The following is a 57356-nucleotide window of genomic DNA, read 5'->3' as shown; positions in this document are numbered from 1 at the left end:
CTCCTGGGCACCTAAAAACAGGGCATTACAATAGTCTAGTGTAGACAAAACCAGGGAGCTCACCAAAGTTTTGCCGGCACTCTCGGGTAGGAAAGGCAGAATTTTCTTGATGAGCCGTAATTTGTGGAAGGCTGAGGAGGAAATCTGATTTGCGTGTGGTAGAAAGTTCAGGCGATTGTCAAACATGACTCCTAAGTTCCTCACCTTGCTGATCGGATCCGGGGGCTGGCCCATAGATGACGGCCACCAAAGGGGGGATCACTCCGGGGATAAGTTGCCAAAAATGACAACTTCCGATTTATCGGAGTTCAATTTCAGGTAGTTAGAAGCCATCCAGCTCCCAATTGCCAACATGCCTCGATTGAAATTGCTGGCTATTTTGGGCCCGTCATTCTTGACGGCGAGGACCAGCTGAGTGTCATCTGCGTAGGATGTGAGGCTCATCCCATGTGCCCGGATGACTTTGGCAAGGTCCGACACATAAATGTTGAATAGTGTCGGACTAAGGGATGAGCCTTGAGGAACTCCGCATGGCAGTGACAAGGGGGATGATTGAAAAGGTCCAACAGTGATGACCTGGGACCTGTTCGCAAGAAAAGAGGCAAGAAGATTCTTAGCATTACATCGGATGCCCAAGCTTTCGACACGGTCGACCAGGGTGACATGGTCGACCGTGTCGAAGGCCGCCGATAGGTCCAACAGGATCAGAACAGCTGTTCCTCCCGCATCCCGGATGGATCTGACGTCATCCGCCTTTTTAACCAGGGCGGTCTCTGTTCCGTGGAATTGGCGGAAGCCAAACTGCGATTCATCCAGGAGTTTGTGTTCCTCGATAAAGGATGATAGTTGAGAATTCATGATTTTTTCAACTATTTTCGCCAAAAGTGGGAGACTGGCAATTGGGCGATAACTTTTAAGTTCTTCCTTGTCGAGGTTGGGTTTTTTGAGGAGAGGTTTTATGAGGGTCTTTTTTAGAATCTCTGGGTAAATGCCTGTGCAAAACATAGAGTTACAGATTACAGTCATGGCCGGGAGAACTGCTTCCATAATCGGACGTAGAACCTTCAAAGGACATGGGTCTAGGGCCGAGCCCGATTTAATGGAAGACGAGATGTTCTGTACCTGTAAGCTGTGGTAAATTTAAATTACCTATACTTAATTTATGCGGTAAAGTTCAATAAGAATAACTCAGTCAAAAATAAGAGGCAGAGTCCGTGGCATCTGAGTTTTATGAAGGTTTTATTCCTTAAAAAGGAATTGGTTCGAACCAGGTATCATGTTCCATCACCACAAGGGTTCAGGAAGGGAATGGACATGGACATGTACAATGTTTTATTAACAGAACATCATATATATAGTCAATGCATTACAGTAGAGATAGATGCAGAAGGCGTAACAGCTGAGAGAAACAAGATAAGAACACATGTACGTAACAGAAGGCGTGCATGAGGGCGTGCATGAGGGCGTGCATGAGGGCGTGCACGGAGGTGTGTGCTAGACAACGTCACTTGAAACATATCACAGGTGGGTGGATCCATAGAAGAATCCTGCAGTGTCAGCAGAAATACATGGCAGAGATGCGCGCGCAGCAGCATGACGTGTGATTGACGTGGGACTGGAGGGTGAAGGGGACTTGACATTTAGCCCTACATGAGGAGACAGAAGTCTGGGATGTCAGAACAACCTAATCCCAAATCATATCTAATATCTTGTGTTTAAGGAACTGTACTATCTAGAAGGAAAGGTCTCTCGGGCAGAGGCTATTCTATACTGACTGCTAGTGCGTGCATATGCAACTACGTGTCTACGTGTAAAGCAAGGGGGCCATGGGCCTACCATGGTAACAGGAGCTATGAATTACTTGCATGGAAACAGAAAGGCCGGGCCCTTTGCTCTGCAGCTGGGAAGGATGTTTTCCTAAACTACTAGACAAGAATGTATTTTCGAGGAGCGGAGCAGATAACTTGAAGGCTGAATACAGTCTTGGCAGGCAAGCAGGCCGAGCCAGGCACCGCTAGCCGCGCAGGAAGTAAGGCAAAGGTCAGGGATACAGATGCAGGTCCAGGCTGCAGCTTTCAAAGGCAGAAGGCAGGAAGGGCTCGATGGCAGGAATCAGGGCCTAACTCACCAGAGCTAGTAAAACATGAAAGTGCACCATGTAAAGACGTTGGCAAGGCACACTTAGGAACCGAATATCCGACCCATTCATGGTGGATCTGAAAGAGGACATGTTAACGTTGGACGCAAATGTATTTGCGTCTTCATAGCTGGTTGTGGAGGGAACATACATGTACTTGAAGCACGTACATGGAGCCGTTGGGGTCTACGATAGGGGACACAATTGACCATAAAATTCATATTACCTCATTCCCTCCTTGTCCCCTACGGACCCTTCATGATATATCAATCCTCATTAATCTATCAATCTGTTCATGTAACATCATTTGCTCTTCTTTCTTCTTACGGTGTTTTGAATGGGGACTTGAATGAGGAATACAGGATGTGGCGCACAAGCCGCAAATCGCTGGCCCACATTGCAGACATAGGCAACAACTGAATACTATGAGAAGGGCAATACCTAGGAAGGATAGGACCTTCCATCCCCAGGCTGACAACACGCTCCAGAACCAACCGGACCAAGTCCAGGTGCCTGGATTCTGGTGTATCTGACTTGCAATCTTGTGAAGACGAGTGATGGCTCTATATACTGATGGCGCGTTTTCTGGAATGAAAACACAGCAGCTCGATCCGATGACTCTACAAGCTCCGCCCCTATCGGCCAGGATGACGTCAAGGACGAGACGATTCTGAAGAACAACAATCCGCATAGCAGACTGCTCCTCTGTTAAGTTACCTAATCCATATACTTCATTTTCTAGATCAGTCCCTGTCCTTTTTGGTAGACCCTCCTTGTCAGGGAAACATACTTTATGCAGAACTGTGTTCAGATTTCCCCATACCCAATTGCCCTGGTAAACTACGGAATCAGAATCTAAGGAATTAATTAAACTAAACCATGCACCACAGGAACCATTGTGTGTGAACGGGTACGGGAAGAGGGGCAGAACTCCCTTGTATTTCTGATAGGGAGGGAGTCGGCCACATATCCAACAATTGGTAGCATTGCTGGTCTGATGGGAATGATGTAACATACTAATGAATGTGTATCGGTAAGATAACTCATGCGGGGGCAGTTCACTGAAAGAGTGCTCGGCAGTGACATTGAAGGAAGAATGTGCACGCTTGAAAATAGGGTAATATATATGCAACAGTACACTTGCAGTAATAATCATAAGACTCAGAAAAAACATAATCAATAGTGTCACAATACAGTGACTGCGCAGTGATTTACAATATTCACGTTTCTTGAGCTGTTTCTGTCTATCTCTCTCTCTGTTGGGGTCTAGGGGATACATGTCAGAAACTCGTCTAACCGATTCACCTAGGGGAGGACTTAAACAATTAAACTGTCTGACTTGCTAGACCTCAATTTTAATTTATATTCTTGAGAAGAAGTTTTCTCGACCAGGGGGAGTTTTGAGTCAGTCTGTGGAGGAGGGCAGGGCTGGGAGTTTAGATCTGGCGGTAGTCCATGGTATTTTTTGATATGACTCGAGTGAAGCAGCCCTTGCGGCCCTCGACTTTAATCGCTGTCCTTGTGGTTAAAAGTACTAGCTTCGGTGCTTGCCAACGGGGCTCCAGCGGACTTCTCCTGTCAAAGTTCCTTACGAAGACGAGGTCCCCCGGAACAACTTCATGCGGTTTCACCTCGGTGTTGTCGGGAAAGGCTGCAGCAACCTGTGAACGACATGATTGTAGTGCAGACATCAAAGAAGCAAGGTAATCTGTCAGCATGTTACAGTCAACATCAGTGATTTTGCGAGGCAGAGGCGTCCCCCACATATTCGGTGGCCTACCAAAGGCCACCTCGTACGGGGATAGCCCTGTTCTAGAGTGTGCGACCATTCTCATGTAAAAGAGTGCAACTGGCAAAGCTACTATCCAGTCGACACCTTTCTCTCTACAGATCTTGGCAAGACGAATTTTCAGAGTCTGATTATGTCTCTCTACGAGACCTGCTGCCTCGGGATGTCGGACACAGTGGAACTTCCATTGATAGCCGAGCAGGAGAGATACCTGCTTCATAAGCTCGGACGAGAATGGCTGACCGTTATCGGAGTATACGATGCGGGGCAAACCATATCTGGGGAAGAATTCACGAACCAGCTGCTTGGCAGTGGTCGGAGCAGTGTAATCTGGGACTGGATATGCTTCTGTCCAACGGGAGAGTGCACATACAACTACGAGGACATACTTGAATCCTCGGCAACGTTCCATCTGGATATAATCCATCTGGAGGACTTCAAAAGGGTGATCGGGAGGATGAAATCCACCTTGCTCTACGGGAACGCTTTTACCTGGGTTGAACTGACAACAGATCATGCAAGTACGCACTTTCTGTTTGGCTGCTGCTCGTAAATGTTTATTGAACCAGAGGTTTTGAATACTGTCTAACATGGCTTTTTCTCCTAAATGTGCAGGACTGTGTACTGTATTAATGATTACTTGGACCATAGAGTCAGGGAGAAACCATGTAGATTTTCCCTTCGTCATCCATCCCTGTTCTGTCTGGATCCCTCCTAGTTCAATCCATTTCTTGATTTCGTCTGGTGTGGCATGTGTCTGTATGTCAATAACATCTAGGGCGGGATCCTTAACTGTCATACAATGTGTCGATGTCTGGACTATTGACTTTGTCAGATCAGTTGCGTGAGTCTGAGTCTGGGCTGTATGCTTTGCTGTTCGGTCTGCCAGGTCGTTACCCTGGGAAATTGTATCTGTGACTTTCGTATGTGCCTTGCACTTCATGATGGATATGGCTATAGGCAAATGTATTGCGTCTCACAGAGCTTGAATGAGGGGACCGTGCTGAATTTTGGCTCCGTGAGAGGTCAAAAAACCTCTCTCTCGCCACAGTACACCAAAGTCGTGTACGACTCCAAATGCATAACGTGAATCTGTGTATATGTTAACTCTCTTGTTCTTTGCTTGAATACAGGCTTGGGTCAGAGCGATGAGCTCTGCTGCTTGGGCTGACAGGGTGTCTATACAATTTGTTTCTATGACTTCAGTTTCTGTCGTGACTGCGTAGGCGGCCACTAAGTCTCCTGTACTTGTTCTCATGCATGAACCATCCACATAAAGTGTCAGGTCTGGATCTGGTAATGCGGTGTCTGTCAAGTCTTGTCTGGGTTTCGTCGTAATGGTAATGACTTCAATACAATCATGTGCCAATGGGTCTGTCTCACTTAATGGCAAAAGTGTAGCAGGATTCAATGTGTTGCAACGTCTGATTTCTATGTGTGGCTGAAACAATGTCAATTCATAACCTGTCAGTCGTGCTATCGTCAAGTGCTGGGTCTGTGTTCGGTTTAAAAGAACTTCCACAGAATGTGGAACTTGTACTGTCAATTGATGTCCTAACACTATGGAATCACTTTGTCTGATTGCTAGAGCTGTTGCTGCTACTGATTTCAAGCACGCAGGCAGAGCCTGGGCTACTGGATCCAATGTACTAGAAAAATAAGCACACGGTTTGTGTGAACCTGCTTGATCCTGAGTGAGTACTGACAATGCGGTACCTTCCCGTTCTGTGACAAAAAGTGTAAAAGGCTTGCTGTAACATGGTGTCGCTAAAACTGGTGCTTGACATAAGGCTTTCTTTAAGTCGTCAAAAGCTTGTGTGTGTTCCTGAGTCCAAGGGAGGACAGTCGATGTCGCTGCCTCCTGGGTTGTCAACTGTATGAGTTGTTTCGCTAGAAATGCATACTGAGGGATCCATTGTCTACAGTAAGAAGTGAGGCCTATAAAGGCTCGTACCTCCTTTTGTGTCTTGGGTTGTGACATGTTTACAATTAACTGGATACGGTCAGGTGTTAGCTGTCTCCCCCCTTTGGACAGCAAGTGCCCAAGGTACACCACTTGCTGAACACAGAATTGTAGCTTCGAAGGGGACACCTTGTGTCCCTTGTCAGCCAGGAAATGCAAAACCGTCAGTGATGCTTGCTCACATTCAGGTTCGCTGCGGGCGGTGATCAGTAGATCATCGACAGACTGTAACAGGGCAGTGTTGTCAGGCATGTGTATACTGTCTAGTTGTCTTTTCAGTGCTTGGCTATAGATGCTGGGGCTTTCTGTGAATCCTTGAGGTGCGCGTGCAAATTTGAAGCTTCGACCATTTAAACAGAATCCGAAAAGGTATTGGCTTTCTGGATCAATTGGGACACTAAAGAAGGCGTTCTTCAGATCAATTACAGTAAAGAACGTTGCTTCGGAATCAATGGCAGTCAATAAAGACGAGATATCTGGGACCACAGGGTACTGTGGTACGATGCATTTATTCAATTCGCGCAAATCGATAACTAATCGATAAACTGGGGGTGCATTTGGATCAGTACGTTTAAGAATTGGAATGATGGGGGAGTTACATAAATTCGAGTCGGTTTCTACAACCACTCCTTGTGCAATGAGCTCGTCAATGATTTTCAGTAAAGCCACTACAGCATCTGGAGGTAACTTGTATTGTCGGATTCGTGGTAAGACTACTCCTGGCCTGAGTGTGACTCGATATGGTGTAATGTGCATACAACCTACATCAGTGGGGCCTTGTGCCCATAAATGTGCAGGAACATTCTGTAATCTGGGATCAATATCTCTCAACACATAGTGACCCTTAAAGTCACGTAAGAACAATCTTACTCCTTCCGGAGAACAGCAAATAACAGCTCCTAGAGCTTTCAGTGTCTTGATACCTAACAAGTTTTCTGGACATGATTTCGTTAATAACAAATCTGTAGTACGAGACAACGGACCAACTAAAAGAGGTACTGGTTTCGATACTTCATTAACAATAGGTTTGCCTGAAAATCCAAGGGAAACATTCTGGGAGCCTGAGAGGGGTGCCCCTGGAACCTCGTCATGACTTATCGTTGTTCTGCTTGCCCCTGTATCAATCAAAAACTTTCTATCTTTTCCTAACACTTGGCTATGTACGTAAGGACCCTCTTGATCTACAGGAACCTCAATAAGAGGCAAGCCAACTTCCCTCTCTAGGCTGTTTCATGTGTATCGCTGATAATCGGGATAATCTGTTTGTGCATACTGGTACATCTGTTGCGTTGCATGTTGTGTTGCGGCAATGGGCTGTGGCTGTGGTACTGCTACGGTCTGTACTGTCTGTTGTGAAGCTTGCATAGGCTGGGTATTCTGTGATACTTGTTGTTGGACCTGGTCCTGTCTAGGAGGACGCAGTCTTTCTTTAGTTTTACCTGTAGCTATATTGTGTTTCAAAACTGCACAATCGTTTATATAGTGACCTGGTTGTTTACAATAGTTGCATATCCCTTTAACAGGAGCTGCTGAATTATTGGACTGTGTCATGCCCTTTTTCTGACCGTCAGCTGGAACTGACTGAGCAACTAACATTTTCATTTTCGTGTCTTTCATACGTCTTTGTTCGTGATCATGTTCTTCTCTAATTCTGTTCTGGTGATACTGTAACATTTGCAACATTTGTGAAGGCGTGTTTGCTTGCCATGTGCTCTCGACTTTCAGAACACGATTCTTAACTTGGGGCAGAGAATTTTCGACCAATTTGGATACAAAAAGGTGTGGATATGACTCACTACTTGGTTTCAGGCCACTATTAATAACAAAACATTTCTCAAAACGGGAATAAAAATCACTAGTGTCTTCATCGGGTTTCTGTTCGCAGGCTGAGATTGCATCCCAGTCCTCCTTTTTCGTTGCTAACAACCGTGGCAAAACCTGTACTAACAATCCTGGTAATGCTTTAGTTTTGTCCCCAAGCCCTAGGCCTGGGGTTCTAGTATTTTCTTCGTTCTCTAATGCAGCCCAATCAATCTTTTGCTCTCCCACCTCCCATTCTTTTTCTTTGAGTTTCTCGTAAATACCGGCAGGCAATAATACTTTCAATATTTTCATGATGTCGGGATAGGTATAATCACCCATGAGTAACATGTCTTTTATTTCACGGTGGAAACCTGCAGGGTCTTTATCGTGACTAGGCACTAGTTTCTTCATTTCTAATAGTTCCATTTTTGTTATGGGCGTGTACACAAACACACGTCTAAAGGTATTATCATCATTCCTAACTGGATGCACTTCTCGCAAGGGATTCTGTCTGTCTATGTAATACATTTTTCTCTCTACGGGTGGAGCTGGAACAAACTGTGTATTCAGAAAAACACTATACCTGTGTCGATGTTCTAGAATTACTTTAATTAAGTCGGTACCTAGACCTCTCCATCTATTCAAGAGTAGCTCTATTAAAATATCAGGTAGGGGACCTGGATCAGAATGTTGGTCTTTGAACAACGTAAGGAGATGCTGAATCATGTATATTCCAGCTAATTTCTGTTCATCAGGGGAAAGGTTCAAAAAGGTCTGCGCTAAGGCGTCATCACTATATTTATCAGAATTTTTAGCCCATTGTACTGCTGACCAGGACAATTCTTGTTCATCCATGGAATCGAGTACATGGTACCCCATTCGTTCTTGAAGTATTTTATCGGTAGCCTGAAACAGATGTTCAGGAGATTTCGGATTTGATATAGCAGAGAGAAAAAGTCTTTTGCTTTCTGGACGTATTCTTTTCTTAAGGTATTTTCCCTTACCTACATATGCTATTGTCACTTTGTCTGACTGTTGCGAAAGTTCTGCTAGATCGTCTGTTTCCTCCTCCTCTTGCGAGGAAGTTGGATCGTCTAATTCAAGATCTTCGTCGGGTGCTCGCTGGGCATGTATTTCTATTATTTCTTTACGGACTTTTCTAACCATATGGTGTACTTGGTTTTCCTTATCATGTTTACCCTCCGACATATTCTGGCTCCATCTAATCAGTCTATCCATCTCACTTTGCGGAAAACCTGCCTGATCGTGTTCTCTTATTAAGCAATTAACCAAAAATCGCATTAACAAACCTTTAGTCTCAACTTTCTGACGTGACATGGCTTCAGCAACAGAATCCGGCCCTTCTCCTGTTCTAATAAAATCGTACAATTTATCTAGATGTTCTGGCATTCCTGGTAGTAACATTAAATAGTCTGTAACGCGTCTCAAACGTAGGGACGCTAGTAACATGGGGCCTGACGTACCAGGCACTGGGTCATATCTGCAGTCTGTGAGCTCTCTTCTAAGTAGTTCGGCCGGAACGCCTTTCCGTGCCTTTGCTAAATCTCTCATCGTAATTCGGTGTATCTGTGGGGGTGTTTGATAACCTCCCGTAGCACCTCCTGAACCGGAGGCTTGAGCATAACCTGACTGTACTTGCTGTAGCTGGGTTGGGTCCTGGGCCACACCAGTCCCAAAAGGATTTGATGGATGCAGTTGTTGAATACCGGGGGGAACAACGGGAGCAGGTGCGGGCCACGGACCTGGAGGGATCTGCAGTTGCGGACCTGGGAGCTGAAGCTGTAGGGGTAGGGAGATATCAGCAGGAGCAGGTGGTACGGGTACATGAGCAGGTGCAGAAGTATATGAGGGAGCTACATCGTCTAGATAGGAAGAAAGGAAAAGGTATTTTGTGGTCTTGTGACGTACTTTAGTCGGAACCAATGGAGGGGGCAGATCCTTCGGTATTTCCGGAGTGGCCTTAGGTAAACCCTCGGTCAGAAGAGGATACATACCATTCATAAGAGTGTTTCGTTGTCGGTCTACTTGTTCTGCTTTTACTCGTATCCCCTCTTCAACTAATACGTTTTCTCGGGCTTTGTCTGAATCCTCTTTACTTCTCTCTGCTTTTCTGAGTGCTTTCTCTGTACGTCTGTGTGATTCTTTACGCCATAATTCAATGGCATCCTTCTGTGACTGTCTGGCTTTCTTTTTCCATAATGCTTCTTCTACTCTCATGATGCAATCGGCATCCCATGTCCCAGTAGCGGGCCATCTCTGATTCTCTGCTAAATCTTTGGTGTAATCCACCCACAAGTCGAGATATAATACAGCATCTAAGCCGTGTTTGTGGTACATAAAATACCCTGGAGTGTCCCTGGGTGGAATGGGAACAGCTTCCTCGAGTATCCCTTTTCTAGTTCCTATCTGTCTTAATTTAGAGAACAGCGGCATGTTTCAGCCCTGCTACTTGGTACTTGATACTTACTCGGACTTGGACACAACTAATACAATAAACACGATAATGTAGATCGAACAATCACTCATACCACGACATTAAAACACATTTAAACATTTTGAAAAACGAACAACAATAACTAGAATAAAACTAGCTACCTGCATACTCGATATACTGCTAAACAGTACAGATACACAGCTAAACAGTGCAGACCGGGTCTGTGTACCCAAACCCGTCTTGACCGGGCACAAACTAATGCACCCGTCTAGATGCGTCCCCAGCAACGGTACTCACCGGGAAGCACGGAACGGAAGGCCTCGGAAACTCGACACTGGACTGGACCGGACTTGACTCGACTCGACTCGTGACGTAGGTACTTCGGAACTTCGGAACTGGTGGGCCTCTGAATACCTCGGACTTTGCTCTCTCAGCTAGGCTCTGGTCGGGATCCTCCGCACTCCTTACCGCCTCGTCTGGGTGTCGATCGCAGCCTCAGTCACCTCCGTTGGCCTGAGGGAGATACAGGAAATCCTGCGGGTACGCGTAGTTGTCCTTCCGGCTGTGGCAGGGGACCGGGCCTGCAACGCACCGCCGGCGCGTAAGGTGGGGGAGGGGTCCCTATTCGGGCGCCAATTATGTGGTAAATTTAAATTACCTATACTTAATTTATGCGGTAAAGTTCAATAAGAATAACTCAGTCAAAAATAAGAGGCAGAGTCCGTGGCATCTGAGTTTTATGAAGGTTTTATTCCTTAAAAAGGAATTGGTTCGAACCAGGTATCATGTTCCATCACCACAAGGGTTCAGGAAGGGAATGGACATGTACAATGTTTTATTAACAGAACATCATATATATAGTCAATGCATTACAGTAGAGATAGATGCAGAAGGTGTAACAGCTGAGAGAAACGAGATAAGAACACATGTACGTAACAGAAGGCGTGCATGAGGGCGTGCATGAGGGCGTGCATGAGGGCGTGCACGGAGGTGTGTGCTAGACAACGTCACTTGAAATGTATCACAGGTGGGTGGATCCATAGAAGAATCCTGCAGTGTCAGCAGAAATACATGGCAGAGATGCGCGCGCAGCAGCATGACGTGTGATTGACGTGGGACTGGAGGGTGAAGGGGACTTGACATTTAGCCCTACATGAGGAGACAGAAGTCTGGGATGTCAGAACAACCTAATCCCAAATCATATCTAATATCTTGTGTTTAAGGAACTGTACTATCTAGAAGGAAAGGTCTCTCGGGCAGAGGCTATTCTATACTGACTGCTAGTGCGTGCATATGCAACTACGTGTCTACGTGTAAAGCAAGGGGGCCATGGGCCTACCATGGTAACAGGAGCTATGAATTACTTGCATGGAAACAGAAAGGCCGGGCCCTTTGCTATGCAGCTGGGAAGGATGTTTTCCTAAACTACTAGACAGGAATGTATTTTCGAGGAGCGGAGCAGATAACTTGAAGGCTGAATACAGTCTTGGCAGGCAAGCAGGCCGAGCCAGGCACCGCTAGCCGCGCAGAAAGTAAGGCAAAGGTCAGGGATACAGATGCAGGTCCAGGCTGCAGCTTTCAAAGGCAGAAGGCAGGAAGGGCTCGATGGCAGGAATCAGGGCCTAACTCACCAGAGCTAGTAAAACATGAAAGTGCACCATGTAAAGACGTTGGCAAGGCACACTTAGGAACCGAATATCCGACCCATTCATGGTGGATCTGAAAGAGGACATGTTAACGTTGGACGCAAATGTATTTGCGTCTTCATAGCTGGTTGTGGAGGGAACATACATGTACTTGAAGCACGTACATGGAGCCGTTGGGGTCTACGATAGGGGACACAATTGACCATAAAATTCATATTACCTCAAAGCAGGTAACCTCTTTGAACTGCAGAAAGGTAGGACCATGGTGGGAGGTAGAGGGTCTCGGGGAGGTAATGGCGTTGTTAGCGAAAACCCGGTAGATATCTTCAACTTTGCTGAAGAAGAAGTTAGACAGAGCGTCACAGAGGGCTTGGGAGGGAGGAGGTGTCAGATCGACGGAGAAACCAGCTAGCTGTTTAGTGGTCTCGTATAGTAATTTATTGGAGTTTTTAGCTGATTCTATTCTATCACAATAATACTTTTTCTTTGCCTCGGAGATTGAAGTTTTATATTTAGCCACTGATTCTTTATACTTAGATTTGGCTTCGTCTGCATAATCTTTCCGCCAGTGCCTCTCTCTGTTCCTACACTGTTGCTTTTGTGTACGTAGTGCCTCTGAGTACCATGGGGACGACGGGGCAGATCTATTGCGGGACCGTTGTTTGACTTGGACCAGTTCTGTGGCCGCGGAGCTCACCCAGTTGTAAAATTCAGAGGTAGCAATGTTGGGATTGGTTGATAGTATAGGAGTAGTGTCCACAAGAAGTGTTTTCAGCCTTGTTTCATCTATATCATCCCAAGCCAGGTAAGGTTGGCGGGGATTAGGGCAAGGTTTACCGGCCAGAGAATCCTGCGCTGACAGGGATGCCAGGATGAGATGGTGATCAGACCAAGTACGGGGAAGTATTTGGGTGACTTGCAGACCCGCTGTATTAGTGAAGATGCCATCCAAGGTGTGACCTCCTTCATGCGTGGGGGAGTGAACCAGGGGGTGGAGACCAAAGGTGGACATGTCTGCTAGGAGAGTGGCAGTGTCAGTGTTGTCTAATATGTCAAAATGAAAGTTAAAATCACCTAATATCATGAGGGAGTTATCGAGAGCAGATGCTTCCAATGTGGACCTGAGATCTACGATAAAATCGTTCCTGGGCCCCGGAGGACGGTAAAGGAGGATCCCCTTAAATGTGTGGGATGGGGACAGCTTAATCGCAAATTCTAGGGCTTCGCAGGAAGCTCGAGTGATAGTTTTGGTCCTTACCGAGAAGGTATCACGGGCAATAATGGCAATGTCACCACCTTTTTTCTTTAGTTGTCTATCCAGTCTGTATATGGCGAACCCATTGGGAACAGCGATCACTAGATCTGGGTCGGACGCCTGATCCATCCAAGTTTCTGTCATGAACAGTAGGTCTATTTTGTGATCGTTGATCAGCTCATGGATGTTCTGGCTCTGTTTGCCGAGCGAGCGGACATTCGTAAGAGCGGTTATATAGGTTTTCATTGGGTTGAGCTTTTTACAGGGGGGTGGTTTATGGATGGAGGGTATCGAGGCTTTACAACCTGGACAGTGTGTGACCGGGCTTGTAAGCAGGGAGTAAGGGTTAGATATACGGCAAGCATGATAGGTCGGGGGGCGTAACTGCCGGAGCTGGGTGGCGGAGTAGTAGACTCGTGGGGGCAGAGGATGGGAACTAGGGGGGGTGGCCCTGGGCCCGGGCCAGGCGCGGACAGGCGCAGCGGGCCGCCGGCGCGCCTGCTGCCCCTGCCCGCTGCGCGGTCTGGCGGGTCTGTTGTTTATATTCATGATTAGTAGGGGCAGGAGGAGGGTGGGAGGGGCGCAGAGCTATCCGGCCAGCCTTCTCTGTCCAAGATGGCGCCTAAAGTTGTGCTGAAGGCTTCCCAGCGCCTGGTAACAGCGGCGTTGTGGGAGGCAGAGTGAATGAGCCTCGGCGAATTAATCTCGCCTTGAGGTGGGGGCGGGTATTTAAAAGAGCACAGTTAAAATATAGTACAAGTTTTAAAACGCGATTATCACATCAATCACATTCAAATACTGAGCAAAAGTGCAAGAGAGTGTAGAGTACCTCCGGCTTCCCCCTCAGAGGGAAAACAACAGAACCTCGGGGGAGTGAAGGGCTACGCCCTTATATATCCTGGGAGGGCGGGAGGGGCACAGAGCTATCCGGCCAGCCTTCCCTGTCCAAGATGGCGCCTAAAGTTGTGCTGAAGGCTTCCCAGAGCCTGGTAACAGCGGCGTTGTGGGAGGCAGAGTGAATGAGCCTCGGCGAATTAATCTCGCCTTGAGGTGGGGGCGGGTATTTAAAAGAGCACAGTTAAAATATAGTACAAGTTTTAAAATGCGATTATCACATCAATCACATTCAAATACAGAGCAAAAGTGCAAGAGAGCGTAGAGTACCTCCGGCTTCCGCCTCAGAGGGAAAACAACAGAACCTCGGGGAGTGAAGGGCTACGCCCTTATATATCCTGGGAGGGCGGGAGGGGCGCAGAGCTATCCGGCCAGCCTTCCCTGTCCAAGATGGCGCCTAAAGTTGTGCTGAAGGCTTCCCAGCGCCTGGTAACAGCGGCGTTGTGAGAGGCAGAGTGAATGAGCCTCGGCGAATTAATCTCGCCTTGAGGTGGGGGCAGGTATTTAAAAGAGCACAGTTAAAATATAGTACAAGTTTTAAAACGCGATTATCACATCAATCACATTCAAATACTGAGCAAAAGTGCAAGAGAGCGTAGAGTACCTCCGGCTTCCGCCTCAGAGGGAAAACAACAGAACCTCGGGGGAGTGAAGGGCTACGCCCTTATATATCCTGGGAGGGCGGGAGGGACGCAGAGCTATCCGGCCAGCCTTCCCTGTCCAAGATGGCGCCTAAAGTTGTGCTGAAGGCTTCCCAGCGCCTGGTAACAGCGGCGTTGTGGGAGGCAGAGTGAATGTGTATGTGGATTTCGGTCAGAGCAGCAGATATCTCATTGACAGAACCAGGTCTTCAATATTCCTTTACAACAATATTTAAATGCCATGATCAACATGACTGTGGACGAATCGTTTAAAAAAAAATATTATCAAGGCGCCGTGTTTAATAGACACTGGCGTTCCGTAATTTGAAGCACTGTTAGCCATGGCCACTGGGTGTTGCATGTCCTGCAATGATAGAGAAATGCATGAAAGTGACAGCAACCTACCTATGATCCACGCTACAAGACCCGCTGATAAAATTGATACAAAAACATTTTGTCCAATAGGCCTTTATTTATGAATTGCTTTTATTGTGAGCTGTGTTTGTTTGAGCTGGAAATGACACTATTCTAAAGTTACTTCCTAGCGAACAAATCAATGCTCGGGACACACAATTACACGTTATGTAGGGAACGCGTGTAAACCACCCAGGATCGGGTGAACAAACGTGGAGCATTAAAAATACAAATGCCGCTTAAAGCCGAAGCGGGAGAGGGAAGTGCACTGAACAGATGCCCTTGTATCGCTTTGATGAAAGTAAAAAAACAAATGCTGGTGGAAAGCCATAGCGGAAGGGGGAATTGCACGGAAGACGCAAGGCCGTCATTGCTAATAAAAATTTTGCAATGGAGGGTGAGGTGCGTATTTTGTAAATTAAGGCAAGCGTTATTCACAGAGCTTATAAATGCATAGTGTGATAAAAAAAAGGAATATTAATCATCCCCGGAGTACAGATCCATTATCGTGATACACAATTACACACGATGTAGGCAATGCCTGTAAACCATCCCAGATCGGGTGATCATGTCGTTGTGCATTTAAAACAAAGGAGTGTAAATGTCGCTCAAGTGGGAGGGGAAAGAGCACGGAACAGGCACCCTTATACCGCTCTGATGAAAGTAAGCAAAGACATGCAAATGCTGGTGGAAAGCCAAAGCGGGAGGGAGAAGTTCACGGAAGACGCAAGGCTGCCATTGCTAATAAAATAAAAATAGAGTGGGGGGAGGAGCGCATTTGTAAATAAAGGTGAATGGCCCCCAGTGGCTGCTACTCGGACAAAAAAAAGCACGCGGCTGCTATTGTTCACATGTGCCGCCCAAAAAAATGCTTTATCGATGAAAAGGTGCAAGTAGGGCGAGCTGCGCATTTTGTAAATATCACATGCGGCCACCATTGCTATTAACAAGCTCTCTGCATTGCTGTGGCGGGGGAGCGGCAGCCTTTGAAGTCTGATGCCGAGGCACAGACAAATGGCGGTGCGCTATGTGCATGCGAGGTGCGGGGGAGCGGCAGCCTTTGAAGTCTGATGCTGAGGCACAGACAAATGGTGGTGTGTTATGTGGCTGGCAATGGCGTGCACGCGCATAGATCAAGGGTGGGAGGGGACGAGCATATGGGGTGTGAGCAATAACGCAAGTAAGAGGGGGAGCAGGAAGTGAGGCCGAGCGCGCGCTGGCGAAAGCAGTCTGCTGCTTTCAAGTCAATGCCAGATGCCAGCTTCGCGCTTGAATGCCTCACATGCACTGGCCATAAACCGCATTCCAAAGGTCTTTGGTAGACTTTTCTTTTCCCCTTACTATAATCTCGCCAGCAATGAGCAAGCGCATTGGATCAGCGAGACCTAAAAACTGACAGTGCTCAGCACTGATCAGACCCGACCCACTTGAAGCCCTGGCCACAGCTTGTTTTGTGTTTGCAGCGCGCTATGCGCACTTTCACTTTTAGATGGCCATCTTGGTTTTGGCAGGCACGGTGAGATTGAATGATTTACCCAGAATCACGGGATGCTGCCCCCGAGCCTCAAACCCAGTTCCCCAGCTCCAATGTCGGCAGCTTTAGCCATAAGGCCATATCCTCTCCCTATTGCATTTTCAATGCTTGTTTTATCATGGCAACAGCAGTCCCTTTCCGATTGCTACTGGCTTATAGTATAGAGTCGTAACAGTAACACCCCCACCCAGCAGCAGCACTTTGCATGCCTTTCATCGGAAACATCCCCTTAATAAAACAAGCATTTGCAATGCAATAGGTCTCGCAACTGTGAGATTTGGAGCTATTGGTATTGTAAATGGCATTGTAAATGGCAAGGCCTTTTATTTATGTGTTAGTTTTTACAACATCAATAAAAGGCATTGTCATTTGCAATGCCAATAGGTAAATTTTTTGCAAAGGCAAGACCTATTGCATTGCAAATGCTTGTTTTTAAAGCTCCTGGTGCCCCTTTCACTTTCTCCAGCTCCCAGAGGTTAATTTCAGCAGCTGTGGAGAGGCTTCAAGAGACAAAAAGAGAAGAAGGGAGGGGGAAAGTAAAGAGAAAGTGATCATAGAGAGAGGACGGAGAAAGAGAATGGATTGATGGAAAGAGAGAGCTCACATGAGCAGACAATATGAGTGGGACGGGTTTGAGAATGTGTGCCAGGGTTGCTTTTAGTTCCTCAGTTTGGCCCTGCACACCTCAGTTTGTATCTCCTCTTAGCGGGCTCCTTGTCAAACTTTTCCACCCTCCACATTGTGTTCCTCCTGCTCAGCAGCAAGGGGTGACACCACTTAAAGGGGGGTTTTGAGGGTGGGGATGCCAGGCTAGTCTTCCATGGTCGCAGGGCCATCTTCTGTTTCATAACAAGCCTCATCGTCTGCTAGAAATGGCTTTCAACTGCTCACGGATTCTTGATGCATTTTCACAAGATCCTTAACAACTAATTGACAAAATTATGAATTTAGATGAAAGGGTCTTCATCCAAGAGTCTAGAGCTGCCTAGGTAGCAGGCAAATTCTTTGTCAAGTTAGGCCTTTAAGTTGCAGCAACGGCAAGTAGGTCCTGTCAGGGTAATATCCTCCCTCAAACTGTTGCTGTCTCCTCCCTTCCACACCAGAGCACACCCTAACATTCCATTCCATTATTTATTCTCAGTATTTCAGACACTAGCTCAGAATGGAGATAGAACTGGTATTAAATTTGTGTTTATGAATTAGTAGAGAGTCTAAAGGAAAGTAGCCCCTCGTTGTGATCATACTAGGGAATTTCCTGGTTCAATTGTTGCTTCCAACACTCCACTTGACTTCAGCGTGCATCCAAAGCAACAGCCACATCTACCAATACAGTAGGGGCTACAGAAACAACAACCTTGGAGTGAGCAGTGACCACAGCTGCTGCTACAACATTGACCCCTGTTATTATGGCTACCACCATGGTATATACAACCGCAGCAACTACGGCTTCAGCTGTAGAAGAGACCACAGCAAGCTACCACAGGTTCTAACTCGACATGGAAAACAACAGCAGCAACTACAGTTTCCAGTAAACAGGACCAACATCTGTATCCTCAGTTGTAACCAAAGCAAGGACAGGAGCAACAATAGCTGCCACAATAACAAAAAACCACAACAGTGACAAAACTGCCAGCCCTGTTTGACTACAACAGAAACAACATTTGGCCCCTTTGCTGAGCTGCCACAACAGCCAGTCCCACAGGCAGCAGCAAACTGCTGCTAATCAGTAAAAACACATAGTACTAGCCACAACAACTGCAACTGCAGCCTTGTACCTTCATACACACAACAACTGCAACAATATTTGCATGCTCAGAAAGGACTACACCCTTTACAATAACTTCCAGCTGTAACTATAAGGACCACAATGGTAGCCAAAGGTGCCACCACAACTGGGACAACAGCAACACAAGGATGCTAATCTCTGTACAGTCTACCTGCATTCTGTCCATCAACTGTACTGTTTGCATTTGTCACCCCGACTGGGACGGGTATGCCCAGACGTGGGTCCTGTGCTCTCCATGCCACTGGAGTCAAGCTGTCCTGGATGATGAGGGGTGAAACCCCGAAACCGGTCCTAGGATGCTTGTTTCTAGTCCAGGGAGGGCCTGGCCTGGCCTGGCAATTCGGTCTGGACTGTTCCCAAGAGGCACAGGGTCAAGACTGATTTGCATATGGCTGGGTTCAAACCGGAATTGCATGGTGAGCAAAAAAACGATGGATTTAGGCCCAGATCTCTGTACTGGGCTGAATGTATGACATTGCTCTGCATTCTGTCCATCAACTGTTCTTTTTGCACTGTATAGAACATTCTTCGGCAAAGGGAATGTATTGTGCTTTTATTTTGAGCCCTGACTAAAACATAAAAAAGCCTAAACATATTCCCCAAGCGGACACCTTTTAAAGACAAATCGTTGTTTGTATTTAGTATGCAAAGAAGAAAACTTTTCTTTTTACAATTGCTTTGCCTCTTATATGCTACAGTAGGCTAGATAGGCAAAAAATGGGGGTCGCCCACATTTCATATAGAAGGAGAGAAAGGGTAAACCTTCACTTTGAGCGCATTTTGCTTTGTAATGTTCTGGAAAACAGGAGATAGTGAATTACATTGTGTATTTCTCTTACTTTATAACTTTCTGGTTACATTTGCATCTCTTGGTGGGTACGTATTAAGCAAAATAACTAGTTTACGTTCCCTGTATGAAATTTAGAGCTGCTTATTCTGAGCTGTAGGCACATTCAAGTTCGTATCCACTGTGTGATCTTGGGTAAGCCACTATTGACTTTGCCTTGCTCATCGCTAAATAGGAAGCCGATCGAAAGGACTGGGTCTTGAAGTGGATTTATATGCAATATACCGCTGGGTATTCATTCTGTACAATTTATGAATGTTCATTGCATAGATGCAGCTCGTGCAGTGTTTCCTGAAAATTATTTCTGAAAAAACGTAAAAGTAGTATTCTACAGATAACAGAGGTTGTTCATGTCTGCGCTTGAGCTGTGAAAAAGGCCTGAAAGAGTGTACATATAAGATCGCTAAATAGACCTCCGAGCAAGACAAGACTGGCATGCTTCCTACTATCAGCAGAGGACACCTAGCAGAGCAGCACTGCACATAGAAAGCAGAGGAGTTCTCTCAGTCGTGTGCACGCATGTATGTATGTGTCTGTCTGTCTTTATGTATGTTAATGCTATCTCTCTTTCCACCCCTGAAGCTAATAAATTGAGCACTGACTGCTCAGGAAACACGAATTATATTCTGGCCAGTAAAACAGAGATTTCAAGGAAGTAACTTGCAGATAAGAGCAACTATCTACTGGACTCATAAAAAGCAGACTCGCTCCTTGAGTTTTCAAACCTGCACTAGATGTTGAAGGCTGGCGTTGTTCATTGCTTAAGAATGCCATTTTGTAGGAAACATGGTTTAATAGTTAAATGTCAGACTTTAGGACCAGGAATATTGGAGTTATGCAATGCCCAGTTTGTATTACAGTTTATGTTTTATAGATGAGTAAGAGAGGTCAAACATGATATGCATACAAAATGTAAATGCGCTCCGTTTATTTCACTTTGGAACCGGCATGTTAAGTTCTCCCCATTCGAATCTCCTGGTATGAACCATTTTCTGTCACTATCGCAAATACATAACGGACTCGAAGGCCTAATTTCACACCAGCGTATTCAAAACTGAATTAATGGCCGCTTCTAACCACACTGATATGCATTAACTCTGACATGCTGCCTAACCCAGGCTTCAAAATGTACGGGCGCCGGTGACAAGCGCTGAGTAAACAATATGCCGCCTCGAGCCGGCAGGAAGTGCGGGTAAATCACCTGTGTAATGAGACAATCAGAGCCGGCAGCAGTGGCCGATTATAGCGCGAGCCTTGTAACAGGCCCTTCTTCCACATTCTCGGCTCGTGGTGCCTTGGCGGGGCTTGGTGGGCTTTCTTGTGTGCTTTCCAGAGAGACAGGAGATTGGGGACGCGCGCGCGGCCGGCGCCGATCGCTTTCCAGAGCGTGCGCGTGACATCTCCTGTCTCCTGGGAAGCAGACACCGCAACTATAGTATCGCGCCTGTGCGATGGCATATGGCTTCGCCATATGCATCGCAGGCGCGAGACCTAAAAAATAGCAGGGGTCGCCGTTCATAGCCACTCGATCGATCACCCAGATCAGCCTCTCCGGGACTGACGTCACTGCATCAATAGCGTGTTATACCAGATCCATGTTACAACCAATAAAAAAGCAAGAAGCGCCCTCTGCAGGGGGTTTGGGTTGTGGAGTGAGAACCTTTCTTAAACAAGTTTGGAGGGAATACGCCCCAAGGCAGCCTGGGGGTTTCCACTGTACCCCAGAGAGGAAGTGTCACTTCCCTACAGGTGTAAACCGCCCCACACTGCAGCAGCCACGGGGAAGTCCCACTCGCCACTGTGGCCAGGGTACCCCGGGCTCTATGTTGTTTTCTGGAGGGACCCCTCCCCTGTTAATAGCAGGCAGAGGTGGCTAATTGTTTCACTCTGTTGCTATCACAATGGACATTAACAGCAGGAAACAACACCCAGCCTTGAACCCGGACAGTGGCGAGAGCCCCCAGGCGGTTCACAGCACATCTGTCTCGAGCAATGGATGCCTCGACTCTGCCCTTCCCCTGGGCCAGGCCTTACTGGCACTGGGGTCAAGTTTACAGCCCCCACTGGCTGGGGAGATGCGTATCTCGTGTTCCTCCATCGTTTGAAGGGTTACTTGATGGAAGCTGTGTTCCTGTTCTTTGAATGTTTGTGTATTTATGACAAGGATGAGGCGTAACGGCCAGAGTTGCCGACTACGGAGCTGGGGAATCAGGTTCGAGTCTCGGTGTTGGCTCGACATCCTGTGATTCTGGGCAAATCACTGAACCTCAGTGTGCCTCCCAAAAATGAATGCGTCCTCCAGTAAGGTATCTGGTGCTCATGTAAAAGGCTCCAATATCTTGGGTCGAGTTCGCGCTATATCAAACTGCAACAACAAAGGTCAGGCGCCTACATGTAATTACTGGTCACTCCACACAACACTTTCCACGTGTCTCACACCTCATGTGCACGAGGTTCCCTCTGCACCTCCAAGCAACCTACTTTCATGTATCCCCAGAATTGCAGCATCTGATTTATGTTGCTTGTATCTTGTGTTTGGTGGCTGTATTTGGCATATGAGGCCTGCTCCACACGTCAGAGGGCTGCACCATGGTGTATCCGGATATGCTTGGTGTATTATGGCTGTTTGTCGGTGTGATGGCTGTATGCCATGTATAAAGGCAGTATCCTTGATATGAAGAATGCATTCTGTGCATGCACGTATGTGGCATAGGGAGAGTGTCTAAACATGAAAGAATAATCAAGCGGGACCGCTTGCCCTCTACGCACTGTTGCGTTTCCAAAAGATGGATGCTAAATCAATACGACAATCAAAATTGTTTGAACTATACAACTTGCATATAATTAGTGAAACCACACCAATTTTTGAGTTTCAAAAGGATAAATATATTTTTACTGTCATGTCAGACATATCAAACACATCTTTTTATGACATGTACATAAGTTCATACTTGAAAAAACATGAATTCATAAATGAACAAAAGCATATAATGTTTTGCAACACATTAATGTTTTTCTACTTCATCAGTGGAGAGGTGTGGCTCACTGGTTAGAGGCGGCAGACCCGAGTGCAGAGAACGGCCCGGGACCAGGGTTCGATTCCCGACGCGGCAGGGTCTTGGACCAGGATCAGCGGACTGATAATTCTCGCATCGGTGCCTACTCCGACCAGGGAGCACACTCGGCAACTCTGGGCATTAGCTTGCCTCATCTCCACAACGGCCCCACACAAACGCCGGGGATGCCTGGTTTCACCTTGGAGACCCCCAGGAGGGACTATCTCACAGGGAAAGCCAGGACGGGTTCCCCAGCGGTCTATAGCGCTACGAGGCCTCCGGGTAGCAGTGCGCTTTACAAGACACAACAATTTACAATTTACAATCTAACAAGTTCATGCCCTGCCCAATGCATTTCGGGCCACTTGGCCCTTCTTCAGGGGCGGTACCTGAAATGACATGAAAAACTTCAATGAAGAAGGTGATTCAATCATCAAGTTCATAGATTGCCACAATTATACATAACATTTTAAGGCTCTAGTGAAAATATTAAATCAACAGGAATGTCCCTTTACATGAAGAGTGGTGCTGTGCACTCACTTGTATGAAAAAGAAGGAATGGCGCGATGAGGTAACTGGACAAAGGAGGGTGTGTATGAAAGGTTCGTTCTGAAAAAGACAAAGCGGATACCATGGATAAAATATATGAAAATGAGGTGACAAAGAAACCGCATACTGCTCAACATCTTAAAGAAAACTCACTATAAAACGAAATGCTACCAGATGGCCGAGTCCTTGCTGTAACTGAATTCGAACTGATGCACACCTCTACGTTCGTCACTATTACGGATACCAGTAATCCTACTGCTTCGGACCTTAAAAAAACAAAACTCAAAAATAGCAGCCTACATCAACGACTACCACTCTTAAAGCGTTGCCTTTCACAATTCACTACTAATTTTAGAACTTGTGTGTAAACTGGAAACACGTAATACACACCTCGTGGGCACCGCGCTGTGCAGCAAACTACCATAGTTTCTCTTGACCTCACTCACAACCGATTATCTATTAACCTGAAAAACAATAATCTCCGCGTTAAAACAACCAAACCGCGTACGGTGCTGATGAACTAGGTATCGTCCACATGTAAACTGAAATACCTGCTGCTCGGTATGTGGTAACCTTGTCCTTTCCTTCTCCGTACTCCCGTAAACAGACGCGTTTGATGTGTGTTAAGACGAACGCTGTGCTCGGTGCGACGGCCTTCATTAATGACGTGAAAAAAAGCGAAGAAGCTTAACCTAGCTAACCACAGGGTGTACCGTACAGATCGCCCCAATGGAGCCAGGGGCGGAGGAACAGCCATCATTGTCAACACAAAAGTGAAGCACCACGAGATTGTACTACCACCAGTTGGGAGCATTGAGGCAACTGGCATACAGATCCAGACATCTGCAGGCCCGCTGCGGCTGATCGCCGCCTACTCACCCCCAGGCAAGCTAAGCCCAAAGGACTTGGATGCTTTATTGGACCCCAGCATCTCAACACTAATTGGAGGCGACCTTAATGCTAAGCACAAATGCTGGAACTCTCGGACGGGAAACAGCAAAGGACACGCCCTACTTGCCCACTCAAAGAAGGAGGACTTCGTAGTGGCCGGCCCGACTCAACCAACACACTATCCAGGCTCTGCACTGCATAAACCGGATGTTCTGGACATTGTGGTCTTGAAGAATCTCTCCCAGTCTATGGAGCTTGAAACCCTAACAGCGCTGACATCCGACCACAACCCAGTGTTGATCACAGTTGGAGACGTACTTGAAGACCAGCAACAGGGCACCAGGCACAACTTCAAGAAGGCGGACTGGTGCCTATACAAGAGATGCCTGGAGGAGACACTGGTCCCTGGTCCCCTAAGCAGCATTGAAGACATTGACCAGGCAGTCCACCACCTCACAGCCTCAATCCACACAGCTATTGCGCGCAGCACTCCAGAGCAGAAACTCCAACGATGCTCTATCTACGATCTCCCAAAGGGCATCAAGCAGTCAATAGCTGAAAAGAACAGAGCTCGCAGAGAGTGGCAAAGGAATCGCACCCCGACCTGCTGAAGAAGTATAATGAGCTGACAAGGCAGCTGAAGATACAAATAGGCCAGCACAGAGGTGAAAAATGGGAAGCAGCTACAGCTAACCTAAAGGACTCAGACAACTCTCTCTGGAGAATGACCCGACGCCTGACTGGAAAGAAGGAAGCCAACCCACCGATACAGGGGACGACCCACCTGGCATGCAGCAACAGGGACAAGGCTGAGGTCTTCGCTGACACGCTGGAGGCATCCTTCAGGCCTAACCAGGCAAGCAAGCTGACAACAGAAGTCGAGCAAGAGGTCGCCAAGCATCACCAGGAGCACCCACCAGAAACGGAAACTGCACACATTGAGGAATGCTCAATGGGCGAATTACTGGCCCTGGCAAAAACACTAAAAAACGGCAAGGCACCAGGGAAGGACGGAATAGTCACCCAAGCCATCAATATGCTCCCAGATACCGCAGTAGACCACCTTGCTGAGATATTTAACGTGTGCATGCAGCACCAGTACTTCCCAAACGCCTGGAAAGAAGCAAGAGTCGTCGTATTCCCCAAGGCTGGGAAACCACTGCGAGACCCTGCAAACTACCGCCCCATAAGTCTGCTATCTGGCCTATCAAAACTCTTCGAAAAAGTTATCCTTGCCCGTCTCGTTGACTTCGCGGCAAGCAACAACCTACTTGCCAAAGAACAGTTTGGGTTCCGGAAAGACCACTCAACCAATCACCAACTCCTCAGAGTGGTGGACATCATCAGCCATGGATTCAACATCAACAAGTCTACTGGAGTAGTCTTTCTGGATGTAGCCAAAGCATTTGACCGAGTATGGCATGAGGGTCTGCTCTACAAACTTATCAAGCTCAAGTTTCCCAGCTACCTGGTCAAGTTGCTGACCAGCTACCTGACAAAACGGACCTTTCACGTGGCAGTGCGAGAAGAATGCTCATCGCCGCGCCCAATTCTAGCTGGAGTGCCTCAGGGGTCAATCCTAGGACCATTCCTCTTCAACATATTCACAAACGACATACCCACTGACCTAAAGAAGACTGATCTTGCCCTTTACGCGGATGATGTTGCAGTCATCTCCCAATCCTTCAGCGACAAAGAAGTGGCGAAAAACCTGGAGACATCGCTTTGCAGACTCTCCGAATGGTACAGCGACTGGCAGATCACCCTGAACTCAAGCAAAACCACAGCAACCTTATTTACCAGGAAGCAGAACAGGAAACACCCGCAGATCCTCCTCAATGGGGATGAGGTCAAATGGGAAAACAGCAGCTCCTACCTGGGGGTGACTCTGGACTCTAAACTCAGCTGGAGAAACCACATAGAGAAGACCTGCCAGAAAGCAGCATCCAAACTGGCTGCATTATACCCACTCCTGAAGTCTAAGTCGATGCCCATGCAGAGCAAGGTGCGAGTAATCACCGCAATAATTCGACCAACTATGACATACGCTTCACCAGTTTGGAGTGGCTGCCGTCCACAGCTTCGGAAGGACCTACAAATACTACAGAGCAAGGCCTTACGGATTGCAGCAGGTGCTCCCATGTTCACACGAATAGCAGACCTCCACAGAGACCTAGGCGTCGAGATGTTGGACGACCATCTCCTCAAACTCAACAGGACATTCTACAAAGGACTGGATCAAAAAGAAAACCCACTGATCCGGAAACTTGCAGATATCTCTACAAACCCATTTGACCGCTACCCGCGTCCCATTGAAGCGCTAACATTGTGAAACTGAAACAGCAACGCAGCATCCAAAAACTCATCACTGCTTGAAGGCAAACGCCGGCAGGTACAAAACTCATCGCTGCCCTGATGGCATGATCGCCTCGGCAAGCAAACAAAAATTCACCGCTGCCAGATGGCATAATCGCCTCGGCAAGCATCCAAAAACTCACGCTGCCAGCTGGCATAATCGCCGCGGCAGGCACCCAAAACTCGACAATATCAGAAGGCACTAGATAGACAAAGACGACACTCTGAGGAAACTTGCTGACAATTCTGCAAACTATATTGACCGCTACCCGCGGCCCATCACTGAGCTGACCATGTGATATAACCCCAACTGTGACAAAGAGTCACACTTCGATAAGACAACCGAAACAGCGACTAAAAAATTCTAAATGAATGTGGAGTAATGAGGTGACTACCTCGGTATCCAAAAACTCATCACTGTCAGAAGGGATCTGACAGGAGAAGACAAGACACAGAAAAAAAAAAAAAAGAGGGTGGACAGACAGCGGCAGTGACCCCCAGCAACACCTGGAGCTCCAGCACTGCAAGGGGCAGGAGGAAACACTCACATCTGGAGCTCTTGAATACCAGGGTACAGAATCTCCAGCACCTGGGGAGCCACAGGGCCACATCTGGAGCACCTGCGTCTTAGGAGCCAGAAGAACACACCTGGAGCATCAGCACCTCTGGAGGTGAAGGACAACATCTGGAGTCTGGTGCCAGAGGAACATATCCACATCTGGGGCTCAGCTCTCAGGAGCCTGGCGGCAGACCCCCATCCCTGGCACAAGAAGCGGGGTCCGAGTCCTCGCCCTCATCATGGAGGCGGACCCTCAGCACATGAAGACCCTTTATGATGCCCGGGGCTTCCTGACGTCAGTGCCAGTGCTGGACCCGGAGGAGCTGGAGGGCGCCAGGAGGGCCTTCGAGGAGCTGGAGGAGGAGTTTGGTAGGTGCAGGGAGGGCAGCCTTATCTCTCGGGGCTTATTTATGAGGGCCTGGCGTCATGCTTGCACCATGCTGAGTGGTACATGCAGGAGGCAAAGCCCCAAGCCAAATTTATGAAGCTCCGCAAAGCCACTCTGCGTGGCCCTGAGCAGCGTTACACTGCGTCCAGAATGTTTTTTGCTGCGCTGTTGGTGCCACCATTCCCGTATATAAGCCCCTCGGTTTAGAGGCCTCTCGGTGTAGAGACTAACCCCCCTCCTTGTGTCCCCTGCAGGCTGGGTCTAAACTGGGGTGGCAAGGTCAGCAAAAGAACGATGGATTGAACCCAGACCTTGTGACTGGGGGTGAATGTTTGATTTGCTTTGCACTCCGTCCATCATCCGTGTGTCTTTTGCTTTCTCACCCTGCAGGGAAGGAGCACGTCCAGTACAGCCTGCACAACGCCCACCTGCGCCTGCCGTGGGTGCTGGGCCTCGCCACCCACCCGCACACCCTCCAGACCATCACCGCCGTGCTGGGGCCCCACGTCGTCCTGCTGGACTCCAGGTTCATCTGTAATTACCCGGCCTCCGACGTGCCCCACCGAGGGAACAGCGCCCCCTACGTGGCCTGGCACCAGGACATCAAGTAAGTCAGACTGCGGGGTGCTGGCTCCAGGGTGGGTGAGGGGAGGGCTCAGCTGGGGTGATGTGTCTTTTTGTACTTCAAGGGTGAGGCCAAAGTATGGCATTCCTGCCACCTGAGCCTGGTGACGTCTGATTAACAGGCTACCTGGTGGGCACCATGTGGTGTTTAATACACAGGGCGGGGGGCACACACAGGGTAGATTACAGCATCTTTCATCTAGGCAGTACATGAGGGCATATGGCTGGTTGCACTACCAGACACACATCACCCTGTGTCATCCTGTCCTCTCATGTGCCTTATTATGCCCTCATGCACCATCCTGTGCCATCATCTGCCATCCTGTCCCTTCATGTGTTATCCTATGCCCTTTGTATGCCATCCTGTGCCATCATGTGCTATCCTGTGCCCTCATGTGCTATCCTGTGCCCCCATGTGCCATACTGTGCTCTCAGGGGTTATTCTGTATCATCATGTGCCATCCTATACCTTAATGTGCCATCCTGTGCCATCATGTGCCATCCTGTGCCCTCATGTGTCTTCCTGAGCCCTCATGTGCTATGATGTGCCCTCATGTGCCATCCTGTGCCCTCATGTGCCATCCTATGCTCTCATGTGCCATCCTGTGCCCTCATGTGCTATCCTGTGCCCTCATGTGCTAGCCTGTGCCCTCATGCCCCAGGGTTTGCGGATGTTTGGCTGACAGCGTCCTCCTCCTTTTACTTCCAGGTATTGGGGCTTCGAGGGGGGCCCGGTGGCCTCAGTGTGGCTTGCCCTGGATGATGTAGACGCAGAGAATGGTGTCCTGCAGGTTATTCCAGGTATGGATAAACTCCCATAGTCAATGCATGCATCACAACAGCCTGGAGCTTTAACACTGATTGGCTGAGAATTGGGGATGGGCTAATGCTCTACTGATGAGCCTAATGTAACCACATAGGAATCTAGGACAGGGCTCCACAGCATGGGAGATAGATAGGCCATCTCTTTACCTTGAGCCCCAGTGTCGTGACATAGGGATCTGGGACAGGACTATACAGCAGGGGAGGCCATCTGTTAACCAAGGAGCCTCCATGTCGGGACATAGGGATGTTGGAGAGAGTTATCTAGAAGGGAGATAATGCACCTCTTTGCCAGAGAGTCCCATTGTCATGACATGGGGATGTGGGAGAGAGTTATACAGAATGGAAGATGCTGCATCCATTTACAATGAGCCCCAGTGTCCTGACAGAGGGATCTGGGACAGGGCTATACAGCATGGGAGGAAGGCCATCTGTTAACCAGGGAGCCTCTTTGTCATGACATAGGGACGTGGGAGAGCGTTATACAGAATGGAAGACGGTGTATTCCTTTAAAGTGAGCCCCAGTGTCGTGACAGAGGGATCTAGGACAGGGCTATATAGCATGGGAGGAAGGCCATCTGTTAAGCAGGGAGCCTCAATGTCATGACATAGGGATGTGGGAGAGAGCTTTATGAATGGAAGATGGTGCATTCCTTTAAAGTGAGCCCCAGTGTCGTGATACATTGATCTAGGACAGGGCTATACAGCCTGGAATGTAGGCTATCTAATAACCAGGGAGTCCTGTTGTCATGACATAGAGGGATCCGTGCCAGGGTCGGATTGGTAAGGGGGCACTCGGGCAATGGGCCTCTTTTTTGGGCAGCGTGGTGGTCGATATGGGCTGTCTGTGCTGCTCCGCCCAGTGGGGGCCTGAGCAGCCTTTGCGGAGGCAAATGGACCTCTGGTACCCCCCTTTTACCAAGAGGCCGGAGGTATCATTCCCAGTCTCAAACTTGCCCCGCCCATTAATGTATGCTGATTGAGCTGGGGCAGGGGGGCTGAGCCAAGTGGCTTCACTTATATTCAGGGGTGGTTCACCAGTGTAAACTAATCTAGCAACACAGAGTCCTAGCAACAATCGCATTTTTTAAATCTCAGTCAAGTTAAGATAAAGCACACCTCTCTTATAGAAATCCCCCAACTTCTTTTTATAACACTTAAAACACTGAAGCAGTGTTTTAAAAAAAGACGGGGGCAGATTTACAAGTCAATTGCGTCACATTTACGCCGTTGTTGCGTCACTTCTGCGGCGTAAACCACGTTGCGGCTTATTTACAACCTGATGCATCTAGGGAGATGCGTCAAGTTGTAAAGCCCTGCACCACATTAAACCTGGATCAGATTTAATGAATGCAGGGTGGGCGTTCCGTCGGAAAAAGCCTCGTAAAAGTGACGCTGTGAAATCTACAAGATATCATGGAGTCATTTTTCAGAGGCTGCTGCGACGAAACCTTACGCCTGCTTGAAGCAGGCGTAAGGAGTGGCGCAGCAATCTGCAGGGATGCGCCAGTCCTTGTAAATCTTCCCCGCAATCCGCAAATGAGGGGACACTTTTTTCAGGGTGCCCGGGCAAACTCTTTTCAAAGCCAATCAAACCCTGACCCGTGCTTTACTGTACAGCTGGAGCGGGGGGACACGAGGTCCTAACAGAGGGACGCTGCTTATGGTTCTACAGGCGGAGATGTCTTTGCCTGTAAACACGGGCACCACTGCCTTGAAAGAGTGATATTGGACAGGGTTGGTCAGACAGGGCTCTAGTATGACCCTACAATCTTCACCCAATTTGTGTCAGAGGCTAGACTCCTGGGGGCTGGTGAGGCCTCGATGAAAGATCCCCGGGGGCTGGTGAGGCCTCGATGAAAGATCCCGGGGTCCTCGCGGGGGGTTCTAGTGTTAAGAGATGGCTCTGTATTTACTCAGCTTCCATGATTCTCTGTTACCACGCAGTCTTTTCCAAGCATGCCTTTACCACGCACCTTTTACGCGCATCCTATACCACGCAGATGCCTTTACCATGCAGTCTTTACCACGCAGATGCCTTTACCACGCAGTCTATTCCACGCATCCTTTACCATGCAGATGCCTTTACCATGCAGTCTTTTCCACGCATCCTTTACCACGCAGATGCCTTTACCATGCAGTCTTTTCCACGCAGGCCTTTACCACGCGTCTTTTCCACGCATGCCTTTACCACGCTTCCTTTACCACGCAAATGCCTTTACCACGCAGTCTTTTCCATGCATGCCTTTACCACGCAGATGCCTTTACCACGCAGACTTTTCCACGCATCCTTCACCACGCAGATGCCTTTACCACGCAGTCTTTTACACCCATGCCTTTACCATGCTTCCTTTACCATCCAGATGTCTTTACCACACAGATGCCTTTACCACGCAGTCTTTTCCACGCATCCTTTACCACGCAGTCTTTTCCACCCATGCCTTTACCACGCTTCCTTTACCACCCTGATGTCTTTGACACGCAGATTTTCAACGCATGCCTTTACCACGCTTCTTTTACCACGCAGATGCCTTTACCACGCAGATGCCTTTACCACGCAGTCTTTTCCACGCATCCTTTACCATGCAGTCTTTTCCACCCATGCCTTTACCACGCTTCCTTTACCACCCAGATGTCTTTACCACGCAGTCTTTTCCACGCATGCCTTTACCACGCTTCTATTACCACGCAGATGCCTTTACCACGAAGTCTTTTCCACGCATCCTTTACCATGCAGATGCCTTTACCACGCAGTCTTTTCCACGCATGCCTTTACCACCCTTCTTTTACCACGCATATGCCTTTACCACGCAGTCTTTTCCACTCATTCTTTACCAGGCAAGTGCCTTTTCCACGCATGATAATTAACGGTAAATGTGTGTATAATTATTGTGGGTGTGGCCCGTGCTGACACCTCATTTTAGACAGAGGCGGGGACTGCATGAGTACCCAGGCCAGGAATCAGTGCCCCCCTCACTCCAACCCCCTTTCTTCTGCAGGAAGTCACAAACAAGGTGTCCTGGAGCACCGCACAGCAATGACCCCCGGGAACATGCTGTCCACCAATCAGGAGATTCCGCGGCACATGGTCGATGCAGAGAAGGCGGTGGAGTGTCCTCTTCAGGCTGGGCAGATGTTGGTGAGTTCACAGCGCTCTTTCGTTTCCTGGACTCATGTCTCACAGTTGTGGTTATTTCCAAAGGCAAACAAGGGGTTACTGCAACCTTACGAAGTAACATGAAAATCCATGATACTCGAGCCCGGTGCATTGTGGGTGTCAGGCAGACCAGTGATTCCCCCATTTATAAATGAGGCAGCCGGGAAGTGGGCGGGGCCAAGACATCCATCAATTTATGGCACCGCCCTTCCCATAATTAGCCTTTTGCCTCCATTACTGTGTACTCACAACCCCCCTTTAAGGTGCCCCAGAACTGTGTACTCACAGCCCCCCTTAAAGGTGCCCCAGAACTGTGTACTCACTATCCCCCTTAAAGGTGCCCCAGAACTGTGTACTCACTACCCCCTGCTTAAGGGTGCCCATGTATTGTGTACTCACTACCCCCCCTAAGGGTGCCCATGTACTGTACCTCCCTTTACTTACAGCTTCCTTTGAGGGTGCGTTAGCACTGTGTACTCACAGCTTACCCTAGAGGTGCACCCACACAGTGTACTCACAGCTCCTCGTTTGAGTGCACCAGCACTGTTTACTCACAGTTCCTCGTTTGGGTGCACCCGCACTGTGTACTCACAGCTTACCCTAGAGGTGCACCCACACAGTGTACTCACAGCTCCTCGTTTGAGTGCACCAGCACTGTGTACTCACAGCTCTTTGTTTGGGTGCACCAGCACTGTGTACTCACAGCTTCCTTTGAGGGTACGCCAGCACTGTGTACTCACAGCTTACCCTAGAGGTGCACCCACGTGGTGTACTCACCGCTCCCCCTGGGCATGCATCCGCACTGTGTAGTCACAGCTCCCCTTGGGGGTGCACCAACACTGTGTACTCACAGCTCCCCTTGAGGGTGCACCAACACTGTGTACTCACAGCTCCCCCGGAGGTGCACCAGCACTGTGTACTCACAGCTGCCTTTGAGGGTACGCCAGCACTGTGTACTCACAGCTTACCCTAGAGGTGCACCCACGTGGTGTACTCACCACTCCCCCTGGGCATGCATCCGCACTGTGTAGTCACAGCTCCCCTTGGGGGTGCACCAACACTGTGTACTCACAGCTCCCCTTGGGGGTGCACCAACACTGTGTACTCACAGCTCCCCCGGAGGTGCACCAGCACTGTGTACTCACAGCTCCCCCTGGGGTGCACCAGCACTGTGTACTCACTGCTCTCCCATTGGGTGGCACCAGCGCTGTGCACTCACAGCTTTCCTTGGGTGCCTCAGGACTATGTACTCAGTTTCCCCTTGAGGTGCACCTCAGGTGGCTCCCTCTCTTTTCTCTGTCCCATATCCAGTGCTTAATTTGCGCCTTTGTTTTCCGGTGCTTATCTGTAAACACAGGCACATATGTCTGAAAAACCACCACATGGTGGTAGTGTGTGTGTATTTTTAACTAATAATCATTAGTAGAGAACTGAGGCACCTATTACCAACAACTAGCGATAATTATCGCTAGGTTGGCTTAGCGGCAATAATTTTATCGCCATGTAGCGACGATTTTTATCGCTTAGGAGCCTTGATATTATCTCCTAAGTGATGAAAATCGGCCGAAATGCATGAATATCGCTGAAAAGTCAGCGATATTCATGCATTACCAAGCCAATGCTCTTAGCCATGTTATCCACCTCCCATTTGATAACATGGCTAAGAACTGCTCAAGGCAGGTGTTAGCTTTTGGAGATATTCGCGCTTAGCGCAAATATCTCCAAAAGTTGGTAATAGGAGATAGCGATGTTAGCGACTGTTTCCAGTCGCTAACATCTTGGCACGCCCACTTTGCATGTCATTAGTGATAAATATCACTGACATGCAAAGCGGAGCCCAAAATGGTCGCTATCTCCTACTAGCTGTCGCTAACTGGTGTTAGCGACAGCTAGGTAATAGGGAGATAATTTAATCTCCGATTTCTTGGCTTTTAAAGCAGAAAAAGCGGAGATAAACCCCCTCGATAATATTCCCCTGAATTATTTAATATAGCTGTAAAAAAATGACAAAACTTAAAGGTAAAAAAATGACGCGGGCAGTGCCAGCTGCAGTGGACCAGTGAGTAACACATTGGGCACTAGCACTTACAATTTTAGCAGATAAGCACGGCTCATATCCTACATTTCTCTTGTCAGATCCACGACGGGCTGACAGTCCACGCCAGTGAACCGAACACGTCCCACAGACGCAGATGTGGCTTCGTTATTCGCTACGTCCCCACCACAGCCTACCCCGTGGAGGTGAGTACAACCCTCTCCTTCAGACTGTCTGAGTATGGTTGTGTGTCAGTGGGTTTATTAGACGACAAGAGTGACAGTGTGGACCGTATGTGTTTGTGTGTGTGCATCCATGCACATGTGTTTGTGTGCGCGAATTTCTACTCGCAACTGTGTGTGTTTGGGGATTTAGATAGTTTTGGTTGTTAGTTATGTAAGAGAGGTATGTTTGAAGGTTCAATAGTTTGGGGATTTAGGGAGTTTTTGGTTGTTAGTTATATAAGAGAGGCAGGTTTGAAGGTCAGTTGTGGGATTTAAATAGTTTTAGTAGTTATATAAGAGAGGCAGGTTTGAAGGTTCAATAGGTTGGGGAGTTAGATAGTTTTAGTTGTTAGTTATATAAGAGAGGCACGTTTGAAGGTTCAATAGTTTGGGGATTTAGAATAGTTTTGGTTGTTAGTTATATAAGAGAGGCAGGTTTGAAGGTTTAATAGTTTGGGGAGTTTGATAGTTTTGGTTGTTAGTTATATATAGTTTTGAAGGTTCAATAGTTTGGGGAGTTTGATAGTTTTCGTTGTTAGTTATATACAGGTTTGAAGGTTCAATAGTTTGGGGATTTAGATAGTTTTGGTTATTAGTTATATAAGAGAGGCAGGTTTGAAGGTTCAATAGTTTGGGGATTTAGATAGTTATGGTCGTTAGTTATATAAGAGAGGCGGTTTGAAGGTTCAATAGTTTGGGGATTTAGGATAGTTTTGGTTGTTAGTTATATAAGAGAGGCAGGTTTGATGGTTCAATACTTTGGGGATTTAGATAGTTTGGGTAGTTAGGTTTTTCTATAAGAGTGGCAGGTTTGAAGGTTCAATAGTTTGGGGATTTAGATAGTTTGGGTAGTTAGGTTGTTCTATAAGAGAGGCAGGTTTGAATGCTAGATAGTTTGGGGATTTAACTAGCGTTGGTTCTTAGGCTGTTTTGAAAGAGAGGGAAGGTTTATGGTTAGTTTTTGTTGTAGAGTACACGTTTTAGAGATTCGGTTGATCATGCCCTTTTCTCCTTCACTACATGACACCAGTGTAGGTCCTCTAATATAAGGTCTTGTATTCTCCCACGTCTGAATGCCCTCATTATAATGCACTTCTCTCCTCTCTGATTCCAGGACCCCGAGCGCCCCCGCTCCTTCCCCGCCACCGTGCTTGTTGCAGGAACAGATGAATTCCATCATTTTACAGATCATGCACCCAACTTTTTCTCCAAGACCTTCTGACACCTCTGCAGAGCATCAGCAGGAGACACATTCCTCTCTTCATGTAGTTCATAACTGCCAGTAACATACTGCTGCATGGTGCAGGTTCATTCCTGATCTCAGATGGAGCCCTATAGGTTCAAATATGTATTTCCTATTTTTTAACATCTTGCAGTGAGCCTTAATATTGTCTTCAATAATGTTTGGATGGTAGGCCAAAAGGTACTGCAACTGCTACCATAAAACAAACAATTGCGGTTTCAGAATTGATAATGTGAATTCCTTTTTGCACTGCATTGCACTTTCATTAGAAAACACAAGCCTGCATCCTGTTTTTGAATCTTAGCTGCCTGACTATATGTAATTCTATTTTATTAAGGTTTATTTATTGAGCTAAACATACAGCTGGAAGACAGATTTACAGTCAAAAGTGCGAATGTCTTTTTGTATTCTTTTTGTACAAAAGTAAAATAAAAATCTATCACTACATTTTGGATAAGAGTACCACTTTTGATTTTCAACACATCTAGATGAATCCAGCTTGAGAAATATGTAACGAGGAGGCTGGTCTCATTTTAAGCTGGTCTAATTTTAAGCATGAATTTGCATACATGCCTGTACATAAGGAACTCTAGATCAATTTAGATCAATTTACTTTGATCTAGAAGTCTAGGGGACGTCCCACTAGGACCATCTTCAGCCTTCCTCATCGTCACTGGCCTCACTAACAAGCCCGCATTGGTACATATCAATCATTGAGTAACTATATATGCACATATGATATGATTGACATAAAAGAGGGGATATATCCTGTGGTAATGTTGCAGTTTTCATGAAGGATGCCTCTGACAAAGAGCTCGAGCCCCGAAACGCGTCTGCACTGGACCACTGGGTACATGTGATTCACTAAAGTTGCCTGTATCTTTGGCGCTGTTTGACAACTCTTCACAAGACTTTCCAACGAAGGGTCACAGTGAGTCTTGTTGTACATGGAAAGTTTTAGGGAGATCAGTCAAGTAGGGGCTGAGCAATAAGGGGGTCAACAAAAGTGCCTTTTCATTGCTAATTCCCCTGAACTCTTTAGACAGGGCTGCAGCCCGAACTGCTATTATTTGGTGTAAATCCATTCAGTAGTTGTTGAGAAATTTAAGGAAACCAAAATTAGATATCTCCGATTGCTGGCTAATTCACGAATAATAACGAGCTTGTGCAGAGAACGGCATAACTGATTGGGGCTGCCAACACTTCAACCAGAAAGTGTTAACAGCCATCTTGGAACTCTGCTTCTGCTGAGTCCCCTCCAAAAAAGTAAAAAAAAGAAAAAGAAAAGGGGGCTGGGTAGGGATACCCTGACCTCCAAGAATTGGTCTTGGGGTCCCAGAGGGACTCTGCAGGGTAAAAAAGCATTTTTTTTAAATATGTTGCGAATTTTTAGCAAATATGGCAAAAAAAAGTGGGGACTCCAGCGCTTTTTCATACAGCAGGAAGCCAGGAGCCAGCCGGAAACGCGGGGGCCTTGAGGTTCCCCTCGCGATCCCCATTGTGCACACTGTGTGCCCAGGGCACCCAGGTGACATGGCCAGGCCCAGGGGGGTGGGGGGCTTGTGCCAATAATTGGTCCGGGGAAAGGGTCATGTAGCCCACCTTACCCATTTGTTTATGGCTGGGGAATGGGGTCCCCGGGACCTAAATTGGCCCAGGGAGGGGGGCCGTGCAGACCCCAGCCCCATTAAAAATGTATATATTTATGCCTGGGTCGCGGGGGATGGGGATGCCGAATTTGACCTGGGGAGGGGGCCACGTGGCCTCCATCCCCATTCAGTTAAGGCTGGGCCTTGTAGGATGGGGTCCCCTAGGGCCAACATTGGCCCACAAGGAGGGCTGAGGGGCAGAGTATTTGTATGGGTGTGTGACTGTGTGTGTGAGTGGTTGTATGGGTGTGTAAGTGGATGTGTGAGTGGGTGTGTGAGTGGTTGTGTAGGGGTGTCAGTGGGTGTGTGAGTGTTTGTGTGAGTGGGTGTGCTAAGTGTTATATGGGTGTGAGTGGTTGTATGGGTGTAACTGGGTGTGTGAATGGTTGTGTGGGTGTGTGAGTGGTTGTATGGGTGTGTAAGTAGATGTGTGAGTGGGTGTGTGAGTGGTTATGTACGAGTGTCATTGGGTATATGAGTGTTTGTGTGAGTGGGTGTGCGAAGTGTTGTATGGGTTTGTGAGTGGTTGTATGGGTGTAACTGGGTGTGTGAATGGTTGTGTGGCTGTGTGACTGGGCCTCTGAATGGTTCTATGGATAATGTCATCAGTGATGTAATATGTGAGGTCATAAGCAGTGCATTGCGGGGGCGTAACTTATAGTTAGCTCTGGTAACTGACTGCTGAATTTCACTGGTTTTGTACGAGGGAAATCTGAGCCCAATTGTAATGTCCAACCTTTGTTTTTTTAGTGAATTTCTGAGGGTTTTTGAAAATGTTATATCCTAAGTCTCTATAATTTCATTTTTTTTAATTGTGAATTTCGAAGGTATTTTTTTAAACTTATTTTCCTGATGGAAACTGTATCGTTTGAGAGTGGGTGATCGTATAGGCCAGTGAGTAGCTGTATGGGCCTGTGAGTGGCTGTATGGGTCTGTGAGGTGAGTGGGTGTGTGAGTAGCTGTAGGGGTCTGAGTGGGTGTGTGAGTAGCTATATGGCTCGGGTTGTGGGTTTGTGTGTGACTGTTTGGGTCTGTGAGTGGGTTTGTGTGTGTCTGTATGGGTGTATGAGTAGATTGATGGTGTGTGCGTGAATTTGATTTGGTGAGTGGCTGTATTGGTGTATGAGTGGAAGTGTGAGTAGTTTTGAAGGGGTGTGTGAGTGGCTGTAAGGGTCTGTGAGTAGCTATATGGGTCAGATACGGGCTGTAAGAGTGTGGTTGTGTGGGCTGTGAGTGGGTGGGTGTGTGAGTATGAGTGAGTCTGTGAGTAGTTTTGAGGGTGTGTGAATGGATATGCGAGTAGGTGAGTGGGTGTGTGAGTGGCTACAGGGATCTGTGAATGTGTGTCAGTAGCTCTGTGGGTGTGTCAGTAGCTCTGTGAATGACTGGGCCAGAACTGAACCTCACCTGCCCATTTATCCAACAAGAGTCCACAGTTTTGCACAAAATATGTACCCAACTGGAGTACTTTCAATTGGTTGAGTAGTAAATGCTAACTCGCTGGGTATATGTCTAGTGTATATTCTACACTACATCTGCCTAATAGACCACAAGGAAATGCAATGCGATTGTTCCTCATGCATCTTTACCCAAAAATCTGTTATAACATGAACTTTCCTATGAAGAAGACAACAAGACTACAATGAGGTAGATCTCCAACAAACAAGGGTACTTCTATTTAACTAGATAAAGTGAGTGCTTCTTTGTTTGCTGGAGATGTCCTCATATTATTTGGCATCAAGAATGCATAACCAAAAGCTGTCGGAAACGCACTGGGGGACCATTTGGTAAGCTTTCCATCGTACTGGAAAAACGAGGGTAGACCGTTGCAGACTTCTATGGTGAACGGGGTGAGGCCAAATGAACAAGGCTTCCAGGTGATTTGCACATTTTCATATTCGTAGTAATTTAAAGGGAAAACCAAGGACTCTTCTCTCACCAGGAGAGCACAAGAAAGAACACACTTGTCACAGTCACTAAAGATTGCGCTCTGATGAATAAATGATGCATCCACCTTCACAAAGGATTTCAGATCTTTTCACAATGTGTAATTGCCAAGAAAACATGCTTGCTCAGCCTTTGCAAAGCCCAGAAAGTTTCTCCACAGTGGGCAGGAAAATAGATGAAAAGACTGTTCCCAGCAGGTGGGAGCAGTTTTCCTGCTCCCTACTGCTGGGAGCACACTTACTGTTTGCCCTGTCTTGGTGGAAGATGTCAAAGCTCCAGCCAAGCAAGAGCAAACAGCTCCATTTCTATAATAAAGCCCCGGGGAGTAGGTGGTCCCCAGGGCTCATAAGAGTTTCAGAAGGGCGGCCATGGGCCCTCCTCCTCTTTTTATTTTTTTACTATTGGATTGTCCCGAGTAGGTGACAGTTGGAGGCCTCGGGCACCTCCTCTATTTATTTTAAATAATAAAGCCCCGGGACCTGACCCACCTGGGAGCACATGTTTAAACAAGCATGGGAGACTGTGCTTTTTTTACAGCAAATACATGAAACTGCCATGATGTTTGCTATGAAAATGCTAAAAAAAATGCTTGTTTGGCCAGGCGAGGTCCTTGATGGACCCCAGCATCAGGGCTAGGGAGTTACAGTATTCCTACCATGCCGCCTTGTGTTTTTTTTTTTAATGCTTTTTTTTGGGACTCGGCTGGGTCTCAAAAAGGCTGCCAACACATCCTGGTTGAAGTGTTGGCAGCCAAGCAGATCACTGCATCAGATCGGGAGGATTCATGGTTGGTTTGCGTCCCTAGATGTACAAATTTGTTTTCCCTTTCATATCTCAAAAAAATGCTGAACAGATTTACCCCAAGTCACAAAAAGACAATTTACTGGGCCAAGATATCTAGCTTTCTGCCAAATTTGGTTTCATTTGGTTCAGCAGTTCAGACTGCAGTTGTGTCTAAAATCTCTATGGGAATTAACATGGGAAACACACTTTGTTTACCCCCCCACCCGTTTCTCTGCCCCGTCTGATGAATCACCCCAAAACTTACCAACCTATGTTTTTATCAGTGAATATATATCTATATATATATATATTCACTGAAAAAAATCATAGGTTTCAGCACTTATATAGTTAGGAATTAACTTTTAAAAAACCTTTGAAATTCCCTCAAAAAATATAAGTTTTAGGGGTGTTATAGTTAACTGGACATTTCACTCATACAAAACCATTGAAATTGCTCCTATATAGTTAGTTGTACTTACTATATTTCGCGCACCCGCAATCTAATGCTGATGATGTCACATATTACATCATTCATGACCTGGTCAGTGACATCACTGATGACATCCCAAATTACATCAATGATGACATCACTGATGACATCATCCAGTGAATGCAGTTTGCTTTGTTATTTAAATATGCATTATATATATAGCAATTTGCATTGAAGTATGAGTGGATATATAAAAATAAATATTTGGATGGAGGACTTTAATAATGTATAGTGTCTCACTAAATATAGTGGATAGTGACTAAACTGTGTGAATATCTGTATCACTTTGTCAGTTGTTGTGTAAACTGGTTCTCCAGTTGGTTACTAGCTATGTGAAAGTCTATATTAGTTATTGATTAGTTAATTGAGTATTTGTATGGGAGAGTGAATGTGTGTGTGGTTCGGTGGAGGGTGTGTGACTGCCCAAAGATGTGTGAATAGTTGATTCAGTAGATATATGAAGTTAAAATGACATGTTCTAACAGTTGTTTGGGTGAGTGAATATCTTTATGGGTGTGGTGATGAGCAAATATATTTCTCAATGGTAGATGTCCAACAAACTAGAAAAATAAAAGGCAGTATATGTGTCAGTTGTTTTATATAAATAAGTATACATAAGACTCAATGATTGTGTGAGTGACTGTATGGATAACTGTATACTTGTAATAATGATTTTATAATATACTAAATATGACTTACTATCTAATTGAATAGATGAAGTGGTGTTTGTATAAGTGTGTGGCTATGTAGGTATGTAAGTATGATCCATTGTTTGCATAGGTGAGTAGGATAACTTCATATGTGAATAGGTTGTGTGCTGGTGTGTAATGTCGATACAGGTGTATAAGTATTTTTGATGGTGTTCTATTGCTCATTGACAGCATGTATGAGTGGATCTACAGGTACGTGATTAGATATGTGTATACCTCTAGGAATCAATGAGTGGGTTTTTAGATACTTGTATTGCTGTGTCAATGGATTCAAATATGATACTCTGTATTTTACAGAGAGTGATGAAAGATTTTACTAGTGTATGAAAAGGTGTATGTGATTGTCATGTGAATTATGTCATTAGTGATGTCATCATTGAGTCATTTGAGATGTCATCAATGATGTCACTGACCATGTCATGAATGATGTAATATGTGACATCATCAGCAGTGGATTGCGGGTGCGCGAAATATAGTTAGTACAACTAACTATATAGGAGCAATTTCAGTGGTGTAATGAGGCCACACCCTTTTTTTCACCTCTCTGCAGCGCAACCCCTGGCGTGTTTGCAGAGTAGGAACTAATTCACCTTGCATACTGCGGGTCCCTGGGAGTCAACTAGCCCATCAGGAGCCTCCAGTATGCGCAAAGGGGCTGCATTGCTTTGCCCCGGGGTGGCAGTCCCCGGGGAAGTGTGGGGGGATTGTCGACCCCCCACACTTCTTCATCACTATGCCTCCCCCGATTTGGTCTCCCCGGGGGGTAATTTTTTAAAAAACAGACCAGCTTTTTAAAAAAATAAATGTGTTCCTTTTTTGTCAAAGTGGGACTACCTTGGCAGGCCTAGGGTGTCAGGGTGTATGTACCCTTCCCCCTTTTTGTGTTCTTCACGTTTTTTTTTTTGCTTTCTTTTGCCTTTGTCTATCGAGCACAAGATGGATGTCAACACTTCCTGGTTAGAAGTGTTGACAGCCAATGAGCATGCAGCTTTCTCGGGAAGGCATGCTGATTGGCTGCCGCTGTCTGTCAACACTCCAAACCAGAAAGTGTTGGACGCCATCTTATGCCTTGTTAGAACCAAGGCACAAGAAAGCAGTGAAACAAAGGTGGAAACCACGCAAAGGGAAGCACCCTGAACCCCCAGGCCTGCTCAGGGGGTCCCACAAGGACCCCCCAGGCCCACAAAATCACAAAAGTCACGGGGTAATTAAAAAATACTACTTGTAGGTACTTAATTCACCCAGACAACACAACAGCTCTTTTGTCAGCTACTCTACCTCTAAACACTCTAAATTCATTATTTAAACTACATTTTTTTCTCTGTTTTTCCTCGTGGTACGCGTACCTGTACGCGTACCAGGGGGGCACTCCGCGAAAATTAAAAAAAGAAAAAAATAGTTTTTTTGCCCTTCGTGGTCCTTCTAGGCACCCTTCAGAAAACCTAGGGGGTAAGGGGGTGTCTACCCTGCCGCCTTTTAATCATTTCCCCTTTTTTTTTCACCTCTTGTGTCTCGATTCTACCGAGACACAAGATGGCGGACTCTCCAGACTGTTCGGAATGTTGATAGACACCCGAGAGCCAATCAGCTTTCCGCTCGTGCAATTCCGTGGCGTGCCGGGTGCGCTCCCCGGTACGCGCACAGGTAAGCGCTCAAAGCGCGCATATAGATATATATGTGTTTTTGAAGTTACTTTTCATAAAAACCACTGGAGCAATTTTCACCAGATATAGAAACGGCACTTCTGCGTACCAGTCCCTACAATTTTGCAAAGTTTGGTGTAATTCCATTAAGAGGTTCTGGCTGTAGCCGTGTCTGAACGTCCTATGGAAAATAACATGGGAAAACACGTTTTGGGACCCCCCTTTTTTTTCGGCCCTCGCATGACGAATCCCCCCAAAACTTTCAGGGAAGGAGCAGAACTGAGCTGGCCAAAATTTTGAAAAAATTGCACGCAATTTCATCAATCACCGCCAAAGTTATTCCCAATAGAATGTTGCGGATTTCCTATGTAACTAGGTCTCAACTATATATACCTACTGGCGACTGCCCCAGTAGTTAATATATATATATGTGTATATATATATATATATATATATATGTATATAGATAGATATAGATATATATAGATATATAGATATATAAGTCGAATGCAGAGCCCGTTTTCGGAAGGAACCACACCGGACATCACTTGAGACTCGATTCATTTTAATGACGGCTTGCCAGCAGAGGATGTTTCAGGCGAGTAAATAAGCACATCTTGCCAAACGCGTTTCAGGGATTTTTTCCTTTCTTCAGTGGCTTCAGGATGGCTGAGAGAAAAGCGTGATACAGCGCATGACTACTGTTATATACATTAATCCCGCCCTAATGGGCGTGGCCTCACGGCTTCCTGGGAGTCGTAGTCTGCGCATATTGTTACCTCAGTGGGTGCTTTTCAAAAAGTCTTAATGTCCGATAATTGTTGCACTCAACACTTGAAAAAGCCTCTGCCCTGCTTTTTAGCTGCCATGCGAGCTTAACCTGCTTCTTTCTGCAGAGAAGCCTGTCATGTCCGTTCCGCTCGTTGCAGCACCAGCTGGTACTGTCACGGACCCACCGGAGTAGTGGGTGCCTCCCACGACCTGGGGCCAGGCCGTTAAATACAAGTCGAATGCAGAGCCCGTTTTCGGAAGGAACCACACCGGACATCACTTGAGACTCGATTCATTTTAATGACAGCTTGCCAGCAGAGGATGTTTCAGGCGAGTAAATAAGCACATCTTGCCAAACGCGTTTCAGGGATTTTTTCCTTTCTTCAGTGGCTTCAGGATGGCTGAGAGAAAAGCGTGATACAGCGCATGACTACTGTTATATACATTAATCCCGCCCTAATGGGCGTGGCCTCACGGCTTCCTGGGAGTCGTAGTCTGCGCATATTGTTACCTCAGTGGGTGCTTTTCAAAAAGTCTTAATGTCCGATAATTGTTGCACTCAACACTTGAAAAAGCCTCTGCCCTGCTTTTTAGCTGCCATGCGAGCTTAACCTGCTTCTTTCTGCAGAGAAGCCTGTCATGTCCGTTCCGCTCGTTGCAGCACCAGCTGGTACTGTCACGGCCATCCTGAAGCAACTGAAGAAAGGAATAAATCCCTGAAACGCGTTTGGCAAGATGTGCTTATTTACTCGCCTGAAACATCCTCTGCTGGCAAGCTGTCATTAAAATGAATCGAGCCTCAAGTGATGTCCGGTGTGGTTCCTTCCGAAAACGGGCTCTGCATTCGACTTATATATATATATATATATATATATATATATATATATATATATATATATATATACATACACGACCGCCAGTAGGTAGTTATAGTAAGGATTTTTTTCAATGTTAAATCTCAAAATTCTATTTGGAATAACTTTGGCGCCGGTTGACGAATCTGACTGAAAATTTCCTCAAAATGGCCTCGCGGCGTTACGGTCCTTCACTGAAAGTTTGGGGGGGATTCGTGAAGCGGGAGCCGAGATAAAAGGGGGGTCCCAAAACGCGTTTTCCCCATGTTAATTTCCAAAGGGCGGTCGATTTCACTTTTAGCCCGAATGGCTGAATGGATTTCCACCAAACTTGGCAAAATTGTATGACTGGTAGCCCAATGTGCCTTTGCTATGTCTCAAGATATGTGCTCCAGTGGATTTTGAGTAATTTAGGTTCAAAAAAATATATATATCTATAGGCGCGCTCCGGTGCGCGCACCGGGGAGCGCACCAGGCGCGACACGCGACTTGCGCGTGTAAAGCTGATTGGCTCACGGGTGTCTGTAAACATTCGAAACAGTCCGGAGCGGCCGCCATCTTGTGTCTCGGTAGGATCGAGACACAAGAGGTGACATAAAAAAAGGGAGAAATGACTATAAGGGGGCAGGGTAGACCCCCTCCTGACCCCCTAGGTTTGATGTGGGGGCTAAAATAGGGTCCTGCGGGGCATTTTTATAAAATATATTTTTTTTATTTGCGCGGGGGGAGCGCCCGGTACGCGCACCGGGAAGCGCACCGGGGAGCGCACCAGGGAGCGAAGCACGGGGAAAATCCAGGGCCTTATTTATGAAGGTCTTGCGACAGTTTTGCGCCGCCTGTGCGTCACTTTTTGTGACGCACCAGCGGTGTAAAAAAATGCACCTCGTTGCGCTATATTTAAAAAGTGACGCATCTAGGTAGATGGGTCACTTTTTAAAACCCTGCGCCACATTATACCTGCGTCAGGTATAATGTATGCAGAGTGAGCGTTCCCCCGCAAAAAGCTTCGTAATAGCGACGCAGTGAAATCTATGAGATTTCACTGCGTCACTTTTAGGATGCTGTTGCGTCAAAATCTTGCGCCTGCCTCACAGCAGGTGTAAGACTGACGCAAGACCTTTCACATGGTGCTTTCCCCATGTGAAAGGACGCATTACTGGAGTTGCGTCACTTTTGTGACGCACTCCAGAAATGCGTCACTTTTGTGTTTACAGATACGTCAGAAATACTGACGTATCTGTAACTCCTTGCGACATGATTCGTCATACATTAAATATGACACATCTGGAATGTCGTAAGGAGTGCACACAGAAAAGTGACGCATCGCACCAGCGGTGTAAAAAAATGCGCCTTGTTGCGCTATATTTAAAAAGTGGCGCATCTAGGTAGATGGGTCACTTTTTAAAACCCTGCGCCACATTATACCTGCGTCAGGTATAATGTATGCAGAGGGGGCGTTCCCCCGCAAAAAGCTTCGTAATAGCGACGCAGTGAAATCTATGAGATTTCACAGCGTCACTTTTAGGATGCTGTTGCGTCAAAATCTTGCGCCTGCCTCACAGCAGGTGTAAGACTGACGCAAGACCTTTCACATGGTGCTTTCCCCATGTGAAAGGACGCATTACTGGAGTTGCGTCACTTTTGTGACGCACTCCAGCAATGCGTCACTTTTGTGTTTACAGATACATCAGAAATACTGACGTATCTGTAACTCCTTGCGACATGATTCGTCATACATTAAATATGACACATCTGAAATGTCGTAAGGAGTGCGCACAGAAAAGTGACGCATCGCACCAGCGGTGTAAAAAAATGCGCCTCGTTGCGCTATATTTAAAAAGTGACGCATCTAGGTAGATGGGTCACTTTTTAAAACCCTGCGCCACATTATACCTGCGTCAGGTATAATGTATGCAGAGGGGGCGTTCCCCCGAAAAAAGCTTCGTAATAGCGACGCAGTGAAATCTATGAGATTTCACTGCGTCACTTTTAGGATGCTGTTGCGTCAAAATCTTGCGCCTGCCTCACAGCAGGTGTAAGACTGACGCAAGACCTTTCACATGGTGCTTTCCCCATGTGAAAGGACGCATTACTGGAGTTGCGTCACTTTTGTGACGCACTCCAGCAATGCGTCACTTTTGTGTTTACAGATACGTCAGAAATACTGACGTATCTGTAACTCCTTGCGACATGATTCGTCATACATTAAATATGACACATATGGAATGTCGTAAGGAGTGCGCACAGAAAAGTGACGCATCGCACCAGCGGTGTAAAAAAATGCGCCTTGTTGCGCTATATTTAAAAAAAGTGACGCATCTAGGTAGATGGGTCACTTTTTAAAACCCTGCGTCACATTATACCTGCGTCAGGTATAATGTATGCAGAGGGGGCGTTCCCCCACAAAAAGCTTCGTAATAGCGACGCAGTGAAATCTATGAGATTTCACTGCGTCACTTTTAGGATGCTGTTGCGTCAAAATCTTGCGCCTGCCTCACAGCAGGTGTAAGACTGACGCAAGACCTTTCACATGGTGCTTTCCCCCTACTTCACTTCCTTTCTCCTCTCATACCTTTCTGTTCTTTCTTACTCATTTTCCTTTCCATTATCAATGCTCTCCATTTCACTTACTCTTTTTCATTTTTTAAAGAATATAGCTCTTTGATGAGAATTGGAGGTAGTTCTGAAAATAACTTTTTGTTTTCTTCTTTTTTCAAAACAGGAACAAAAACAGGGAATGGAAACTGCTCAACAGGAGCAAAAAGAACAAAAAAAATTAGGGGTAGAAAGGGCAGCGATGGTTTTCTAATGCTCGAACCATGAGCTGTACACTTTGTTCTCCAAAGGTAAGCAGTTGATTGCAGTATCTGCATCTGAGGGCACCATGGTTAAAAGCAGGTTGAATGTTTGGCACCAGCTCCTGCGATTGCCCCCTCCCAGAAGGAAGTTGCTCCTCCGGTGGATGTTGAGGCCCCATCACTGGGAACCTCTTGTGCCAGAGCCCTGACACTTTCCCGGGCAAAATTCTGGGAGTGCTTCCTCTCCACATGCCGGATCATCGTGAAGTTTCCAAATGAGTATTTTTTTAAGGGGTTACCCCGTGACAAGACTTCTTTGCGGATCCTGCACTCCACTTTTGGAGCATTCACCTTTTTTTGGTTAGGTGGTATTTTAAAAAATGTCCAAATAAAATGTTCCTTAACCTTTCGTTGAGTAGGCTCTTCATTGATGAATTCAGGTTCATCATCACTGCTGGATTCTCTGGCAGCCATGGTAAAACCAAGAAAGATCCAGGAGCAAAAAGGCAGGTCTTGCAGTCACAAAAGTGAAAGAAGAAGTGAAGGAAATGGGTGGGGATTTCATTCTTTGTAAAATGAAAAGTGTTATTTTAAGGTCACATGACTTGACGCGCTGACGCTGCGCGCACCGGAGCGCTTAAGGGGCGCATACGCGGCGCGAACGTAGGCGCTTCTGGGGGCGCACACGCGGTGCAAACGTAGGCGCTTCCGGGGGCGCTTACGTTGTGCGCCGAAGTCACGTCATCATAGTTTTACGGAAATGCATAATCATTTTCATTTCCTTATTAAAAAAAACCTGCTTTTATTTGTATGGTACGAAATGTTTTGCGTTATTAACTTTTCATTCATATTTTTTTCCACGAACGAAAGTAGCGCTCTGGGTGCGCTTTCCGGAGAGCTTACTGGTGAGCTTACCGGAGAGCTTACCGGAGAGCTTACCGGAGAGCTTACCGGAGCGCGCACCCAGAGCGCCCCAGGAAAAAATGATTAAAAAAAAACTTAACAATTAATACTTACACAAAACAGCAAATTGTAAAAAAAACCATAGGTTAGAAACTTGATATAGAAAGGAATTAGCATTTAAAAAACCTATGAAATTCACTGAAAAAAACAAAGGTTTCACACCGGTTATAGTTAGGAATTAGCATTTAAAAAACCTATTAAATTCACTGAAAAAACCATAGGTTTCACACCAGTTATAGTTAGCTGGAAATTTTATTGACATAAAACCATTGAAATTCCCATGTTATAGTTAGTTGGACTCACTATAACTTGCGCGCCTGCAATGCACTGCTGATGACGTCACATATTACATCACTCATGACATGGTCAGTGACATCACTCATATATATATATATATATATATATATATATATAGTGTGAAAAATGCTTTTCCTATGGAAACTAGAACTATAACTGATGACTGCAGGTAGGAGATATATCTCCTACTGACAGTCACCAGTTATATTTAGAACCTAGTTGCCATAGGAATAGCATTTTGTGACTTGCTTATAACTGTCTGGAAAATTTTATGAAGATCTGTCAAACGGCGCCAAAGTTTACATAGGAAAAGCATTTTTCACCATATACGCACCTATAATTTTAGATAAAGATTTTTAAAACTTTTTGAGCCTGTGGTGATTTACTTAAAGAATAGAAAAGCTAATTTATGTTAATTATCGCCATCAACTATATTCAACTAATGGTCCATCGACCAGAGGGAAGAACTTGTTGATCTGCAAAGGGTTCATTGAAAATTGACCTGAGGTATTGTATAAACTAATCCTAAACTGGTTGTGAAAGTTTTTAATAAAACTTGACTCCCAAAACCCCCACCACCCAGCGGTTTATCCACATTGTGAGCTTATTGGCCCAGGTGAGTATATGGTAGTGGAGTATCTGTTGTTGGTGAACCACTGGATCCGAGTGGAAGGGTGTGTGTGCTTATGAGTGCGAATGAGAGTGAAAGTGAGAGAGAGTCAGAGTTTGAGAGTGAGTATGAATACATGAAGTGAAAGAGTGTGAGTGCATTAGATGGGGTTTGTGATTGGAGATTGTAAGAGACAATTAAAGTGTGTCTGTGGTGTAGCTATCAATGGTGCAGCGGGTGCAGTTGCTCTAGACCTCGGTGAGTGAGTGTGAAAGGGTGAGTGTGTGTAAGTGTATTTGTAAGTAAGAACGAGACCGGTAAGTAGGAGTTTTTTTCTGTGAGTAACAAGGAGTGGGCGTATAAGTGGAAATAGGTATGTGAGAGAATATGTGTTAGAGTGAGCGAGAGGCAAGAGAGTAAATGTGAGAGTGAGGGAGAACGAGAAGCAAATTTTGAAAACAAATTGGGGGCACACCTGGCAGGATCATCACTTTCAAAGATCGCCAGTCGCCACTGGAAACAACATGACATAAAGTAACCATATTAACAAATGTCTTGCTTAAAGAAAACATTGAGTGCATGGTGCGCCAAGTGGCACAAGAAACAGATCACACAATATTAATTCTACAAAAAAGAAGTTTACTTAGCTAGAGTGCGATAGATAGATAGATAGATAGATAGATAGATAGATAGATAGATAGATAGATAGATAGATAGATAGATAGATAGATAGATAGATAGATAGATAGATAGATAGATAGATAGATAGATAGATAGATAGATAGATAGATAGATAGATAGATAGATAGATAGATAGATAGAGTGAGGGCGATAGATAGAGTGAGGCCGATAGATAGGCCGATAGTTAGATTGAGTGAGGCAGATAGATAGAGTGAGGGCAATAGATAGAGTGTGGGAGATAGATAGATAGAGTGAGGGCGAACTGCCAAGCCATGTCATCCCTGGACTGGAAACAAGCATCCTGGGCTAGCATAAAGTATGAGAGTTCCACTCTTCATAACCCGTACTTTGTGCACACACCTAACACTGCAAGTTTCTGTACTTTGGTGTCCTGACAAGTCTGATTGGCTAACCTAGAAAGAAAAGCTTAGTTGTGCAGAAGCCAAGATACATTGAGAGTTGCTACACTGTAGGAGATGTATTTCACACAGTACAAATCAAGCTTTACATTTTTACTGCTAATAGCCTCAAAAAGGTAAGTCAATATAATTTCAAATGTGGCGCATAGCAGAGTTCATACTGTGCGCAGCCGAAGATCAAGTGAGCAAACAGAGCCTCTGTAGGAGAGTAGGGTCTGCTATCCTATGGTCACCCCAATTTTTGCTTTTTGCTTCACTGGTTTTCGACTTACTGAGGCTGTGGCCCTGCTAATCAGACCCCCAGCCTGCTGTTCTCTCTCTAAATTTATAATACATGTGCTATAGGTACATACCACAATTGGAAATGGACTCCTTGTCAGCCCCTGTACTATGCACTATAGGTGCTCAGGGCATAGGTGCCACCAAGGCCTACCAGGGGCTGAAGCATAGCTTTTGCCACCCCTGGCTGGTCCTTAAATTGACACAACTGGCTGATCACTCAGCTGGGGCAAGTGGGTGTAATCACCCCTTGCTTAGATATAGTATACCTATATCTAAACCTATATCTGGACACATATATAGCCTGTAAGCCACTCCTATGGAAGGCCTCATCAATCCTGGAGGCAGAGTGCGTGGTTTTATGTGAGATGGAGCTCTGGCATGAGCTGAGCCTGTCTGCAGCTGTCGGGAACAACTCCCTAAGCTGATCCGGGATAATGCCATACCATATACTCTTAAGCGCCTTATAATCCTCGCGGTTATATAGCAACTTTGGTTTGGCTTTATCAAAACATGTCGTGTAAGGTGTCATACGAATTGGAATACTACCCCCTCGCCAGTTCTGGCGACGGGGGTAGCATTCCACCCTTCTAGAGGGAGAAGACATGTTACTTTACTGAAACGCGGTTGATTTAAAATGAGCCTCAGATCCACAAAATGGATGCCCCTGCCACAGACACGGGTCTGGCCTCCTGCTGCTGACCGAAACTCAGCATATGGTGGCCTGGACAAAGAGTTTCCTGTCGCAGGGCGGTGTCAAACCACCCCAGACAGGAGATAGTGGATTGTAGTAGGGAGGTTTCAAAGAAACCAGACACTGCCTGGGGAGCACAAGGCTGCCCCTTGCATAATCCGGCCAAACCGGTTCTGGGGCCTCCCAGCCCCTGTCCCAGCGCGGCCTGGATCAAAGGAAAGGGGTGTAACCACCCCCTTCCTGGGTCCCACCCATAGGAGGGGACCTAGCAGGATGTCCAGCCCACCAGATTCGAATAAGAGTGGGAGCAGTGCCAATGCAACTCAGATCATCCTGAAGAAACATAAGAAACGAATTCTGGACCCTTCGACTTTCTACTCAACGCAGAAGACTGAAGAATCTCCCTTGTGGTCAAGGAGTGACCACCCTGTGCAAACAGGCACCATCCAGCCCTCGACCCTTGCTTTGTTGCAGTTCCCGCCGGAACTCGAGCGACAGAGATCAACGAGATTAAGCTTGCCTGCCTTCTCCCAGCCCGATCCACAGTCCCTGCAGAGCTGAGACCAGTGGAGGCGACCGGAAGCGTGGGGCATGCCATCTTGAAAAGGCCACGAGACGCTGACCGTGCAGCCCACGAGTGATCCTCGAAGCTGTGCACCGGGGTTTGAGAAGCCCCCACCCCGAGCTACAGTTGCACCAAAGCTACCCCCTCCACACTCGACGAGTGCTGCGTGGGGCCCTTCTGCTTGTGGCGGCTCGACGCGTTGGCCCGGTCACTTGCCAGTTGGCTTGTGGCCCCTGTGCCGACGAAAACTGAAATACGACTTGCTTTTCTAGTTGCTCCAGATCTGCACCAGCTCCTGTGAAAAGGAGCCCCCACTCTGACCCTCCTGGTTTGAGTGATAAGCAATCTCCCGGTTCCGCGTGGATTGCTTTTGCCAAGTGCTGTTTGCTGCAATCTTGAAGCCGACGGTACTGACGGCGAGAGCCTACGTGGGACAGATTGTGACCCACTCCTGGACGTCGCAGATGCCCCAGAGCCCACGTGACAGCGGAGAGAAGCCTATCGACAACCACCTGATTGCGCCCGACATTGCCTGGTTCCGTCCTGGTTCCACCCTGGTCACTGCTGAGTGACCCAGACTCTGTCCCCTCTGCTTTCAGGTACTTTTCTACTTCGATCCACCCTTGGATCGCACCGGACACTTCTGCTTCACATCGCCTGCAGCTGCAACAGCTCCAAGCACCAAGAGCCTGCGTGTCAAAACCCGACGCCACTTCGACCCTGTGCACCCACGGCCTGTGGGTGAGGTAACATTGCAACGCCGGTGTTCCCACACTGGTACACACCTCTAGGGTCTGTGTCTAAAGTTTTGTTCCTCTAGGTTCAGCGGAAGTATATTTTAACTCACTTTATGTAACTTTTACGCACCATTGACATTGCATTGGTGCGAGCCGCACTTTCCGTGCTGCACCCGTCTCCTGTGGGCTACTCCCGACTTCAGCATCGCTAGTCCTGACTGCTCCCAGCGAATCTCTAGGCCCTAGGCCTAACCACTGTTCGATTGGTATCTCTTATACCACTTTTTTAGTATATGGTTTAAGTGGCCACCGGCCCTTATCCAAAATTGTGCAACTTTATATGTTATACTGTGCTTTTGATTTAACGCTTGTGCCCCTTTCCTCATAAAGAGTACTAGGGAGTAATTTAGAAATAAATACATATATTTTTATAATATATACTTGTGTGGTGTCCTTTCATTTGATTACAGGATTGTATGTGGTAAAACAGCTCGCTTAACACGACCTCTTAAGTTAAGCCTTTAAGGCTGCTTAGTCCATGCTACCTCTAGGATAGCTTGTCTAACAAGGTTGACTTACAACCAGACATCTTTGGGGTTTGTTTGGACTGATACCAAGTGGTTCCAGAATTGGAAACACTACATATCAGGCCAACTTCTCACATTGGTGTGCAGCGGTGCGGATTTGAGCTTGCTGTTTGTTTTACCATTGCAATCTTTACATCAAATTGAAAGATCACATCAAGTACCTTAGGTACATATAAATCAAAAGCTTAGCATATTAAGTTCTACTGAACTTAGTAGTTGTAGATTAAAGGGATTAGCACACCCTGACTACAACTCACTAGCAAGGTACAGTAGGAAAACACTTAGTGTAGGTAAGTGCATCACTTACACCTCACTAGCAGTCATGTCTGATACAGGTGGAGCCTCAGGGTCTGCCCCTGTAGCAGTTTGACCTTACCAAGGCAACTTCCAGATATGACAACCATAGCCACAAAGACCTGAGTGCCTTGTGCACAGCCGGGGGCTAAAAAAGGACAGAGGCCCTACCATTCCTTCCCTAATAGCTATCCTGGAAAAGGATGACTTAGATAAGGTGAGTCAGGCTCCCTTAGAATCAGGTGAAGGGATACACTCCCCTGAGAATGAGAATCTTCCAGATGAAGAAGAGGAGGAGGAAGAGGAAGAGGAAGAGGAAGGCTCAGATTTAGAAGAGCCTGAAGATCAGGATCAGAGGGGAAACCAGGTACAGGTTGCCAGGCTTAACCAGGCCAACCTGGACCTACATGGGAATGGAGAGGGCCAGCACCACTCCAGATCTCATAACCAAATTCTCCCAGGTAACAGGAGGGTGAGATCTCAATCAGGGGACTCTCATCTTTCTAGTGCCTCAAGAGAATCTCAAAGAGGGATGACTCCCTCCCAGAGAAAAGAGCATAGGGCCAGGATGAGGGCTGTCCAACTCCAAATAGAAAGGGAAGAGGTAGCCTTGGCTCAAGCTAAACTTGCTTTAGCAAGAGAAAGAAAATTGTGTGGCTTAGATGCCACTGGTGGCAGCAAAGTTCCTAAAGAAAAAGACAGGGCCTATGACAATAGAAACCTGACAAAAATTGTGCCCCCCTACAAAGAAGGGGATGATATCCACAAATGGATGACTGCTCTTGAGAGGACCTGCATGGTACAGCAGGTCCCTGAGGATCAGTGGGCAGCAATTTTATGGTACTCCTTTTCTGAGAAAGGGAGGGACAGGCTCCTCACTGTTAGACCTGAGGATGCCAAAAACTACTCTGTTCTGAAGAGTGCTCTTATTGAAGGGTTTGGCCTAACCACTGAGCAATACAGGTTGTTGTTCAGAGACACCCAAAAAGCACAGACTCAGGACTGGACTGATTTTATTGATTGTGCCACTAAGGCTCTGGAGGGTTGGCTGCAGGGAAGTAAAGTTTCAGACTATACAGGATTGTACAATCTTATGATGAGAGAGCAGATCCTTAATAACTGTCAGAACCAGCTGTTGCATCAATACCTTGTTGACTCTGATTTGACCTCTCCCCAAGAATTGGGTCAGAACAAGGATTAAGCAGAAAAACCAGAACCCAGGTGACCAGAAGAAAACAGACCAGAAGGGTGGGAATCAGAAAGATAAAGAAAAGGACCAGAAGTCTTCAGGCCCCCAAACTAGCAATAAGGAGGGGGGTTCCCAAAATGGAAACAAGAAAAAGAAGAATGATGGCCCAAAGAAACCTTGGTGTAATACCTGCAAATCAGTTTCACACTGGGGCAGTGAATGCACTAAGAAAAATCCAGTCCCCACCACTGCAGCTCCTAAAGCACCTGCACCCCCTAGTACAGTTAGCAGTGGTGGTACACAGCCAAAGGGTTTAGTAGGGTTGACCCTGGGTACTGAGGTGGAATCTGGCCTAGTCAGAATCCCCACACAGGCAGTTCTCCTATATGATGTGGACTTATCTTTGACCACTGCAGTAAGCCCCAGTAACCTGGGCAAATATAGGCAGACTCCCTTAATCAATGAGAAACTGGCTCAGGCCTACAGGGACACTTGTGCCAGTGTCACTATGGTGACACCTGACTTTGTGGACCCTGGTCAGATTGTACTAGGTGAAAGTTACCTAGTGACCAATGCAAGCAACTCCACTACTTCCCATAGTGTGGCTGTTGTGAACTTCTCCTGGGGAGGGGTAGATGGCCTAAAGAAAGTTGTTGTGAGTGCAGACCTCCCAGTAGACTGTCTGTTAGGCAATGATCTTGAAAGCTCAGTTTGGTCAGAAGTGGAGTACAGGACTCATGCAGAAATGCTAGGGATTTCAGCTCATGTCCTTGCAGTGACAAGGTCTCAGGCTAAGAAGTGCCTTCCTGAACCAGTGGTGGATCTTGAAACAATAGACCAACCACAACCCAAGAGAAGGAGCAAGAGGGTTAAGGCTGTGCCTTCCCCCTTGCCCCAGGTTGAGGATCAAGTTTCACAGGAAACTGATTCTGCAGTCCAAGAGGAGACTGTCTCAGAGGAGCTTGAACCTGACCAGGTTGAGTTTCTGGGGACAGGGGGACCCTCAAGGGCAGACCTGGGGCAGGCCCAATTATATTGCCCTTCACTTGAATCCCTCAGACAGCAAGCTGCTGCTGAGGCTGCAGGGAATACTCAAGGTACCCATAGAGTGTATTGGGATGAAGGACTCCTTTATTCAGAGGCTAGAGACCCCAAGCCTGGCACAACCAGGAGGTTGGTTATACCTTTGAAGTTTAGGGGTTTCCTTCTTACCTTGGCCCATGATATTCCCCTTGCAGGACACCTAGGCCAGAATAAGACTTGGGACAGGCTTGTTCCACACTTTCACTGGCCTCACATGTCAGAAAATGTCAAGGAGTTTTGTCGCTCCTGTGTCACTTGCCAAGCCAGTGGTAAGTCAGGTGGCACAACAAAGGCCCCCCTGATACCACTACCTGTGGTGGGGGTACCCTTTGAAAGAGTTGGAATAGACATTGTGGGTCCCATGGATCCTCCAACAGCATCTGGGCACAGATTTATACTGGTGGTAGTGGATCATGCCACCAGGTACCCAGAGGCAATTCCCCTGAGGACCACCACAGCTCCTGTGGTGGCAAAAGCCCTCATTGCAGTTTTCTCAAGAGTGGGCTTTCCAAAGGAGGTTCTTTCAGACAGAGGTACCAACTTTATGTCTGGATACTTAAAAGCAATGTGGAAAGAGTGTGGAGTAAACTATAAGTTTACCACACCCTACCATCCACAGTGCAATGGGCTTGTTGAAAGGTTCAACAAGACCCTGAAGGGAATGATAAAAGGTTTACCAGAGAAGCTCAGGCGGAAATGGGACATCCTTTTACCCTGCTTGCTCTTTGCTTACAGAGAGGTCCCACAGAAGGGGGTTGGCTACAGCCCTTTTGAACTTTTGTTTGGCCACCCTGTGAGGGGTCCATTGAGTTTGGTGAAGGAAGGATGGGAGTTACCTCTCAAAAAGCCTAAACTAGACATTGTGGACTATGTACTTGGTCTCCGCTCCAGGATGGCTGAATACATGGAGAGAGCATCCAAAAACCTTGAGGCCAGTCAAGAATTACAGAAAGCTTGGCATGACCAAAAGGCTGTTCTGGTTGAGTTCCAGCCAGGGCAGAAGGTGTGGGTGTTGGACCCAGTGGGCCCAGCAGCTCTCCAGGACCAATGGACTGGACCCTACCCTGTCATTGAGAGAAAGGGAGAAGTCACCTATGTGGTTGACTTTGGTACCCCTAGGAGCCCCCACAGGGTGCTCCATGTAAACCGTTTGAAAGCATTTGTTGACAGGGAGGACATGAGTCTCCTCATGGCCACAGATGGGGAACAGGAGGAAGAGAGTGACCCTCTCCCAGACCTGCTTTCCCAGAACCCTGATGATGGTTCAGTTGATGGAGTAGCCTTGGCAGGCAGCCTCACTGAGCAGCAACAGGTGGACTGCAGACAGGTGTTGCAGGCCCACAAACATATGTTTTCACTCACACCCAGCCAGACTAACTGGTGCACCCATGAGGTGGACACTGGTGACAGTCTGCCTGTGAAGAATAAGATCTACAGGCAACCTGACCATGTCAGGGATTGTATAAAGGCTGAGGTGCAAAAGATGTTGGAGCTTGGAGTGATTGAGCCATCAGAGAGCCCATGGGCTAGCCCAGTGGTCCTTGTGCCAAAACCTCATACCAAAGATGGGAAGAGAGAAATGAGGTTTTGTGTGGACTACAGAGGTCTCAATGCTGTCACTAGGACAGATGCTCATCCCATTCCAAGAGCAGATGAGCTCATTGATAAATTGGCTTCTGCCAAGTTTCTGAGCACATTTGATTTGACAGCTGGCTACTGGCAAATCAGACTAGCTGAAGAGTCAAAAGCCAAAACAGCATTCTCTACCCCTAGTGGACATTATCAATTTGTGGTAATGCCCTTTGGTTTGAAGAATGCACCTGCCACCTTCCAAAGGTTGGTGAATCAAGTCCTTGCTGGGTTGGATGACTTTTGTGCAGCATATCTAGGTGATATTGCTGTCTTTAGCTCCACCTGGGAGGATCACCTGATCCACCTGAAGAAGGTTCTGGAGGCCCTGCAAAAGGCAGGCCTGACTATCAAGGCTACTAAGTGCCAGATAGGGCAGAGCAAGGTTGTGTACTTGGGCCACCTAGTAGGTGGGGGTCAAGTTCAACCACTGGAGAGCAAGATCCAGACCATACAGGACTGGGCTCCTCCAACTACCCAGACACAAGTCAGAGCCTTCTTGGGCCTGACTGGGTATTACAGAAAATTTGTAAAGAACTATGGGTCCATTGTGACACCATTGAATGACTTGACATCCAAGAAGATGCCCAAAAAGGTTCAGTGGACAGTTAGCTGTC

General features: G+C 46.8%; 1 protein-coding gene across 1 annotated transcript; it reads left to right on the top strand.

Annotated features, from left to right (window-relative positions):
- The first annotated feature begins 26813 nt into the window (after positions 1–26813).
- On the top strand, positions 26814–35513 carry LOC147726734 (phytanoyl-CoA dioxygenase domain-containing protein 1-like). Its single transcript, XM_086962979.1, has 6 exons — positions 26814–26943; positions 27353–27569; positions 28296–28387; positions 31408–31547; positions 33702–33806; positions 34939–35513. Exons 1-6 carry the CDS (start codon positions 26814–26816, stop codon positions 35044–35046), a joined length of 792 nt encoding a protein of 263 aa, XP_086819105.1. The 3' UTR covers positions 35047–35513.
- The last annotated feature ends 21843 nt before the right edge of the window (positions 35514–57356 follow it).

This window comes from Lissotriton vulgaris, chromosome 3_1 (assembly GCF_964263255.1).
Source record: "Lissotriton vulgaris chromosome 3_1, aLisVul1.2, whole genome shotgun sequence".
Lineage (NCBI taxonomy): Eukaryota > Metazoa > Chordata > Amphibia > Caudata > Salamandridae > Lissotriton > Lissotriton vulgaris.
This window is presented reverse-complemented; position numbering and strand designations above follow the sequence as displayed.

Bases quoted from the DNA above. Each gene is read 5' to 3' on its own strand.
- LOC147726734 (XM_086962979.1), top strand. From the start codon at position 26,814: ATGGAGGCGGACCCTCAGCACATGAAGACCCTTTATGATGCCCGGGGC. The intron at 28,388-31,407 runs GTATGGATAAAC...TTTCTTCTGCAG, and splicing joins TGTCCTGCAGGTTATTCCAG to GAAGTCACAAACAAGGTGTC. The intron at 31,548-33,701 runs GTGAGTTCACAG...TTCTCTTGTCAG, and splicing joins TTCAGGCTGGGCAGATGTTG to ATCCACGACGGGCTGACAGT.